At 40.5% G+C, this 60,948-nt stretch overlaps 2 protein-coding genes and 1 pseudogene across 3 annotated transcripts; 1 reads left to right on the top strand and 2 right to left on the bottom strand.

The window, feature by feature from the left end:
• Nucleotides 1-8,607: 8,607 nt before the first annotated feature.
• LOC148100053 (uncharacterized) lies at nucleotides 8,608-13,420 on the bottom strand. The gene is made up of 13 exons (XM_087849817.1): nucleotides 13,239-13,420; nucleotides 12,929-13,047; nucleotides 12,541-12,847; nucleotides 12,383-12,462; nucleotides 12,074-12,126; nucleotides 10,977-11,016; nucleotides 10,801-10,868; nucleotides 10,581-10,667; nucleotides 10,187-10,500; nucleotides 9,782-9,960; nucleotides 9,455-9,627; nucleotides 9,073-9,287; nucleotides 8,608-8,975 (listed from the first exon to the last, which is right to left on the bottom strand). The coding sequence occupies exons 1-13, from the start codon at nucleotides 13,387-13,389 to the stop codon at nucleotides 8,740-8,742; spliced, it is 2,022 nt and encodes a 673-aa protein (XP_087705943.1). The 5' UTR covers nucleotides 13,390-13,420; the 3' UTR covers nucleotides 8,608-8,739.
• A 5,680-nt stretch (nucleotides 13,421-19,100) lies between these two features.
• Nucleotides 19,101-21,056, bottom strand: LOC118455354 (uncharacterized; annotated as a pseudogene).
• Nucleotides 21,057-44,349: 23,293 nt separating this feature from the next.
• On the top strand, nucleotides 44,350-47,788 carry elf3 (E74-like factor 3 (ets domain transcription factor, epithelial-specific)). 2 transcript variants are annotated; one of them, XM_035914145.2, is made up of 9 exons: nucleotides 44,350-44,486; nucleotides 44,618-44,775; nucleotides 45,240-45,476; nucleotides 45,574-45,687; nucleotides 45,771-45,917; nucleotides 46,003-46,089; nucleotides 46,187-46,306; nucleotides 46,505-46,700; nucleotides 46,978-47,788. In XM_035914145.2, the coding sequence occupies exons 2-9, from the start codon at nucleotides 44,625-44,627 to the stop codon at nucleotides 47,087-47,089; spliced, it is 1,164 nt and encodes a 387-aa protein (XP_035770038.2). In that variant the 5' UTR covers nucleotides 44,350-44,486; nucleotides 44,618-44,624; the 3' UTR covers nucleotides 47,090-47,788. The 2 variants fall into 2 exon arrangements, with proteins under 2 accessions (XP_035770038.2, XP_006805412.2); XM_006805349.3 differs by having other exon boundaries at nucleotides 44,618-44,778.
• The last annotated feature ends 13,160 nt before the right edge of the window (nucleotides 47,789-60,948 follow it).

Below are 60,948 nucleotides of genomic sequence, written 5' to 3'. Positions count from 1 at the left end.
AAAAACACTCAACTGAGGTGTCTCAGGTGTGCACACTGGATTACACACAAGCTTTATGAAGACACCTATCCATTAACCATGTTATTTAACGATTGCCTCTCTGATTCCTTCTGTCGAGGGGAACGCAGAAATAAAAGTGCGTTGGTTGCCTTGCTCTGTTTGGTGAGAAGCTCTTGATATTTCATTCTCTGAGAATGTTCTGTTTCCATCTATTACCTTGTTGGAGCAGAAATGAAAATGGAAAACCAGGTGTTTTGTCACGTCTTACTTCTCACTTTTTCTTCTTATTCTATCTCGATTATTTAATCTATTGAGGATTATTGTAAAGTTTCTTGCCATCTTTGTGGAATCATAAAATAAAAAAAATTAATACAAAGTGTTTTTGAAACTGTTCAGAAAACACACGTAGTGTCTCACTTAGATGCAAAAGTACTGGGAATTATTCCAGCTGGACTGTGCTGTGACCATAAGAGCGCTCACATTAATGGTAAGAAATATATGAAAGCTATGAGGACACTGACAAAGTGGAGAGAATATGTCCATGTCTTGCACAGATTTATGTGTGCCAAAGGATAAATTGCCTAAGCAGTGGAGGAAGTATTCAGATTCTTAACTTTCCAAAGAAGTACTAATATCACACTGTGAAAGCTTTCAGTTGTTTTGCATCCTGTATTTCTAGCATTACAATTGTGTGACAGCAACGCATCTCTACAGATTAAAGAGAAAACAACAGCCTTTAGAATGATCAAAAAGAAATTAATTATCACATTTGGACAAGTTTTATTTTCACTTCACAGAAAGGATGTGTTGAGTGTAACTGTACACTAGTGTTTTGTTTGTAATCCATCTAAATTACAAATAGTGTAGCAGAAGCTAAAAATATCCATAAAAATGACAATTTGCGTTTTGGTACAGTACTTAAGTAAATGTATTTATCATGTTCTACCTCTGGTGTTAAACATAAAAAGCATGAAGTAATCAAGGTTATTATTGTTAACGAAAACTAACGAAATAACGAAAACTAGAAGTGAAAAAACATTTTTGTTAACGGAAATAAAAATAAAAACAAAAAAAGGAAAACTAACTAAAACTATAATGAGTGTTCACAAAACTAACTAAAATTAACTGAATTTATAGCAAAAATGTGTTTAGTTTTCATTGATGTGTGCGTGTCATACAATAGTCAAGGGTGAAAATGAAGTTTAGTTTCCAGATTTTTTTCTTGCTGTGTCTCATTATGCCAGCAGGTGGCAGTACGTTAGTCGAGTCGTCTGTGTTGCTGCTCCGTCCACGTGCAGAATCATGTCAGGAAAAGTCGGGAGCCAGAGTCCAATTTGGGATTACTTTGAATATGACTGTGTTTTGGATAAAGCAAGTGTCTTGTAGTGGAAACAGACAAATTATGAGGAACATTTCTAAAGGGAAAAAAATCCCACAAACCTTAAAGTGCACTTGAAAAGCTCACACAAGAAGGCTAACCTAGCTTAGCTTGAGAAGGTAAGGGAGCACACTCAACCCTCATCCCCAGAAAACAGAAGCTAACCCCAGGCAAGGCAGCGTGATGCATCCCGAGACAACAGGACGGGGATATCTACACAACTGTGTGAGTCAATTACCTTCAAAAAGTTTATCAATTCACTTGAACCAAAATTACGAACACCCGGTGCTGCGAGAGTTAATAGTCTCATTGGGGCCAAGATATACATTTTATAGTTGCCTGGTATCAATGGTTGTTCATCTGCCTTTATTTATTTATTTAAAGAACCCATAGGTGGGAATGTGAGTTGTCTGTCTCTGCGTGTTAGCCCTGCGACAGACAGGCGACTTGTCCAGGGTGCAGTATGGTAGCTGGAATAGCAACATACCCAAGGATAAGCAGAATGATTGATATGATGAAACTGGGATTTTGTTACACATAATTATTGCAAACACAACTAAAACTATAACTGAAACTAATCAAAACTAAACTGAAACAAAGGATTTTCAAAAAAATTAAAACTAAACTAAACTAGCAAACAATTGGTAAAAACTAATTAAAACTGATATAAAATTGAAAATCTGAAGTCAAAACTAAATAAAAATAAAAACTAATGAAAATGGCAAAACTATTAAAACCCTGGAAGTAATCCCCAACCTGATATTAATGGTTTTGGTGTTGTTTCTTTCAATAATTATATTTTCCAGTGGGAAAATCTGTGATGACACGTGGGAGCCGGCCAGTGAATTTAAACACCACGTTGCCATGCCAGATGTGCCACCTCCTTCAGCCACTGAGGAGTCTTTTTATGATGTTGTGATGTTTGTTTTTCCATGTTACAAACAAGTAACATATAATGTCTGAAAACTGCAGTTGTGTATTCTCTACAAGGAACAGTTTCAGAAATATGTGGAACCGAAGGTCCATACATCCAGATGTCACATGATCTTCTCTGTTCACAGACAGGATGTGTTCATTTCCAGGAGTTTGATTGTTTAGAAATGTTAGACAGATATTTATACTTGTTTAAATGCATTGTGTTACGTAAAAAAAGACTTTATCTTGTGTCGTTAACTACAATAGTAATTCTGTGTTCTTAACTTGAATGTTTTTGTACAGCATTTATCTTTGCTACATTCTTTAAAAAGTGAGTGTAGACTGTTAAAATTGTTACAGTGAATATGACGCGCAGCTAGCAACTGAATCCATAAACCCATCAGTCTGTTTGCCTTTGTTTCTCATATGAAGTTGTTATTATAAACATGTATTTTTGTTTAGTTTGAAGTATGAAGGCTGGTGAAATTGTACTGAGTACTGTCAGTGAAAAGTCAAATAAAAAAGGTTTATTGAGATGTGAGAAGTTGTAGTACTTTTTTATGTTGAGACTGAACGTTTCCATTACTATTAAGTAGTATAAACTTTCATAATTTTCTTAGATGCTCAACATTGACTTGCCATTGGTCCACCCACACTGTTATATAACTCCATTCTCTATTCAAATATGATTTTTTCTGTTTTGTACATATAATGTATACATAGAACACAAAAATGTTTAATTTCACTAACAGTATTTATTTCAAGTTTGATGTCCCCACAAAGAATAAGCATGTTAGATTATGTACACATATTTTCAAATTAAAATCAACTTTGTCCCATTACCATTGACAACATTGTTTTGAGTATTTTAACTACATTGATTATTAGAGGGTTAAGTCAACCCTCTGAGCTGTAACAGCACTTAACCCTGTATTTTGGGAATATGTCATTTTTGACTTTATAAGATTACTAACTGTTACGCAGTGAGGGGCGGTGAAGGAAACATCAGACTTCACTCTATCTTAATTAAAGTAATTGTTTTATTGTCTCTTGCCAACATCATGCACATGCAGACAACAACTTCTCAAAATGGCTCCCAATCCATTTCCTGCTCACTTTAAATACCCTAATGACCACGCCTTCTTAATACATACTGGCCTATAAAAGAGCTGCAATTGAGGCAGGCTTCCTCTTTACTGAGAAAACAAGATGGCCACCACAGAGGTAACCTGCAAAACACTGTTACATGAATGCTTCCCAACATTACTCACTACCCCTCCCCCCCCCCCCCCCCCCCACCCCCTTCTGGTCGACACATCTCCGGCAAACAGGAAAGATAGTCAGCAATAAGATTGTTCTTACCCGGACAATGCTGGATGGTGAACTGGTATGGCTGGAGGGCTAGGCACCAGCGCAGTATCCTCGCATTTTGATGTTGCTTGGAGTGCATCCACACCAGGGATCGGTGATCTGTCTGAAGAATAAATTCTCTTCCAAGGAGATAATATTTCAATGAATCAATTGCCCACTTAATTGCCAGTCCTTCTTTTTCTACTGTAGAATAGTTTTTCTCCCTGTCAAACAGCTTCTTACTTAAGAAAAGCACAGGTTTTTCTTCACCAGCTTCTCCCTGAGCCAGCACTGCTCCAAGTCCAACATTAGAGGCATCTACCTGTACAACAAATGACTTGGAAAAATCCGGGCTTTGCAAAACAGGGGCTTTAGAAATCTGTCTCTTTAAACATTGGAAGGCATGTTCACAGTCGTCATTCCACATCACTTTAGAAGTGTGTTTTCTCGTGAGATCTGTAAGAGGGGGTGCCAAGGTTGAGAAATGGGGAATAAACCTCCGATACCAGCCAACCAAGCCCAGAAACGACCTCACTTGCTTCTTGGTTTTAGGTCTGGGAATTGTTTGTATAGCCTTTACCTTTTCAACTTGTGGCTTTATTTGTCCATGGCCAACAATGTATCCTAGATACTTCACCTCTTCTTGTGCCCAGGCACACTTGCTCACATTCAAAGTCAAACCAGCCTTCTGGATCTTTGCCATCACAACCTTTAGATGCTGCAGGTGTTCCTCCCAAGACTCACTGTAAATCACCACATCATCCAGGTAGGCAGCTGCAAACTTTGAACAACCATTAAGGATAATGTCCATCAACCTTTGAAAAGTTGCAGGTGCCCCATGAAGACCAAAGGGCAACACAGTGTACTGAAATAAGCCCATTCCTGGAATTTGGAAGGCTGTGTATTCTTTACAGGATGGCTCTAAGGGCACTTGCCAGTAACCCTTACACAAATCTAAGGTTGTAATGTATCTAGCCTTTCCTAGTCTTTCCAGTAGCTCATCAATCCGTGGCATTGGATAAGAATCAAAACAGGAAATACTATTTAGCTTTCTCATGTCTGAACAAAATCGTAGTTGAGGGGAGTCTTTCTTTGGAACAAGTACAATGGGGTTTGACCACTCACTCCTTGAGGGCTCAATCACTCCCAGTTCCAGCATCATCTGAACCTCCTTCTTCAACGGTTCCACCATCCGTTCTGGTATCCTGTAAGGCTTAAGACGAAGAGGTTTTGTGTCTTTCAAAATGATGTTATGTGTTATGACATTTGTTCGCCCCAGTGTGTCTAAGAACAAAGATGGAAAGGATTGCCTCACCTCATTCAACTGTTGCCACTGATCTTCAGTCAGATGTTCAGGAGGGTCTTCAGATTTGGGCATGCCTCTGAATGGGCTCATCTCAGCCTCTCCAACCTCCAGAATGCCACCGTCTTCAGGCTGAACATCTTGTACCATCAGGATTTGCTTCATATCTGGTTCTGGGGCGTTTCTTTCATGATACTCTTTTAACAAGTTTACATGTAGAAGTTGCTTTGATTTGTGTTTCTCTGGACAAATGACCTCATATGTCACTGGGCCGGTTTTTCTGGCCACAGTATAAGGTCCTTGCCACTTAGCCAGCAACTTACTTGGTCCAGTAGGCAAAAGTACCAAAACTTTCTGACCAGTCTTTAGTTCTCTCTCACAGGCATGCTTGTCATACCATACCTTTTGCTTTTGCTGCGCCTTCTGCATATTACGGTGGCTGGGAAGTGCAAAGCGCAACAAATTAAAAATCCGCAACAAATTAAAAAACCACAACAAATTAAAAACCCACAACAAATTAAAAAACCGCAACAAATTAAAAAACCACAACAAATTAAAAATCCACAACAAATTAAAAATCCACAACAAATTAAAAATCCACAACAAATTAAAAAACCACAACAAATTAAAAACCCACAACAAATTAAAAAACCGCAACAAATTAAAAAACCGCAACAAATTAAAAAAACCGCAACAAATTAAAAATCCACAACAAATTAAAAAAACCGCAACAAATTAAAAATCCACAACAAATTAAAAAACCACAACAAATTAAAAAGCCGCAACAAATTAAAAAACCGCAACAAATTAAAAATCCACAACAAATTAAAAAACCGCAACAAATTAAAAATCCACAACAAATTAAAAATCCTTGACGGAAAGGGATTGTCTGAAATACCGGAAGTGGCACAACGATCAGGCTTACTCCACATTTGTAGCTCAGAAAAGTGATTCGGGATGTCAACAAATGTCGAGAAACTCACTCCTCACAGCGCTTCCTCATTACCCTGACGGTGCTCGCTGCATAGAGAACCGGAAAATGTTTTGTCCGTTTTGTGGCGTTAGCTTCAGCCTCTTCACCCCTTTTTGTGCTTCCTGTGGATGGTCTCTGGAGCTTTTGCGGCACACAGACCAGGCTGAAGGGTCAGACAACCTACAATACTGCATTAAATATTTCAACGAAGGTCACTCATATAGTGTTATCGTGGACATGATGTTAAGTTTGCATGGTGTAAAGATGAGTTTAAGGAGTCTTAAAAGTAAACTCAATAATGCTGGACTTTACCGAAGAAAACATTTTCACTCCAGAACAACAATCATTAACGCAATCAGAGCGGAGCTTCAAGGACCTGGGCGATTGTTTGGGTATCGAACAATGTGGCAGGTACTTAAACAAAAGCATCATCTTAAAGTGAAGAGGGATGATGTGATGAAAATACTCCGGGAGCTTAATCCTCATGGATGCCAGATGAGAACACGCAGAAGATTCATTAGGAGAACCTATCATTCGCTGGGACCCAACTACATGTGGCATGCTGATGGTTATGACAAGCTCAAACCATTCGGTTTGGCCATTTCAGGGTGCATTGATGGATTTTCACGCAAGGTTTTGTGGCTAGAATGTGGACCAACCAATAATAATCCAGTGGTCATAGCTTACTATTACTTGTCATGTGTTGGGAGCCTTGGTGTTGTACCGATGAGACTGAGAACTGACTGTGGGACAGAAAACGGCATTATGGCTGCAGTTCAGTGCGCACTACGTCACCATCATGATGACCACTTCAGCGGAGAGTCTAGTCACATGTTTGGTTCATCAACGAATAACCAGCGAATTGAGTCCTGGTGGTCCATATATCGAAAAGGAAGGTAAATATAAAATTTAATTTTGCCTGATATTTAAAGGTGTAACAAATTTCAATGTTGTGCAAAAGTTGATTTATTGTCAGTCTGCCCCAGGACACCTGTGGCTACAACTGTAGCTGCCTCCACCAGTGTGTGAATGTGAGAGTGAATGAATAGTGTAATTGTAAAGCGCTTTGAGGGCCTCGAAAAGCGCTATACAAATGCAGGCCATTTACCATTATTATTATTATTATTATTATTATTATTATTATTATTTCAGTAATTCAACTTAAAAAGTAAAACCGATATTAAATACTCATTATATGCCAAACTAGACATTTTTAGCCCATTTAGTAATTATGATGATTATGATTTGGAACATAAGAAAACCCCAACTTTAAAGCCAGAATAAACCATGTAAAGCACTTTGTGCTACATTTCTGTATGAAAAGTGCTTTATAAATAAAGATTGATTGATTAATCATTAACATTATAACAAATACTTGAAATACCACACTTTGTATGTAATGAGTCAATATCGCTAATTTCACATTTAATTTGAATTACTAAAATAAATTAACTTTTGCACATTACTCAAATGTTTTAGAGTTTTGCCTGTATGCAATCCCTTTTGATAGAAAACATTTTAACTGACTGGAGTCTATATATGATTCAGTTAAAATGAACTGTAAAGTCCCATGCAATGACGTGTTGTGAAATGATGCCATGTAAACAAACTAAACTATTTCTAAACAATTGTTTTTTTTAACAATTTCTCTAGGGCTCAGTTTTGGTTGGAGCTGTTTGCGGATCTTCGAGATGCTGGACACTTCAATGGAAGTCATGAGCATCAGTGCCTTTTGAGATTTTGCTTCACTGACATTGTTCAAAAGGATCTTGATGAATGTGTGAAGCTGTGGAACACTCATCGGATTCGTCCCTCAAGAACAGCTTCATGTCCAGGAGGTGTGCCAAATGAACTGTACTACCTACCCCACAGGTAATGGATAATAATGATCAAATAATTACTTTATGTGTAAACCTATATTAATGCAATTGTCTTCCATTGACCACAGATACGGCTCCAGGGACTGTGGATTCCTGATTCAACAATCTGAACTGGACGCTTTTCCTGAGTCTAGGCTGTCAGTAGTTGTATGTGGGGACTCAAACATACAGGAGTATCTGAATTTTGTAATGGAGCAAAATCATTTTCAAAAGCCAGTCTGTTGGGATTCTGCCACTGAACTTTACATGAAGTTATTAGAAATTGCACATTTCTAAAAAAAACCAAAAAAAACCCCCTGGCTTTTTGTCGTTTTTACCAAAACCTAGTGCATATCCTGTATTTTTGGACTAGGCTACATGAGTTGGCTGAAGATGCCAAAAGTTTAAGTTTGTGTTTGTAAAAGCACATTCTTACTGCAATGTCTTGCTAATTCTGGTCCTTGTTTAGCTGATGGAAGTTGAGATACAGTCCTGAACATTTAGATCAATAATAAATCAAATCAAAATCAAATCTTGCACTGTATTGTGTGTTTATTACAACTTTTAAGAGTAGAACACTTTTAAATGCCTTTACTTTTAGTAGCACTGTCAAACCTTTGAACAAATCAAGTCAAGCCATTGTATTTTAAATGTCCTTTGAACATATGTACCTACATTTTAGAATAAAAAAAAACATGCTCAAATACACAACTGATTTCTGGATAAGTCCCGTAGCAAAAAAACTACAGAATTTACAATGTAATGCCAAGAAGAAGCAGCTGTAAGTGACTGGGTTATCTAATAAAACTACAATAACCCTGGTAAACTATAATGGATTTGTGCTGCACCACCAGCATGTCCCACCTTCTCCTATTCATAACATCTTTAAAAAAAAAAAAATCTTGACTTAAAAACTTGAGAAACAAATCAACAGCAGGTTTGAACTACAAGGCCAGACATCCTAGAAACATCCAAATCCTGGGGAGTTTTGAATTCCAAAATCCATGTTGGATTTAAACATGGAATATGAGGTTATCATTGGTAGTTTCAATAAGTTTAAGCATGTATTTGCCATCGGGAATAAAGAGTCATCCAGGAACTGTAGGCTTGGTAGTGGATCTAATCCAGAAGGTGGCAGTGATGTTAGCCCAGTTGCAAACATCAGAACATCGCCCACTGACACAGCAGTTTGTGATTCTGCAAAAAATAAAAATACATGTAAAAAATTATATATGTATATGTGAACTCAACACATTGTCTTGTAATGAGTACTAAAAGAAATACTGGTATACACCTTCACAGTCAAGCAGATAGTCTGACCAGTAGCCCACAGTTTGACTTTCCAGACGTCTCCTGTTACTTCCAGATGGGCTGAAGTCAGGTTTGAAAAGTCTCTCAAGTTCAAGAGCTGTGAGTTTCTTTTCCATGTGACACAGGACCGGGGAAAGCAAAGTAGGGTGTTGCTGGAGTGCACTCAGGAAATGAAGTGCTGAAAGACCATCTTTAAATCTAAAGAATGAGGAGAACTTTATGTAATTTACCAGTTCATAATACATGCAAACTATGGACAAACTTTGAACTCTGGAAACCTTGGAGAATGTAAAACATTTCAGTCGGAAATTATGCACAACACCGTCATAACAATAATTCTATAGTCTCTTCTATAGTAGTCTCACCTCTCAATTACAGATGAGTTTCGAGCAATTATATACCACCGGAGATAGTCAGACACAATGTCTTTCTTTTCCTCAACTGTGGAAACATGCCTTAGACAACCAGCCACCTGTAGCATAGTACTGTGTTTTATGACACAGTCACGCAGGACATCCACTGAACCAGCACTGTCGATCTGAAAAACCCATAAAAATGGACATACACGATGTAAGCTTACATGTCTGATTTTCATTCCTGTTTTTTCCCTACACAAAGAAAGAATATTTTAATTTCATACAGATGAAGAAGCTATAGTTCTATCCTGCATTCAAAACCTGCGCTGTCCTCACCTCTTGTAAAGCTTTCCCTATGTCGTCATCTGTGACTGAGGCAACTGTTGCTTTTACTGAAGTCTGGCCTGCAAGATAATGTACCAGCTCTTCTGACAGGAAATGGGGCCCTGGACCACCATGCACAACTGACACGGCTATCATCTTTCCTGCTAGGTAGTATTCATCCTCCCTTACAGCTGTGAATGAATACAGTAAATGATAAACTCTCTCACACACATCTATCGATCGATCAGATCCGATCGATGTCAGATCAACCAACAGATAGACAGACAGACTAATGCTGTGTTGAAATAATCCAAAAAACTATTGTGAGTTGCTTCTGATAATAATTAAAAACAAATTGATTTACAAGTCCAAAAAAGCCTTTAAATTAAGTTTATCAAACATCTGATCATTGCATACCCTTTGCATTGTAGACGAGGAATCGATGTCCTTCTGGTCCATCAAAAATGGGACGATCTTTCATGTGTTTCATTAGCAGACTCAAAAACTCTCGTTTTGGGCCACCTGCATCAAGTCCTTCTTCTAGAATGCCAGCATCATCAGTAAATTTAACCAGCATGTCAGCGGTTTCAGAGTATGACAACCGCCTGAAACCCCTGACTGCTCCATCCCAGACATTTGCTCTTGAGATGTTGAATCTGCTGACACTTCCATGATGAATAGCACTGGATAAGTTTGCAATGATGTCAGGTAGAGTAATGTTAACGTCTTCCCTGTAATCACAAAAATGAAAGACATAATGCAAGACTATACAATTTAACGTTGTTATTTTAAGTAGTATTTGATATTTTACAGTGCTTTGTAGTCAATCGGTGAAGCAACTTCAACCAGCTCTTCATCCTCGTCCTCAATGCAGGGGGCACACAGGTCTGCATATTTACTGTTGAGAAATTATAATTCCAAGATTAGACTAACTTCTATTCACCCTATAACTATCTTTACCCATTTCACAAACCCAAACGTGTACTGTAGTTACAGGTTTAAAATTACGTATAAGACACATTTTTATTTACCTATAGGGACTCATGACTGGATTTGTTTCGTTTTGGTGATCAAGATCCTCTGTATCAGATATTACAATCTGAAAAACAACAACAACAAAAATTGCATACTGTACATAAACATACATAGCATTGTATTATTTCAACAATTGCAAAAAACCTCATGCTGACAGAAATTGCCCAAATACCTGACTTGGCTGTATGGTAGATGAAGGTCCTGGAGCATGTCTGAAACAGAATACGAGTATTGGAATTAAAATGTCCAGATAAGTAGCTCATAACGTTTAATATTATTTATGATACCAACATTATAAAAAGGCTATGAAACCAATAAATACTTATATTAGGGCGGGGCAATAAAATAACAACAATATGTATTGCAGTATACTTTTTTCTCAATGGAAAGCAATAGCAGCAGAAAGCAATGGAAGCAGTGCCACACACGGAGATGTTTGGGCACCACTTACATCTAAACCAACCATTAAAATAAATATACAAGGAGAGATTAGGAGAATTGGCTTTTATTTCTTAGCTTATTCATATGATATTGACAAAAACTTTGTCAATTTTACATCTGTTCTCATGTATAACTTACTGTAAACTAAGATTTATTTTTAGAATCATTCTTTTTTGTTTTTAAATGTAATTGAACAAGAATTTGAGTGATCTGGTGTTTGTTGTCTTTTGAAACTGGAAATCTTTATCCCTGACTTTTTATTTAGTTTTTAACATGTACCTTTTTTTAGTTATCCGAAACGGATGTAATATGTTAATACATCTGTCTGTCTGAACTTATGACAGGAAATAAATATTTAAATCAAAACAAGCTTCTGAGGATTTCACAACTTATGTGAAATTTTAAGTTCATCTTGTAATTGGAAGGTTGCCGGTTCGAGCCCCAGCTCGGACAGTCTCGGTCGTTGTGTCCTTGGGCAAGACACTTCACCCGTTGCCTACTGGTCGCGCCAGTGGCAGCCTCGCCTCTGTGCGCCCCAGCGTGGCTGTGGCTACAATGTAGCTGCCATCACCAGTGTATGAATGTGTGTGTGAATGGGTGGATGACTGAATGTGTAAAGCGCTTTGGGGTCTTTAGGGACTAGTAAAGCACTATACAAATACAGGCCATTTTCCATGAGCAATAGCACATTTAATATGTAAAAATCTAGCGGTTTATATCATGATGTATATCAATATTCCCTGAAATAAAACAAAGAAATATTGTGACATGAAAATATTGTATTGCCCAACTCTAATATATAGCAGAACAAGCTCTGAAATAACTTACTCCTTCTCTGCATGTCTACCATTAGGGGTACTCTGGTCTTGTGGTTTGAAAACCTAAGATGAAAAATATGCACTTTTCAAAGCTTTCAACAACTTCGTATCGTATTTAGATAGTTCATCAATACTTTAAAAAAAAAAATATATATTTTTTTTTAAGAACATATAATCACACAATGAAAATAATCCACCCATGGATGTTACAGAATTATAATCATTATAGAGAAAAAAAATACAGACTCAGAGGACATGCACCTCTGCCAGGGCCACTCATAGGCCTCTGGCATGGTGGAGGGGAAAAAAAAGTACACACCAATGTGTCTGCCTGGTTGAACTCAGCTGTGCTTCTTGATGTAATCACAATCTCAGGGTCTGAGTCTGAGGTACCATCCTCTGCAATCAGAGCTGAGAAAATAAACACATTATTAGTTGCTGTATATGTAAACACATCAAAATATAAAATTAACGAACCTTGTTTGAAGTGGCTCTCTAGGCAAATGAAAAGAGAAATCCTGTTGTAGTTCTTTCCTATTTCCTCTTTGTAGTCTGCCAATCGGAATGGCCTTTCTGTCCCAGGCACATTTATCACCTCTGTGCAGTCGGGATACAAAAGGACATATGGTCCCTCCACCAAGTCCTTGTTGAATGTTCTCATTTTTTCTACAGCCTGCTTCAGGAGGTCAGGGGCTGTAATTTCGGGGCTGATAAATAAGGGCAGTGTTTTCCCTCTTAGCGGTTTTAAGTCCGTTTGTTGTGACACCATTAATCCTATATTGATCTAGAAAGAAATAATAAAAGCCAGATCACTTTAAGAATAATTGCCAAATCCTCATTTATAAAGTTACCTGTGATGGCTTACCTTGACAGGTTTACTCTGTTGCTTGAGTTTTAATTTTGCTCCACAGCTGAAGGCCTGACGCTCTATGGATTTTGATCTTTTGTACTCCATGAACTGCTTGTATGACGGACATGTTTGTTCTGGTTGAATGAAAAACGTTTAACATCAAAACGGGGTTATAAGCACTCTCCATTACTAAACGTAGACGAGAATACAGTATAAGCAAACATAAAAAGAAAACGGAGCCAAAATGGTAAATAAACGTGCTATTTAACTGAAATAGCATAGACTGTCTGAAGAGAATAAAAAGTGAGTAATATATCAAAATTACTTTGTTCAGAATTTTCTGTTTGTTTTGATGTCCCTGGGGAGTCTGACCCTTCAGCCTGGTCTGTGTGCCGCAAAAGCTCCAGAGACCGTCCACAGGAAGCACAAAAAGGGGTGAAGAGGCTGAAGCTAACGCCACAAAACGGACAAAACATTTTCCGGTTCTCTATGTAGTGCAGCGAGCACCGTCAGGGTAATGAGGAAGCGCTGTGAGGAGTGAGTTTCTCGACATTTGTTGACATCCCGAATCACTTTTTTGAGCTACAAATATGGAGTAAGCCTAATCGTTGTGCCACTTCCGGTATTTCAGACAATCCCTTTCCGTCAAGGATTTTTAATTTGTTGCGGTTTTTTAATTTGTTGTGGATTTTTAATTTGTTGCGGTTTTGTAATTTGTTGCGGATTTTTAATTTGTTGCGGATTTTTAATTTGTTGCGGATTTTTAATTTGTTGCGGATTTTTAATTTGTTGCGGATTTTTAATTTGTTGTGGTTTTTTAATTTGTTGCGGATTTTTAATTTGTTGCGCTTTGCACTTCCCAGCCACCGTAGCATATGGTCTCTAACCTGTTCTCTGTATGTTTCCAGTTTGTCTCTCATCTGCAATATGTAGGAAATGATGTTCATCGTCGAAGCCACTTCAGTAGACCCCTGTGCCACTCCAGCCACCCAGTTCTCCTTCAGCATATCCAAGGGGCCTCTAACCTGCCTTCCATAGAGCAGCTCAAAAGGGGAGAAACCAGTTGAAGCCTGTGGTACTTCTCTGTATGCAAATAACAGAAAAAGCAACCATTTATCCCAACCTTTGCCAGTATCATCAACAAACTTTCTCAACATTTGCTTTAATGTACCATTAAATCGTTCCACCAGACCATCTGTTTCTGGATGGTAGGGAGTAGTTCGAATACCTTTTACACCAAGTTGGTCATAAAGAGACTTTATCAAATGTGACATAAAACTGGTACCCTGATCTGTCAGGATTTCCTTTGGAATGCCAACTCTGGAAAAAAGGTCTACTAAGCATCGAACAATGTGTTTGACCTGCAGAGAACGCAGTGGATAAACATCCGGATATCTTGTGGCATAATCACAAATGACTAACGCATATTTATGACCACTACTGCTCTTAGGTAAAGGACCTATGATATCCATAGCTATTCTCTCATAAGGTACATCCATTATTGGTAATGTTTGCAACGGGGCTCGGCCTGAAATTTTGGTAGGAGCCACTTTCTGACATTCATGACATGTTTTGCAGTAGTCAACCACATCTTTGTACAATCCTGGCCAGTAAAAACGTTGAGCAACATGATTATAAGTCTTTGCCTGTCCTAAATGTCCTGACCATGGTTAGAGTGTGGCCCAAATGCAGGATTACTGATCGGTACTCTTTTGGTACAACAAGTCTGGGTTTCTCCATGTCTGCTAGATACAGAAGTTTATCCTTTATTATGAAAGGTTCTCCAGTTACACTTTTAAGCCCTACATCATTTTCTTTTCCATCATCCATGTTGCATGCTTTCTTAAAGAGAGGTTTTAAAGATAAATCATTTTCCTGTCTTTCTCTAAAATTATTGGGAAACTCCCACTGAAGATCAATAGGTGGAGATATTGGTAAGGTTGGTTCCGGAAGTTTTGCCCTACCACTGTTTTTATTTTTCTCCTGCCTACGTTGTCGTTTTGTTTTCCTGAGTTTACTCCCTCCTTCAAATAAGTCTTCATCTACATCAGGCAGTGGTTCTAAACCCCTTTTCATTGAACGAGTGACAACAGCACAGGAATAGGCTTCAGAGTTATTGTGAACCAAACTGTCTAAGATTGGTAAGTCTTCTCCCAGAATGACATCATATGCTAACTGATCCAACACTCCTACAGTTAACATAAATGCTTGGCCCTCAAGTTCAATAGTGACATCTGCTGTTGGATAATCTTTTTGACACCCATGAACACAAGTAATATTTACAGGTTTGTTAAAGTCAGGTAATACATTGCTCAACATAGAAGATTTAACCAAGGTTTGTGAGCTACCAGTGTCAGCAAGGGCCTTTACTGTTCGGCCATTTATTGAAACATCTACCACATGTTTATGTGGCACTAAACCATCACCAGTAAGTTCCCCTTCAAGACCTGTGGAGGGAACTACACACAACTCTACTGACTTTGGTTTTCTTAGGGGACATAAAGAAGCTTTATGACCAGGCTGCTGACAGTAATAGCAAATGAGGTTGTACCTTTGACTGCAATGTATAGGCTTCTTACCACCCCTAGTGTCCAAGCTTTCAACACTAGTCACCCCTGGAGGTTTTACCTCCCCAAACCTTGGTCGCCCCACAGTCATCTTTGACTTAGAAGGTTCACGATGAGCAGCTAGGTAACGTTCAGCCAGATCTGCAGCTTCCTCTCCTGTCTTTGGGTTGTTCTCTTTCACCCAGGTGCGGACGTCTGACTGCAGCACGCGAAGAAACTGTTCCAAAATAATGGTTTCGCCAATCTCTTCTTTGCTCCGACTGTCAGGACGCATCCATCGCTTATAGAGTCCCTTTATCCGATTGTAGGTTTCACGCACACTCTCTCCCACTGGTACACTGGTGCTCCGGAACCGGTATCTGTAGGTCTCCTCTGTTACATTAAACTTGGATAACACTGCAGCTTTAATGGTCTCATAAGAGTCAGACTGTTCTTCATCCATGCCAGCATAAGCTTCAAGGGCTTTTCCAGTCAATAATGTGACCACTCTAGCTGCCCATTCAACTTGCGGCCATCCCCACGTTTTAGCTATGCATTCAAATCGTACAAAAAAACTTTCAGGATCCTCACCTTCCCTGAAGTCAGGTATTCTTGGCTCACCCCCACGATGTATTTCTGCTCTCTGCACTGGAGCAGGTTGAACGACATGCATTTGAGACTGTACAAGCAGAGGTTGAGATGGAGAAGGCAGCTCAGCTTGGTGCTCAGTGGCTCCGTGAGGTGGCTGCACAGCTGATAGTGGAGGCAGTTGCCCAGCCTCTTGCTTTGGACAAACAGCTGCTGTAGAAATGTCACTCTGGACAGAAGGCTGAAGTTCAGAATGTACAGCATGTTGCAACCTTGGTATATTGTAACTCAGTTGTTTTATCTGTTCAAACAGTATTGCTTCTGTTCTTTTGGAATGCCGCATAAATTCTCTAATTTCATCAAAGATATCCGGTTCAGAAAGTTCTTTACTCACGACACCAACGGCAGTCTGCTTAGGTCGTACTACTGGTTCAAAATCATCCTCATCAGCCATTGCTCCTTCAGGTGGTGGACCTGGCTCAATTGTTTGTCCACCTTCTCTTTCTTCCATGTCAGCAAGGGGGTTTTTCCTTGTCCCACGGTTTCTTCCACGTCCTACACCCCTCATCCAGCGTGTTCTGTCCCTCATTCACAGGCGTAACCAAATCCCACTTCTGACACCAACTGTTATGCAGTGAGGGGCGGTGAAGGAAACATCAGACTTCACTCTATCTTAATTAAAGTAATTGTTTTATTGTCTCTTGCCAACATCATGCACATGCAGACAGCAACTTCTCAAAATGGCTCCCAATCCATTTCCTGCTCACTTTAAATACCCTAATGACCACGCCTTCTTAATACAGAATGGCCTATAAAAGAGCTGCAATTGAGGCAGGCTTCCTCTTTACCGGGAAAACAAGATGGCCACCACAGAGGTAACCTGCAAAACACTGTTACATGAATGCTTCCCAACACTAACCAATACTGGCCATCACAGGACAAAGGGAAGCTATTTCTGTAGAGAGATACGACATGAACTAAAATTTAGGGTTAGGGGCCAGTACAACAGCAAAACTGCTTAAAGAGATTGGAGCCAGAGGACAGGTGCTGTGGCAGGCTATAAGAAAATTAGTTAACACTGCTGAGTGGGCCAACCACTGGCTGTAGTTAAAGAGGGCTGAGATCACTTGGGCAGTCAGCTAGCTGCGACACACATGCCCAGAACTGGTCAAACCGTGGTGGAGCTACCTAAGCAGAGGGCATCAAAAGGGTAGAAAACCTAACACTATAATTTGTACTGTGATAAACCAGAAGCCTTGTTGACTGATACAGCTGTCTCAAGGCCTCCTGTGCAGTTAACCTCATGGAGTGAAACATAAGGGAGGAATGTAAAAACGTGCTGCTCTTCCACCCTCACCTCTTTTTCCTGTTTGTGGGAGGCAGTGGAGAGGTAGAGGTTACAGCCCGATCCGGGCAGGGAGGTATGGGATGCCAGATCAGATGCCCCACTTCCAGCTCTCCTCTCTATCTTATCTCTCTTCTCTTACTTTTCTCTTTCACCTTTTCTATCTCTTTAAGAAGTGAGGCTCTTTAAGTACTAAAGAGATAAATATTACTTCTCGTTTTGCAGTGAATTGATAGGAGAAAATAAATTGTAGAAAACTAAACAGAAAAAAGTAGAAGAGAAATAACAATTTCACATCAACCAGTGACACACCCCTGGGCCTGATCAACCCTGGCAGGGTTTATGAGGGTGTCTACTGGTAAGGGCCAAAACACCCAATGAATCCAAGGCCCACTACTGATGATGTATCACAATATTTTAATATTATAATTTGGATTTGGTCTTTAATCCCTAAACCTAACCAAGAACTTTAAAAGAAACTAAAAAAATGGCAAATAGCTTTTGATAAAAGACCAAAAGACACCGTGAAGTTCATGCACACAACAATTTGTCCTCCTGATGAAGTTTCCAGACTGTCTTTGCTCATATTGGCCATCCATCTAGTCCTTTTGTGGAATAAATTTATGTGCTGTATGTGTCACAAATAGCTAAATTTGATCTGGTGTGGGCTGTAGTGTTGAAAGGGTTGCATAATAGGAAATTGTTTTTTTTAAAAATAGATTTCTACGTTCTTTTACACAAATTACTTACATAATTTGCAGTCATTTTCAGTTGTTACATATCAAGTCTACAGTCATAACTATATTAAACAGAAATGTGTTTTATGTCTTTGTCATGGAAACATAAATGTTGCTAAATTTTAACTGTGGTGACAAAATGATCCATTGAAACTGCATGAAAACATCAAACTGACAGTTATTTTTCAGCTTTATTTGATTGTGTTCATTGGTAATCTCAAAAAAAAAAAAAAAACTACAGTGATACAGACAATTTCAGGAAATTCGGTGGGGATAAAATGACAATGATGTTGGTCCACCCCAACACACTGTAGGCCTGGTAACCACTGGATCAATTAAGACAGTAAATTTGAAAAAATATGGTTGAGCACATCGCTGTACAACTGGAACTAAACAAAGAAAGTTAAATATCCAAAAGTTAATTTGTGGATCAGGGTTGTTGTGACATAATCAGCTGAACTGCCTACTGTACTGTAGCATGGTTATGTTAAAAATAAGTACTACTAATGCACTCTAACATTATTGATACTGTTGATACTAATGATTCATACCATGAAAATATACTTAACATGTACATCAAAATACTCAAGAATGAAAAATATCACCTGTGACAAGAATACTTGAAATTTGCTTACAAAGTTCTATCAACCACATTTCAATATGTCTTGTAAATTCTGTGAGCCAAAAATATATCACAGTAACTGAACATGACAAAAATGTAAAAAGTACATTTTTCTCCCTCTGATACCAGTCTACTGTTAAATGCATGTTTAAAGACAGTGTAACAGGCTCTACGAATGACATTAAATTAAAATGTGCCAGCTGTCTTTGTAAAAAACTATATGCATTGATGTGATGAAGTCTTGGGAAAGCACTGTCAGTGACTGGTCTATGGCAGACATGAAAAAATTTGGGTCCCCAGCAATAAACCTACCAGGTAGGAAGACAAACTGATATATTACAGATATTAATTACCGACTTTAATCAGAAAATTCAGGGTCACTGTAAAAGTCATCATCGGAAGTATGATCAAGGTTAATGTTCTCTGCTCCTGACAAAACTTGCATAAAACACTGTCTTGCATGCAGCTTGTTATGTTTCACATTATGTCGTTTTCTGAGGATGATGCTCTGTAGACCTCTCAAACTCACTTAGGCCACAATGCGAACCTTAAAAATAGAACATATAATTTAGTCTGCTTTACTGCATTCAGAAACAGTCAGTGTTTTCTATGCATTACTTAAATACATACTGTTAAATATCTCACTGGAAAACAGGCCGGACAGCTCTTTCAGGGCATCATCATATTTTGAAAGAGATTTCCAGTGATGGTCCATCTCTCTAACAAGAATCTTCTTTTCCTCCTCGAGTCTTCTTATTGCCATGATGATATCGAATGCCCTTCTCTTTGTTGTAAGGCTGACAGAGTCTGAAATGCATTTATAACAAAATTATAAATCAATTCACAAAGAACGTCTGAAGTCGTAAGTGATTTTAGGTTAACACCTGAAGCTTAGGGTTTCATTCTATGTCAGATATGCTGAAAGTAGACAACATATTTGTACCGCTGTGTGCTCGCTGCCACGGCCAAGCTGTGTCACCAGACAGAATCTCTTCCAAGCACAGAGTTTCTTTGTCTGGAACCATTCTGTTGTATTTTTCCACAGCAGAAGTCAAGATTCCTTTCTCTTCTCTGATCTTGCGACGAATCTTGGCACGGGCTTTGTTTCCATCGGTGTCTTTATAAAGACGCTGGATCTCTTTATGCTCGCTATGAGCACTTCAACTCTGCTCACTAAAGGATCAACATTGCTTGTCCTTGTTGTTGCTGCTTAGAAGAAATAAGACAGCTGCACTTACATAAAGTCATTGTGCAATTGCATCACATTTTTAAATCAGTTTTTGCTCACTCTGCCCACTCCTTTACATCACTGACCCATTCATCCAGTTCACTGTCAGTCACTGCTAATTGGACTTTTAAGGACTCCAGGTTCTGAAGCTGGGTTAGAAGAGCTTTTGTGGCCTACATTGTCAATTTGAGATTAAAAAACATACAAACAAACAAACAAAAAAACACTAAACACATGTGTGAAATGCACTACACACAGGTACACACATACCCAGGTCTTTGTCTCCAGATGCCACGTTTATTTATTGTTTCCTTTGTTATGACCGACCACAGTCTGACAGCTGTCGGTCTCAGCTGAGCCCTCCTCCGCTCCTCTCCCGTCTCACTATAAAAGGGAAGGAAACCATCATCAGTCCAAAACGCCATCAGCTGTTCTCACCTGCGTCTCCAGCACCGCCCCGTTGAGCTCACCACACCACTCCTCCCCTGCAGCCGCGCCCGGGACCACACCTCCGCCACAACATGTTTACTCAAAATAATTAGAACACAGAGGAGTAAGCATCTAGAAATAAAGTACCAATATCATTACCTTCTGATATCGATGGGTCAGAGAGGTGGCCAACTGGTCTAGCTTTTGTTGATTCCAGCGCATGACCATAAGAGTTAGCATGTCCCTCCGTCCTGCACACACAGAAAACGTAATGTTACCACTTTCATCATAATTAGACACTTAAATATAACTAGTGCAGCATCTCACCTGCTAAAAAAAAAGGCATTACACTGCTCCACCTCCTCCCCTAGAGTCAAACCAGCCCCATCTTGATATGCTCCACTCCATTTCAAAAAACACACACAGATGCACATACACACACAGATAAAATACAAATTACACAAAATGTTGATGTGCAAGTGTTCAGATAAAGTGATTAAAGTCAGAATTTCATACCTCACATTTGAAATCGTGGGCTTTAGCATGAAAGACTGAAAGAAATGGCTTCATGCTAAGAAGGTGCTGGAGCTCTGGACAGCTTTTTGTTACTCTTTCAAGATATGGCCAATACTTGCAGGTAACATCCATACAAAAAAAGTGATATGTCTATTGGCCAGCTTTTGTTGCAGGTACAAGGGATAAGTAAAAATTTCACCCCTGTACATATTTAGAGCACTGAGCAGCGCTCCATGCCTGGTCGATAAACCACCACGCAGAGTGTGGTCGTGGAGGCAGTCATCTCCAATAATTGGACTTCAAAGCTAGAGTAGGTAGGTGAGGGTAGCTGCCGAACTGCATAAGAATTTTTAAAGACCGAGGCTACGCCGCCACCCCTACCAGTAAGCCTTGGTGAGCTAAAAGCGACACCGTCTGATGGAAGAAGTTCGGTAAAAGGGATGAACTCACCAGGACGAATCCAGGTTTCAGTCAGGAATAAAGCATCAATCCCATTAGAGGAGAGGAAGTCATTTAAGAGAAAGGTCTTATTGACCAGCGACCTGACAGTAAGCAATGCCATCCGTGTCCTAGGGGCTAAGTCGCCACGGGTGGTGCGTCGTAGGACACTTAGGTTGCTTCGGCAAACCCCGCATCGGAGCGATGTTATCCAAACCCGAGCAGGAAAACATGCCACAGGAATCGCAGGGTAGACTTCGTGGTCGGCCGAGCAGATCCAACGGTGGGTGAGCATCTTAGCATCAGAGCGCTCCTGGGAAGGAGGGAAAGAAGATAAAATATCCAGGCTGGCATGTGGGTAGCCTGTGGCTCTGGCTTTAAAGTAGACCCTGAGGCAAACGCGACGGCCGCTCCTTCTACCGCGTTTCCTATAGCGTTTCTTGTGTAGATTCGGAATAGGTAGGTGGAGGAAGCCGGTCGGAGGGTCCGGTCGGAGGGTCCGGTCGGAGGGTCCGGTCGGAGGGTCCGGTCGGAGGGTCCGGTCGGAGGGTCCGACCGGAGGGTCCGGTCGGGGCGCGGTGGCGTCACCCAGGTTCCAGCAAGGATCAGGCCGAGAGGAATGAGAGAGTCTTAGATTTAAAAGTGTTTGCCTGTCGTATGTAATCAGTGCACAGCCATTAGATGAGCATACAACTAAAAGGATAAAAAAATACAATGAAAAGGTCCATAAAGAGTGTAGAGAGGACGGCTACATCTGATTTCTGGGCTTTCATAGCCCTAGAAAAGTTACCAGCAGCTACTGAGACCACCCAGATTCTTACAGACCATGTGTTCCGACGTCATGGCATACCCACAGAAATTTCTGACGGGGGCCCCAGTTCATCTCTCAAGTGTGGAAAACCTTCTGTTCGGCCCTATGTGCCAAGGTTAACCTGAGTTCCGTTTTTCATGCTCAAACGAATGGTCAGACTGAACGTCTGAACCAGGAATTACAATCCGCTCTTCGCTGTGTAATTTCACAGAATCCGGCTACCTGGTCGTCTCAGTTACCTTGGGTGGAATACGCCCATAATTCTCTCACATCCTCAGCGACAGGTTTGTCACCCTCACTAGGTTATCAGCCACCGTTGTTCCCAGAGAATGAGACGGAACTGGCCGTTCCCTCTGTCCAGCACCACCTTCGACGCTGCCGGCGGGTGTGGCAGAAGGTTCGACAGGTGCTCCTCAAGACTGTCGACCGTCAATGGGACTATGCGGATCGCCGCCGCTCTGTTGCCCCGGCTTATCAACCTAGACAAAGGGTTTGGCTCTGTGCTAAGGACATTCCCTTAAGGTCGCTTTCTCGGAAATTGGCACCCCGTTACATTGGCCCCTCGAGATCGCTGCTGTCATCAGTCCCTCGGCAGTCCGACTCAAGCTTCCGGCTTCCTGGCACATCCACCCAACGTTTCACGTCTCTCAGGTCAAACCGGTCCGTAGCAGTCCTCCCACACTCACCTTCTCCTCAGCCTGCCCTCCAGCCCGTACTTCAGCTCCCCTGGACACCTTGGAACCTGGACCAGCTTCCCCACACTGTCAACCATCCCTGGGATGCTCCCACGGCAACCCCCTCCCCGCCTAATAGCTGGTGTTTTCAAGTAAGCACAAGACTCTCCACAAGTACCCCTCACCTCTGCCCGTTAATTGTTTCCCATTCAGTAAAACCTTTCTCCTGTGTTTGCAGAAGTTCCCGCCCGTGTTCTCCTTGTGTTCAACGTCCGTTTCGCCGCCCTCGGGCCTACCTCAGTTCCTGCGAATAATTTCTGTTAGACCCAGTCTTGTTTAAGTACCTTTTCCTTTTAATAAATTGAACATAGTTCGAGCAACTGAGTCTGCTCTTGAGTCCACTGCATCCTTGTTTGTGACAACACTGTCAAAAACAAGGGTGCAACATGCATGCAGTTGAATTTTAAGTTTACAATGACAAAAAGGGGGGAATGTTAAGTCTAATTGTTGAATGTTGTCATTGTGTTTCTTAAATTTGTAAGGTCATATTTCAATCTATAGAATCAAGACATTCCTTTGTCTCTGACCACCTCTCCAGCCACTCTGTGCTGGGGGAGGTTTTATTGCAGATACAGTTTATCTGGAAGATTTGTTTCCTGTGATGTTGCTTCCTGCTTTCATGATCCTTTTGGTGAAGCAGGAAGTCATGCATACAGACACACACACACACACACACACACACACACACACACACACACACACATGACACATACACACATTCTTGCACATGCATACAGATGTTTAGACATACACACATATAGTGCCTTGTCTTAGAACCATTTGGGGGTTTTACGGCGGGAGGTGCTTTTGCTGTGATGTGTGAACTGTTTTCCAATAAAAGGCAGCAAGCGGAGGCCGGATTTGGGGTCAGTCTGCGGTAGGATTCAGAGTGCTTTCTGAGGGGCCTCCCTTGCTAGCAAGTAAAAGATGTTCATCTGCTTTAAGTACTGATTTAAGACCTCAAATAACCAAAGTGAGATTCAATACAAGAGGCAATGCTTTCCCCAATGGAAAACCCAATTTGTGTTGCAATCTCTCCATAAAGGTTTTCTTTTGTGGGATCAGTTTCTGATCTAGCGTTATTTAGAGCATCACAGTTCCCATCAATAGGGTTTACATTTAACTCGGCAAGGACAGGCTTAGGTGTGGATGAAACTGGGGCTGTCAGCCACCTTGTTCTGCCCCTGCCAAATGAATGCAGTGGGGTAAAACCAACTGTCCCCCTTCCCCTGCCAAAACTGGGAAAATCTGCCATGGTTCAGCAATGTTTCTCTCTCTTTTTGTTCACTCCCCAAAAAGAAAGCACGGAATCCCACCTCAATGTCTCTAAAGAACACGGAAAATGCCAGGACCTTTTCCACCTTCGAGGAAATAGATGGAGTGTTGCAGTCGCAGGATCACAGGAGCTTCCCACTGCAACGGGTCAGCCCAAACAGACAGCTCGACTCTGCTTTGTGTTTTTAAGAATACAAGGAGTCTCTGATTGAACGTCGCCACTTTATTTCCCCAGGAGCTGACGGTTCACGCGTTAATGCTTTAATCACAGGAGTCACACATGTTTGAACTGTACCATCTACCTCTTCTTGTTTAGCACTCGTAATAACAGAAACGCAAAATACTCCTTCTCTTTTGAATAGAATAGAATAGAATAGAATTCAACTTTATTGTCATTGCACATGTCACAAGTACAAGGCAATGAAATGCAGTTTACATCCATCCAGAAAGTGCTTTAGCAATAATATAGGTATATTACAGAATATAGATCTATTATAGGAATGTTACAATATACACACTTATATACTATAAGTATGTACAGGCTATAGCTTTAGTGAGTGTACAAACTATGTACAGGCTATGAACAGGTTATACATATGGTTACAAATATGAAAACTATACAGATTGTAGATATACAATTGCAAGTAAACAGCTGTAAACAGCTGCAAAACTATAATTATTGTATTGTACAGTATGATTGTCTATACAGAATTTACAGTAATGCCGTTGAGATCAGTGAGATATGTGGATAAATTATACAGTAGCTATAAAAAGTGCCAGTTGTAAGTTCAATGGTTCAATCTTATTATTTTATGTATGATGGTACAGTCAGCCATTTGTTTGTTTTGTCCATTGTGTGTGTGTTCAGTTATGGGTGGCTGTGAGTGTGTGTATGTTCGGTCAGTTTAATGTGGGTCAGATGTCAGGAGGCGGAGTTCAGGAGTCTGACAGCTGAAGGAAAGAAGCTGTACTGGTACCTGATGGTCGTAGTCTGGAGGCTCCTGTAGCGCCTCCCAGAGGGGAGGAGGGTGTTGCTGTTCTGTAGCAGTGTATACACCTGAGAATGTTGTTTGTTGTGTAATAAAAGTATGAACATGTGTTTATAAGTTACACTTGTGTTTGAATCCTGCAGCTTATCACACATTTGATTTCCATGTGTGACGACTGCAAGTGTCCAGAGTGAGGACAGACTGAGGGACCCACTGCTGCACATCATCCATGAGGCTTTGCACCCCTGATGATCCACCAGGACAAACTCAGCAGTGTGTGAGGAAGAGGAGGAGGAAGAGCCAGCAGCAGCTGACAGATGGAGAGAATAGACAGACTGTTCCCTGTTTGTGAAGGACTGATAGGGGGACTCATACCTGTGAGTCCCCATGCCTCCTCGTTGTGTTTTATTCCATGTTTTCCCAGCCCGTTATGTCTGTGCTCTCCCCGCTTGCTTCCCCTCCTGTCTGCGCCTCTGTGTACTTCCTGTTTTACTCTGACTGCCTCCCGTCAGTATGTGTCATGTTTGCTCCTGCCCTGTCTTGTTATGATTATCTGTGTCAGCTGTGTTCCCCGTGTGCTCCCATGTCCCTCATTATCCTTTTGTGTATTTATGTCCGCATCTCCCTCCATTCCATGTCGCGTTCTCCCTCATGGCTGTGTTTCCTCGCGTTTCAGTTAATCGTTTCCCAGTTTTTGTTTAGTTCTCTGTTTTCCCTTTACTCCTACAGTAAAGTAGTGATTTTGAGTTTATTCCTCGTGTCTCCGTGAGTTTGCATTTGGGTCCTCACCTGCCTCCGTTAAGCAGCCAAATCATGAGTGTCAATTTTACACTTACAGAGTTGATTTTAACTCTGTTTCAGATAGCATTCGGTCCCACTCAAAATTAGAGTAAAATTTGCTCTTTGGTCAGTGTTAATTTTCAGTGTTAATTCTACTCAATTTAGTGTCAAAATTTAGAACAAGACATTAACACAACATTATGGAAATAACAACAAACATACAGGTTACAGTAACAGCATTTATTATATCTCATTTCAGTGTCATTTGATTAACGTAACAAACCCTTACAATTCACAGTAGCATACAGTACTATGATGAGAAAGCAATATGACGTTTCCACAATATCAATGTTGTAAAAAGTTGTTTGCAGAAAAGTGAAAAAGTTGGTCAGGGATGAACGGCATGATACACCAAAGATGGGCCTTAAAGAGTTCATCAAGGGCTCCTACTGAACCTGCCACTTTACATGGAAGTGCGTGCTTGTCAATTACAATGAAGAAGCCATGAATGCTGCTTCTTGTGGGTCCCTGAGCAAGAATGTAGGACTGACAGCTTCGGGTGATGTTGTCTAGATGCTGCTGTACACTGGTTCCAGCCTACAACAACACATTAACCTTTTAAAGCCGGTCGGAGCGGGCACACTCCGTTTTGCGTAACTATTTTTAAATCCCGGTAGCACTGCAACCACGTGAGCTAGCGCAATATTTTTTTTTGCATATGAAGCCGGAGGAGTTGTACTTACATCTTATGCCATCAGCTTGTCCTCGGTCACAGTTTCCTTCCACATATAGCTTTGCAAAAACTGCATAAAAAGCACTTGCAGCAACAAAAACATAATATTCCAGAAACACACTTTGCTGATCCGATCAGCTGTTCATAACACTTCCTACGTTGGAATAGACGTCAGCGCGAACTATCGCATGTCCGCCATGACCTGCCCGAAACCGGAAGTGACGTCATTTTTGCGGAAATGTAGTTTTTTTTTATCATCAGGGCCTCAATGAGCCTATACTGGTGTTTTTAAAAGTTATCTTTGACTTTATGACTTTCTGTGTCGTTTCTGGGATGCTTAGGACTCATATTGCACTGCTGGAAATAGTTTATTTTGATGCATATGCTGCTTTTTTGCAAATTTGCACTATAATATTTATTTTTGTTTTTCCTGCAGTATATGAAAATTGGTGTATTTCAAAAATAAAACTATGAAGACACTCAAAATAAATTTCCTGTGGTGGGAAACTATTTTGTGCAACTTTTTTGTATTTACAGTTTTGAGGGATAAGCCTCTTAAATTTCTCTAACTAGAAATATATGTTAAAAAAAAACAAAAACGATTTTAAATTATTTTGTAGTTTATTGCACTTTTTTGCAATTTATGTAATTACTATGCACTTAATGCAGACATATTATTAAAATTTAGGCTGTAATGGTTGTATTGATGTTTAGTAACTTGAAATGCTCCCAAAAATGGCTCTAAAACATGTAAAAATATAATATAAGCTCTGGCGGACTTGGTTCTATGGTAGGTCTTAAAGGGTTAAACAGCAGTATTTAGTGACTATGCTCTGACAGTAGATTAGATCACCTCACTGTACATGAAAATGGAGGTGATGGTATTTTAAACATACTGTTAGGAATGTGATGAGCTTGAGATGCAGACATCTTTCCTGGTCTCTTTCGCCCTTGTGCTGATGGTGGTAGCAGATGTAGCAGCAGCAAGATAGCAGACATGTTACTGTCCCAGCCCTACAGACAAATAAACAAAGAATTATTCCAAAAATACATTCAATTGACAGAATTACCTAAATAACCAACAATGGCAATTAAAAACAGTCATAGTCATACCATTCTGAACGGTCTGGATCGACCATGGCCTGGCCCACCAACTAAAGAAAAAACTATTTGACACCTGCTTACAATTTACTATCGTTTAAATGATATGTGAACTTCTTTCCTTGCAGCTTTTCTTTGAATGGTCTTCAACCACCATGCAAGGTATCCTGAATCCTGAATCCGGATTGTAGTAATGTTCCTATGTAATTAAATACATGCAGAATGACAATGTTGTCAAATTTTCTGATAGCAATTATGTTTTTAATGTTGCAAAGTCCCCTTTACTTACATATCCAAGTTGTGAATATGGGTCTTGCACCAATCCCCTGCCCCTAATGTATAAATTCAATGATGACCGTCCCTCAATTGGCATTGAACATCACAATTAAAAATAATACAATACTAAAAATGTTTCTTTATAGCCTAAATTTATGATTCTTACCCATGTGCTTCTGTCATCTCGGCCGCAAGTATGTTTACCATCTGTCTTCTGGTTGCATCTGTCAGAGATTTGGTTTTTGCGTACTCTTGTATGATGTGTTCACCGCCGGGCTTTGTTGTTAAGATTTTTTCAATCAGCTTAAATGGACATAAAATATAAAGTCAGAAATTTTTAAACCTTAAAAAAGACTAGAGAACAATTACATAAAACACTTCACATCAAACATCCAGATTAGACTTAACAATGTCCACTACCCACACCTTTTGCTTTATAGTTTATATGGGATGGCCTTTTAGATTGTCTTCCTTTGGTGGCAGCTGCTTCTTCAGGAGGGTCACACATTGTGAAGTTTAGAATGACTGTATCATCAGATGCTGAAGATGATGATGATGATAGAGATGAACCTGTGCATTAACGAACATGACCAAAGCAGAAGCATTAAATGTAACTGTTAATGCTCTAATCTCAACCTTTAAATTTAATATAAACATATTTACGTACGTGAATGGTGAGTGATTACCAAGTTGTTCATTGCTCAGCATGACTCGGTGACCCCTTCACTATTTCTTCCAATACCTCTGCATCTACTTCTGTGTGCGACTGCTCAAACACCTTCATAGCTGTCTGCCTTCTAGTATGTTACATTTTAGGCTGAAATAAGGTAAAAGAAAAGAAACGTTACAGGGTCAAATGGTGCTGATGACATTAAGCTGAAGCATATAGGTAATTCTGATTCATTGTCAAAGTAAAAACAATTATCAACGTTAGAATATGGTTTTATAATGAAGTTGGTATATTGAACAAGTAAAAATTGATATATTTTTTTATCCTGATATTCTAACCTTCTTTAATGAAAGCATCGAATGTTAGGTCAGGCAGCCTAACATACTTCTGCTGCTAACAAAGATCCTTTATCAGCCAGTGTTACTGCGAATGGGCCAAGTGTGACTAACATCTAATATTGTTTGATGACTTTAGCCTACTTATCAAGTATTGGTCTGCTTTGCAGTTCACTTTATTTCTGTGAACAAGTGATATACAATAACATGTCATTAGCATCAGTTAATGAAAACAACATGCATATTAGTTACTAAATAATAAGCGTGAATCTAAAGTAGTGTATGCCTTTGGCATTTGCTTAAAAGAATATAAATCAGTAGAGTTAATTTTATGGTAATGTTACCCACGTTTTCTGAAAGTTTGTTCGCTTACGGAAGCTAATTAGCAATTATTAGCTTACTAATAAACGCTAATTCAGTTGTTAAAACTATGGCATTAGACATGTGACAATTATATTATCTTGGCAGCATTTAGAAGAAATACATAGTTAACATGTTTAGGTTCATATTAACTCATTGAGAAGATAATGACATCTGAACGTTTAGCAACTGTTAGCATGTAGCTACTCGACAATATCATTAAACCTATGGGTAAATGCTGCTAACATGTCCTCACTCGACATCAGTGAAACTATAAAGAGCGGCAGCCTACGTCTATTGCAGCATAACTAAGGGAGGATTCAGGGTCACCTGGTCCAGCCCTAACTATATGCTTTAGCAAAAAGGAAAGTTTGAAGCCTAATCTTGAAAGTAGAGATAGTGTCTGTCTCCTGAATCCAAACTGGAAGCTGGTTCCACAGAAGAGGGGCCTGAAAACTGAAGGCTCTCCCTCCCATTCTACTTTTAAATACTCTAGGAACAACAAGTAGGCCTGCAGTGTGAGAGCGAAGTGCTCTAATAGGGTGATATGGTACTACAAGGTCATTAAGATAAGATGGGGCCTGATTATTTAAGACCTTGTATGTGAGGAGCAGGATTTTGAATTCTGGATTTAACAGGAAGCCAAAACAGGAGAAATCTGCTCTCTCTTTCTAGTCCCTGTCAGTACTCTTGCTGCAGCATTTTGGATTAGCTGAAGGCTTTTCAGGGAGTTTTTAGGACATCCTGATAATAATGAATTACAGTCGTCCAGCCTGGAAGTAATAAATGCATGAACTAGTTTTTCAGCGTCACTCTGAGACTCTGAGTTAAATCTTCACTATGTGTCAAAAGAACTTTACACTGACTTTTAACTCTGATGTTAGAGCTGGTTTACTCCTCATAGAGTTGTAAATAGTTTATCTAGGTTAAAACAAGTTTACTCTGAAATACTGACACTCCCTTTTTTACTGTGTAGTCTCATGAACAACATTAGCTAATTGTCATACCAGCTAATCTTGAAATGACTGTTCAGTACAGAAATGAAGCCCAACAATCATGTTTTTACAGTCCCGTGGTCTCAGCCTCAGATACTTATCAATTCAAACAAAGCTCAACAAACAGATGAACAAAAAATGTTCCCCTTCATTTCTGTCAAACAAAGCTGTATGAAACATTTCTAGCAGTTGGGATCATGGTTGCTAGGCAACCTGAGCAACGCAACGAAAGCTAGACCGTCCCATTTCACAAGCCTCGCACTACATGCACTACATGCACTCGCACTTCGAGGACGCGGCCCACATAAACCGCAAAAGCCGCGTCCTGCAAGGCTGCAGCCCCTGAATTGGGACACAGCCAGTTCTTCTTCAGCTGTGTGTTGTTTTTTCTTTACACACACGCCGGAGCGTCAGCTTCAAGCGCCATCACTAGCTGCCATGAGTGTGATGACGTTGGGATTAAGGGATAGCTCATAGGTAGCATGGTCGCCCCATGATAGGAAGCTTCCCTGAGGTACCCGTGAGCAAGGTACCGTCCCCATGCACTGCTCCCTGGCACACTGTTATATTATGTTAAAGCTTTAGGAACGTTTGATTATTTCAAAATCAAATAAAAAAAGAAACGTGTCAAAGTCCTTACAGTGAAACATTTAACTCATGATGAATGTTGCTGTCCTCCTGTTGGAAACACATGATCCTTTGATCAGCTACTGGAGCACAATGAAAAGAAGCTTGTCCTCACTGTATGTAATTAAAGCCTTTTCCACATGTGGAAAACGTGGAAGATACACTTGGTGATAAAAAGCACACAGTAACAAACATAATCAGCTGCCGCTCTTCATTCTTTTACTTACTTACTATAATATCCAGGTTAACTCCAGGAACTGGAGTACCAAATACTAAAGAATGACAACCTTTTTACCATTTTGTCTTTTTTTAAAGCTTTTGTCTTATCATATGATGTTTGTGTTTCCGAAATAGGAAACACTGCTTGCATGAAGGTAAATTATGAGTTGTGTTGGAGACTCATTTGCATTTCAAATCCCCACTTGTTCCAGCACCTTCAGATAGTTCTTCAGCTCCCCCATTGCATCTTTTGCCATGATAACTGTATGTGGCACCACGCCCTGGCTCACAGCTCCACTTGGCCCTACAGATACATTTTCTTTGGCCTTTTACTGGTTTTCTTTCTGGTTCTCCCTGTTTCAAATTCAGTTGAGCTGGATGTTTCTGAAAGGACATCCTATGAATACATTCAGCCAAAATATACTTACTGCGGGCTGCACTGAAACAATCCACATCCATGACATTAATAAGACAAGATGAAGCCATGGCAAACCTGGTTTGCAACACTTTGGCCCATTTGAGGTTCAGGAAGTTCATCTGCAAAATAAGACATTAAGAAACGGCATTATCTTTGAATGTTCATCCCAGTCCATGTAACATGTACCTTTTTGGTTTGGCAGACACACACCTGAGATGGCTTTTAGGATGTCCTAAAATGCACACCGTCTAGCTGAAGATGAGACAATGAAACGGTTTGTATGAGAAACAGAGAAGAGTCACCAGCCTGCCCAATCACCAATCACTTTGTTATTCCAGGGGCTGTAAACATTTACATAACATGTTTTGTAGTAACTCCAGTTAAGTGGCAGTACAATGGCTAAAATACCGTATTATGTACTGTGTCTGGAAGCTGCAGTCCCGTGGTCTGAGTGATAACGTTGAAGACAAAAAGCCAAAGGGATTATCAGTCATGTAACTGGTGTCAGTCACTCATTTTGGTGTTTTAAGGAGTTGCTGATCTCAGACCTACTAAATGTAGTCATCTGCATGAAGAGGAAGCATTAAATCAAAGTGTGAGTTATGTTATGTTAAACTAAAAACTTCAACCTTGAATTCTCTCACACTGTGTTATTTACACCAAAGTACCCAGAGAGGATATCATATAGTTTAAATGTATAACATTCTGCAGTCCTCAATATTATATTAAATCATTATGTGCATTATATGAGAATGATGTGAGAACTTCTAACATTACAGAAAGCAAAGGTCACGTGATCATGATTTGCTGGTTTGTCCATCTTCTGGGGAGGGCGTAGCAGTCTGAAGAGTTGCTGGTGGAGATCTTGACTCCTGCTTGATCACTGCAATAAGCTTTAATCTTCCTGATGTGTCTCTCAGTAAGTCAACAGAACATCACAACACAGGAGATGTGATGACAGAAAGGAACCGTTTTTCCAAACTTCTGGACAGCTAACAGCTGATAACGTCTACAAGTACACGGGTATTTCTGAAAACACAGATTTCTCTCTGCGTTTGGGCCTTTCATCCACATGTTGGGGTCCTTAGGGACTAGAAAAGCGCTATACAAATACAGGCTATTTACCATTTACATTTAAAGCGCGTTTTGGGCCACTGAAAGTGGAGATTTTTAAAAACTCAGTTTTTGCATTTACGTGTGGACGAGAAAAACAGAGAATTACTGATGCAACATCGAAGGTGTGCACTGTTTTTGACCTCACGCTGTGTGCCACGTTATTGTTTACATGAGATACACTACATTACAATGGTGGATATAGACAAAATACTGTTGTTGTTAATCTTGATATCTGCAGTTTTCACAGGCTTACATACACACAGTTACTGTCCCTCCGTTTAGAAAGACAGAGGCTTCAGAGTGAACCTCCGACGTGGCTTCTGTCACAACCCCCACGTCGCTTTTAAATACATTTAATTTATTTTGATTAAAATTATGTTTGCTGTATGCATTGTGTTCGTTCCTAAGTTCTGAGTCTACACAACAGCAAAAATACTGTCTTTAGTTATTAACATTTGAAATGATGAAGACACTTGAAAAATAACACAAATTAGCTGCCTTTCTAGAAAGAGAAAAACTTTTCAGAAGTATTTAAGGTTTTGTGAGGATACAAAACCCCGTTTACTGCATTTTATACAAAACTCAAATGTGTCAATGACAGAGAAATGTGACACAAAATCAACTTTTAAGATATTTTCAGGTGAGAATGTTGCTGTGTAAACTTCAAATATCTGCTCGGTTTATCAAGACATCACATATTTGCAAAAGTGCTCCAACATTTTCGGAGATATCTGTTACCCACCAGCTCAAAAAGTGACCTGGAAATCGAGACTCACTAGCCGATGAGAACATCTAACTCCTGGCACGTCATTTTCATTGCTCTTCATTGAAATGGAAGAGCAATATGGAGGTCGTGGCTTTATTTGTTGCTGTGGTTGTGTGCTGGGTGTCCACACAACAGACAGCGAGAGTAACAAAACAAACTTATTAAGGAGACCAGCTCTGTGGTGAGAAAGTCCAGGAGGTTATGCAAAGATGAATGCTCTCAAACAGAGGCGGTCCTAGCCTGTTTGGCGCCCTGTGCGAACACTCCCTCCGGCTTTGATCCTTTCTTGTCCATCTTGGTTTTAATTTTGCACTCCAGTATGAACACCCATCTCAACCCGAGGATCACCACAACATGATCTAACACACCTACACCTTAGTTCACAGATTTGCTTTGTCTAAGGAGTATTTCTGGGATTTTGCACAACCCAGGATTCAAATCATGAACACATGATGGACTTGGATTTACATCATTATGAATGAAATGTGCTCTATTTGGAAGCAGCAGGCCCCTCCCCTTTCGACAGGTTGTGTGTGAGACTTTAAATCATCAAACTGTAAATTGTAAATTGTTATTGATCCCTTTACCCCGAGTCCTAAAGTGTATATTTATTTTCTTACTCCTCTTATATTTATTGTTTGTTTACTTGCACTGCTGTAACTGGAGCCTCGTCCTCTCGTCTCTCTGGACTGTCTGTAGCGGAGATGACAATAAAGTTTACTTTGACTTCAGCAGCAGACGCACTGAGGGCTCTCGCGCTCTCTCGCTCACTTTTCACATGAAGAATTTCGAAAAAACATCGGTGCAAATTATCTGTATCATGATGTCTGGTGTTTTCGTGTTTGTTGGTTTGTTTTTCTTTAGTTTTATTATGGGGGTGGGTTTATTAGACGCTGCTCCAGCCGGTCAGAAAATTCCCCGCCTCCCCGCCGTCTCCTCCCTGTGCCGCAAGCACCAGGCGCACCTCGCAAACGGAGGGCGTCCTTACTCCCAGCTAGTGGTGCAATACTGCATATTTTGGTATCGATCCGATACCAAGTAAATTCGGGCCAGTATCGCCAATACCAATACCGATACTTTTCAATAAATAAGGTGGATGCCTCATTGAATTGCTAAATCTCAATTAATTTTCATGACCTTAAGTGTTTTTGTGATTTTTCCTTTTGTATTATTCATTACTTAAAACCCAGGACATAATTAGGAGAAATAATTTATTTATAATTAAATAAAAAATGTTTTATTATTGTGGCGGCCGTGGTCTGCGATGCTGCTGCAGGTGAGATGGACTCACCTTCACTGCATCTACAATGAAGCCTCACCGGCTTAAAACCTGTGCGCTGCTTGTGCTGCTGTTGTTTTTGGTGTTGATGTGTACAGCTGGCAGCAGGAGGGCTGCAGCCGTTAAATGTAGGAACTGTTACAGCAACCGGGGGATCACTGTAAGGGTGGACAGCGTGCGGCTCGGGGTGAGCCGGAGGCTGGCGCGCCAGCGGGACCAGCTAAGCTGGAGGTCGAAGTGCGCGGCGGCGCCTGAGGGCGGCATGCTGTCCGCCCGTCTGCCCAGCTGCCTCTGAGCCAGGGGCGATTCTAGGATCAGAGTTTTGGGGGTGCTGAGCACCCAGAGCCTATCCAGGCAAAATAAACTTCACTCGTCACGACGTCTCTTCGTGACGAGTGAAGTTTATTTTCCCCGTCTCTGTCAGTCCCTGCATCCCTAAATATCTCCAGTTGTCCCGAGTTCTCTCTGACTGTCTCCTTGGTGCATTTAAACCTGTTCCTCTCTGTCCTCGTCGTCTGCTGTCTTCGTCTCCGTTATCAGTCATCATAATTTTACCATCTCTGTGCAAGTCTGCAAATTTCTTTATTAAATCGTAAGATTCTTAAATTCATCAAATCTCTCTGTGCCTGGGTCACAAAACATGACATCACTGTTTTGTACATTTTAACAATTTAATCCCACATTTGTGAAAAAAAAAAAAGCAAAACACTTTTTTGAAAAGTCTGTAACAAAACCATCAAATCTGATAAAGGTTATTTAAATGCTGCTAAAGAAGAATGGATTGGAATAAAAATACATATCCTAACCTTAATTACTGGGAGAATAATGAATGATGCTCACAGTGAGTAAAACGTACACTGACTGCATTTTCTGGACAGAGATTCACTTTTAATATAACACTTTTAATGTATAATACAATACAGATACATAAAAAATACACTCCAAAAATAGAAGAGTCCTTGAAATGTACGAAATATTATTAAAAAACTTGAAAAATGGAGACACCTTGGCTTATGGTACAATGTATGAAAAGATCTTTACTGCAGATACTAACATGGCTCTGCAGATTTTTTCTTTTCTTTTATCCTGAGGTTGGCAGATCTGTCTATCACATTTTGGTGTTCAAGTCTCTCACGCATCTCTTTTTTTTTTTTTTTTTTTTTTTTTTTTTTTGCCTGTCCCATTTGGTTCTTTAGCCGTCAGAATTGTTGTCTGAAGACCAACAAGGATACCCAATGGATTTATTTTGCCAAATGGATCATCATGGCATTGCCGTATTGGTCCATTTGATCGACCTTTGTTTTTATTATTTATTTTATTTTATTTTCAGTTGTTACAGACGGGACAGACATGAGTGATGGATAGGAAAGGGAGAAAGAAAGAGGAAGGAAAAGAAAAACAGAAGGGGAGAGGGACAGTGAGAAAGGGGGGGAAAAAAATATCTCCGGGATCACCTGTTGAGAGAAAAAGAAAAGAAAACAAGCAAAAAAAACCCAAAACAAAGCAACATACTATACACAACACCATCGCATTAATCTAGCTAAGTGTAAACAGCAGTAAATACTAAATATTGAATGTTGTTGTGCAGCACGCAGGACAGACAGCGCACAATGTGCTTTGAAGTAGCAGCCAAGAAAGGTGTGATTTAAGTCTACAAACAGTGAACACCTGTGTGCACACCTGTGTGGATCGGCGCGCTTGTATTCAAATGGTTTCCCCATGTAATGGTCTGCAAGAGGATGTAGAGCGCCATAGCCCCGCCCCCCAGGGCATGAAGCAGGCATGGAGGAGATCCAGGCCCCAGACATCCAGAGGCCCCAGAGTACAAGAGCCCAAGGAGGACCACCGGAGGGGCATCCGTGCCACCTTCATGGGAAGGGCTGAGGATACCCAGACGAGGGGTCACCCAGTAGCCACCGGGCAGAAACTAGAGGGGGCTGCACCGGCGTGCTCGTCGGCTCCGCCGGCAGCCAGCTGTGCCAGAGTGAACCGAGCCGCAGGCACAGAGGCCGGAGGCCCGAGGGCCCTCCGCGCCCCGGAAGAGGCCCGACTGAGCAGCAGGCGCCAGGCCCCGCCAAGTAGCCACCAGGAGTGAGCTGGCACATGACCTGAGCGCCCAGCCCCGGACACCAAGAACCAACAATGCACCGACCCCTGAGGGCATCAGTCACCGGCAGGGAGTGTGGTGAGGGGAGATAGGCCTCCACACTTGGAGGGCCTGGGAGTTCCCAGAGAGGTGGAGTCTAAGACCCGACCTGACATATAGACACAGACAAACAGGCACACACAGACACAGACATGCATTCCCACCCTCATGCACACATATACAAACACTCAGCACTCACCCAACGTAGGAATAAACGTAAATGGACATGTACACACAATCACACTCCCCAAACATACTCTATACCCCGGGTCCAGGTATCCTCGCCCCCAGAGGGGGAAACGGCACCCAGACCCAAGAGATGTTACCCTTCCCTCCGGGGTGGAGGCTAGCAGACCGCCCCAGGCTCCGCAGCAGCAGGGAGGCCGCATCTCTTTCTCAACTGACATCACAGCCAGGTGCTGGAGTCTGCTTTGACCCATGGTCCTTCTGAGCCAGGTATGGAGCTGACTCAAGACACTAAAAGACCTCTCACAGCTACAGCTGCTAACTGGGTTTGTTAGGGCAACCTGAATAACAGTTTTCAGTTTGGGGAAGATCTGATTATCCAGAAGATTGTACAATGTTAACATATGTGGGATGGCACCAGCCTCACTCTTGAGCTTCAAAAAGTTTTTGGCAACCGCGACTTCCTCTGACTGAAGCTCAATATGGTAATGCAGTGCCAGGGCTGGCAACCCAGTTTGTTTAGCAGATTCTGTATAGCAGCTTTAATATAGGGAGGACACAACTTCCAGATTGTGTGAGTAAAATTTGTTGTTTGTTTTTCTTTGTCAGTTTAACAGTTTCTGCCTGTCACTGCTCCCTGTCTGTTTTCTTATCTGGTTCTTCCTGACCTTGTACTTTCTCTTCATGTCCCCCTCTTTCCTCTCTCCCTCTTTGGACTGACAATCATACACAAATAGATTGTATTCAATTAGATTAAAAAAATAGTATTAAGATCACTAATAAAAAAGTCCTCTCTCAGTGTACTTTCAGCCAAAAGGCAAATAACCAAACCACATGTATATCTAATAAAAGATATAAATATTGAAACACTGATCTAACATTATCCTTTATTGATGGATCATTTGATTTTACACTTTTACCTGAATGTGGCTCCTTCCTTATATCCATTATGAACCTGGCTGTCTCTCTGTACACACACACACACACACACACACACACACACACACACACACACAACAGGAGTTATAAGGTTAATGGGCATCCAGTCAGTTAGCTAGTTAGTACCTTGGGTTCAATATCAGCACATATGACAAAATAACCAGTCATTACATTTCTAACAGGACAGTGGTAACAACAGCAGGCTGCGGACAATGTTAAGTTTTAGATTTTAAATAGGCTGTATACATTTCAATGGGAGCAACAGGACGGTCAAATATCACTGATTTTACTACAGGAGGACGGATTGTAGGGCAGCAAACACACGTTTTCAACACTGCAGGTTACCTGGTGTAATGTTTTTCAGCTAAAAGAAACATGGTCTGACTCCTACCAAATATATTAAGAGTAACAGAAGGTTAAATGCAGTTAACATGTCCTGTTTTAAGCCAGGCACTTCCACCTCTGCTCCGCTGCGTCTCAGCCACTAGTGATGGGTCGTTCGCGAACGAAATGGCTCTTAGAGCCGACTCTCTGAAGTGAACGACGCGAGCCGTGATGTTTTTTTTTCTTTCTCTCACCCTCTCTCTCGCCCTTTTTTCGCTAAACTCCGCATGCGCGCCTGTACTTTGCGCTGGGCAGAGGGGGGAGGGGCGTTAGTTACACTTGCAGTAGCACAGGAACAGAGCCAGAGAGAAAGTGAGCAGGGACAACAACGTCACATTAGAAAGGTATAGTAATCATCCGCTATTTTCAGTTGCAGATGATAAAGGATTCAGAAATCATGCAGGCCCATATGACAGAGAATATGCATCTTCTTTTTGTTTTAATATTTTAATCTATATTTAATTGTGTTGTGGTTTGCAGTGTTTTGTGTTGTTTCACTTTAAATGGAACTTTAAAGGAAAAAGCTGAAAATTTAAATAGTAAAAAGTTGAAATGTGAATAGTTGGTTTTTGTATTATATGATTTATTTATTACATTTTATGTGGAGTGAATAAATAAAGTATATTTATGGTGGCCCTTAGAGACAAAACATGTAAAAACTCCAAAACGCGTAAAAAAAACCTCAGACACACTTACAAACCCCGAAGCATGTACAAACTCCAAAACACGTAAAAACTCAAAACACGTACAAAAGACAACAGAAGTGCTCCAGGATGCTAGGGCGCAGTGTTGAGCTTTTGTTACCTCGTGGCTACACAAGCCAGGAAGTATCAACAACCGGATTTGGTGTGTGGTAGTAACAGGTAAATAATTTTTTTTTTTTAATTATTTGAATAAATATGAGTGCTTGTCTATAAATACACAAACAATACACACATGCTTTCAATTGTGTAATTTAAGTGATCTGGGTAGCTCTGTTTTGGAAGTTCAGTTAACGCTAGAAATGTGTTTTAGAGTTTGTACGTGCTTTTTGGAGTTTGTATATGCTTTAGAGTTTGTACGTGCTTTGTCTCTAGGGGCCATATATAAACATATATAAATAAAACCACTTTTTTTAACATTAGTAATTCCTTTTGTGCATAATTTTATATTATTGTTAATAATAAATTAATTAAAGCAACAAAACAACCTGAAGAGCCGGTTCGGAGCCGAAAGAGCCGGATCTCTAAAAAGAGCCGGAAATCCCATCACTATCAGCCACCATCGCTCTGGCAGCAACGGTGCTAGAGCCAGAGCAGGGGAGAGCTGGAACAAACCATTTGTTTTGGGGGGGGGGGGGGGGGGGGGGTTATCTATACTTTTGTTGTTAAAATGTTCCATCTCAATTAAGTACTGTATGCTTTTTTTATTTTTAGTAGTGTGTCACACAAACACCAAATATTGTCAAAAAAAGTAAGAAATCTTTGGGCGTGCTTTGAATGGGCTAAAATCGCCCCTGCTCTGAGCCCCGGCTCACTTCCACTCCTGCTGCGCCGCCGCTGCTTGCCATATGGGTGGCCATCAGGCCAGCTCCCGGGATTCCGCTGGAGGCGCGGGCGACTGCCAGAGTGGACACTTCCCCGTCGCTGGGCGCCGATGGTCCGGGCCAATTCCCTCGCCTGCTCGCGGAGTGGGGTGAAGCGGGCGATAGGGGTATGTGGCAGGGCGTGTTCTGCGATGCTGCTGCAGGTTTGGTGGTGGTGATGTACGGCTGCCAGTGGGAGAGCTGCAGCCGTTGAATGTACTGTTACCTGTGATTATTGAATAAGTGATGCTGCGAAGCATGAAAATGCCATCGGGTCTGCTGTGGTGGTGATCTTTTTTCTTTTTTTTTTAATCTTAAGTGCACGCAAACCACTAAACAAATTAAAACAAATACTGTTGATAAACTATAACACAAAAATTACAATTAAAATTCTCAACAACAAAAACAATTGGTAAAAATATAATTAATATGTAAACAACTGTCATGAATCGCTGTGCGGCAGGCAGCAGTTGGACCCAAAATGCAGGCACGAGGTTTAAACACAAAGAACTCAGCTTTACTTGCTGGCAGGGGAAAGTTATACAAAAGCAAACTGAACTAAACTGGAAACTCACAAACTGAGACACAACGAGATCCATGCAGCATGGTTACAAATGGTTACAAATGATCTTCTTATGGCCTCTGACAGTGGACTCATCTCTGTGCTTGTCCTGCTAGACCTCAGTGCAGCGTTCGATACTGTCGACCATAATATCCTATTAGAGCAATTAGAACATGCTGTAGGTATTACAGGTACTGTGCTGCAGTGGTTTGTATCATATCTATCTAATAGACTCCAGTTTGTGCATGTAAATGGAGAGTCCTCTTCACACACTGAGGTTAATTATGGAGTTCCACAGGGTTCTTTATTTGTAGTTAATATTGTTTTGCTGTTTGAGATGTCTGGTGTCATGTTCATATTGCAACATCATTATAGGAAAACACCATTAAATTTTTCATCATGTTGCATAAATCTAATTACATTTATTGAAACTATATTGTTGAAAGGGGGTCACAGTAAAACTTTAATGTGGGTTGTGATTGGGCTAAAGGCATATTCTGCGAAACATCTGTGAAATGCCCCAACTGTAGCAATAGTCCAGGTAGAGTAATGAAGAATGACGAAAAAGAGCATGAATTGAAGGCGATGAAAGAATTTGTCCGTTGGTCTTCAGGCGATGAAAGCAAAAACCTGTTGTGTAGCATTCCTGTAATCCGCTGGGGAAACTGAGTGAGCAGCATTGTGAAATCTGGGAGAAAGCAATGCTCTTTAGCAATTACTGACTGAAACAGATTCCAAAGGTTAGTAGGAAATAGGATTATAGGACACACGTCACCACCTGTCCACACCTAATATCTCTTCTCACTCTGAATGAGAGCCTGTGACGTCTCACCCTCATTTTATGACCAGAGACAAGTGATATGTTTTAGGACTTTTAAATTCTCTCCTAATAATACTGATCAGTTTATTATGATCTGATGGTAGCGCGGGAATGTCATTAATTCAAAAATGCCTCTATGAATAACGCAAAGCCTAATTAAAACAGGAACAACGTTGAGAACAGTAAATTCTGTACCGCTGTGATGTAGGAGGTTAATACATAAAAACTGCTAAAGTCTTTTTGCTCTAGCTCAGGTTTCTGATTCCAAGTATTGGGACAAAAAGTGCAAAGAATTGAAGATCCAAGTGTTGAGCTGTGAAAAATGTCGGATATACATGAAAGTTGCCTAAATTCTAAATGATTGAAGTACAACACACATTACTCCAAAGTCAAACTTGGTGATTTTCTTTTAAATTGAAAACCACATTCTTCTTCTTCTGTTCTGGTTTTTCTTTTTCAAGGCAGTATGAGAGAAGTGTTTCAGCAAACAAGACGTGTCTGGTCTCCTGGTGTTCCTGTCACTGAAAGCAGGCTTTCATAACTGCAATGCTTAATGTTGAACCAGATGTGTACTTATTGCTATGTCCCCAAGCATGCATCAGAAGAAAAACATTCGACTTTAAGGCCTAAAGCACGAGTTCTTTTGTGGTCTCATACCTTTATTCTTTGTGAACTTAAATATACAGAGTGATGATGTGTTTATTGGCCTATGAATAACAGAGGCAGTTACTTGTTTTGCTAATGCTGATGCTGACTGGCCAATTTGGATAATATGCAGGTTTTTATTACTTCTTTTATATCTATTTGCTTTTTTTTCACCGATTTAACTGGAGCCTCGTTGTCTCGTCTCTGTGTGCTGCACTGGCTATAGAGATGACAAAGTTTACTTTGATTTGGTTAAATGAGTTCATTTCTCCAGTGTTCCATGTTATTTCTCTTGCTGGGAGCATATTTGTGTTTCACTGCAAAACATTTCAACACACTGAGTCAAAAAAATAAAATCCATGATGCCTTTTTATTTGCATACAAATGAATATCTGCGCTGTGCTGCGTTAAACACTTTGTGGTAGTTACAGCACTCGTGTAGAAAACCATAGCTTCCTGTTGCTGAATTTCATGATTACTTCTGGAATCAATGATCGAGGACAAGAAAAACACTATTTTACAGGGACCACAGACCCTGGTCCTAAACAGTCACCCAAGAGATTAAAGAGTACAACAAAACTCTAATACGACATGAAACGTAACAACAATGTTACTTTTTAAAGCCTTTTTTAAAAAAGCAATAATTGACAGTATTTCAATGGTACATTTTTATGGTATATCTGTATTTCTTTCTATACTTGGCCAAGCCAACCCATATTGTAAGAGATCCTTTTTTATATTAGCAGAACAAATACTTTACAAATGCTGTAGGCTTTGGCAGGAGGTTACTAACCACTAGGTATCAGCACTGAGTCAGGCATTAGACAGAAAACCTGTTTCTTTCTGCAATATGACACCTGAACAGAGCACTTACACTCTGTGTCTGCAGAATACCATCTTACCATTAGGATGGAATAATTATCAACATGCCCTCTTGTGTTCATATCCTCTGATGTTTATCTAAACAAGTATTAGTACCCAATACTAACAATATGGCCACTGATATTTCTTTGCTGTTATAAGGATGAAGTTCACACTTCTCTAGGCTTTGAGCTGTTATATGTATCTAGGTACAGTAATGTTAAGAGAGCTGGACACTCTTAACTTTCTACAATTGTGACTGGAGCAAGGGAAACATACAGTGTGCTGACTGTTTCAGAGTAAGAATAACTTACAGCACCTCTGAAGTCAACAGGCAACATAACTTCATTAAGCTTTTGCCATCGCTGGTAACATGAACTGAAGGCTTTGTGCACTGATAAGAGGTTTGGCAGGTGTGGTTTGTTTTAGCTTGGTAGAGACTTTGGAAACAGACACATTTAGGCCTAATCTGAGCTGCTTTTAGGACTTACAGCTCAGTTCCCCCACAAACATGGGTCAAACATGGGTCAAACATGGGTCAAACATGGGTCAAACATGGGTCAAAAGGCTTGATGTGGTGCAGTCTACAAGCGTAGTCTAGGTCAGATATGGCCCAGCAGTCATAAACCTGGCTAAATATGTGAGGCAGGTCCATAAAATAAATGTCAGTCATCCTGGACATCAAGGCTGAGATAGAAATGCACATATTTTGGGCAAAAACTTACTGCTGGATATTTTGGATGTACAAGTCATATTTTCATGTTCACACGAGTATTAAAGATACAGGTTGATCAATACAAACGTTTTTCTTGTCATGAAAATCTTTCTCTGTGCCTGTGTGTGTTTATGTGTATAACCTGGTAAATATGAGGTCACCACTCAGCTTAGTGTTTGTCAAACAGGGCAGCTGGGTGCAGTAGAACTACATAACATGCTTTTATCACTGTTTGCCTGTGTTGACTGGTAAAACTGATAAAGGTAGCTGTCCACACAGGCACCTCTTTGTGTCTATTTTTTAGATTGTGACTATTTGCAAATGTCTGTCACACACACTCCTCACTGATGTGAAACGTGTCTGCGTCAATACCTTCACATTTAATATGTCAAGTTAGTTCAAAAACAGTAGAAATGTACAAAAAGTATTTCAAAAGGGACCCAGAATAAGAACCGTAATGGAACAGAAGAAATGTCAAGCAACAAAACTCTGAGGAAAAAGAAAAAAAGCTTGCCCAGTCAGTACAAAATATGATGTAGAAATATAAGCGGAGAATAAAAGGCAGGTTTGTTTTGTTGATCGAGTTCTCAGGAAACTGGGGGAGGAGTAGCAATGGAGGCGTGGCCATGTTCAGGTGGAATTCCCCTGAATTTACCTGAGTCCATCCCCCACAGCTATAAAGCTCAAAAGGTGAAAGCAGGTACATTTTTTTGCCGTGGATACAGACGCAGAGTGGCACTCAAACAGCAGGATCCTGACACTGGATTGTCTTAGGACGTCTTTCTGTTTCATCATATTGTGGCCAGTGTTGTAATCAGGTAAATTATATACATACCTAACTCAAATAATCGCTTCACGCTTCAATGATCCTGCTTTTAATAAGCTTTGTTTGCTGGTTTCCTGTTTGCTAGTGTTTCTGGTATGTAAACAAGCATTTTCTATGTTTCAGTGTCTCCATGTCATCGCCGTGCCTCAGCACTGTTCTGACTCATGCCAACCTAACCATGTATCAGACTGGTTTGCCAGATGTGCTGCAACATCAGGCCACTATGCTGTCCAGCATCAGTCCGCTGCAAATCAGCAATCCAGCATACAGTCCCAACATAAGTGGTGAGACATGTTGTTTCTGACCTTTCACGTGTTTAGTTGATCTGTGTCACACAAAAGATTTTCAAAATAAGTCTCTTGGCTTTGAAGCTTTAGTTCACCAGGCCAGTCCGGTTTTATCTACAGACTAATCTCAAAGTAAACAGACGCTCCATTTCAAACTTCAGCCAGCCTGCTCACCTTTGCTTTGACCTTATGTAGACACTCACTAAATGATTTACCAGGCAAGTAATGTTTAACTCAGCATAACCGCACAACAGGAGAATGCTGTGACCTCATGGTGAAAACAGTTTCACTCTACTTGTCCGAACTTCAGGGCTTCAGAGTTAAGCTAAACTAAAAAGGTCAGATTCAAACGTGTGTGTATGAACCAAGATCATGGTTTTTATGAAAATATGCTAAATTTCTGTTACTGTGTATCTGCACAGCTGAGGAATAATAAATAATCTCTGCTGTCACTGCAGGTCAGGGCTACAGGCAGATCAGCCCTAATTACTGGACAGCAGATCATGTGTTGGAGTGGATCAGTGACCAAGTAGAGAGCACCAAGTTCGACGCAAACACCCTTAGTCTGGCAAACTGTGCCATGGATGGCTCCGCCCTTTGCCAGATGAACCGCGAGCAGATGATTGGGATCTTTGGTGTGCAGCTTGGCCCACACCTCTATCAGAGTCTACAGGAACACAAGACCAAAATGCCTGGTAAATGCTTATGTTACTTTTAACATCTAGCTATGTGAAGGAGAATTATTTTTATGTATGGAAAATACATGTAAACTCGTAATCGTTCCTTCCCCAGAGATGCAGATGTTATCAGGACAAGAACTGAACGAGACCTGTCAGCTCTTGGACAACTTCTTGGACAACCTGGGACAAAACTTTCCTCTACTCAGCACAATTAAAATTGGTCAAGGTACGTCTTATACAGATATGTTCAAAGTTGACATATTATGTAGACTCAAGTTTACAAGTGGACTTGCTAATTTGTACTTACAGCTGAAGAAGCTGTCAACAGAAGAGAATTTGACTATCAGGACGACTATGATCTGACCACTCTGACCATGGGACCAATGACTCCACTGAGAGACGCTGGCTACATGTCTGATAATCACTCTGACAGCGAGTACAGCTCCTCCTCCAACAGTTAGTATTTTATCTTCATATTTGTCAAGACTTGTTATCATTCAAGTTCAAGAATGTGACATAAATATATCTCTCATGTATTCAGCTGGCATGTTTGGCTTTCCAAGCATCGGGTCACCAGAGTCTGGCAGCAGCGAATCTGACCCCGAGTTCTCTTACCCTCCGATTTCAAGTGAGTAAACAAGAAAAACAACAACAAAAAACGTTTGAAGTTATTTGCATTCCCTGTATTTCGATTCATTTCTGATAAGTCACCATTTCATCGACAGAAGCGTACATCAAGCCAGAGAAAGGAGAGTCCCGATTGAAACGACCACGGGGGCGACCTCCTAAAGTCAGCAGAGAGCACAGCAGCAACATGTATGACAATCCAAAGAAAAACAAACACGGTAAGCCCACAAATGCTGTCTTACTCAGTTTCAGTAGGCATGCATCTGAACACTGAACTATTTTACAGATTCTATTTTGCATTTCATTTGCATCTTTACTAGACCACAGATATTGATCTTTTCTTCTTGCTTGCTTTATGCTAATACAGCATGCACATGCAAACAGACATTTAGCTCATTTTATCCCACTGTCTTCAGCACCTCGTGGCACTCACCTGTGGGAATTCATCAGAGACATTCTGATCCACCCAGAAAAGAACCAGGGCCTAATGAAATGGGAGGACCGCCGCGAGGGTGTCTTCAAGTTCCTCAAATCTGAGGCTGTGGCTCAGATGTGGGGCCAGAAGAAGAAAAACAGCAGCATGACATATGAAAAGCTCAGCCGTGCAATGAGGTGAGTTCTTGCAGTAACAGCAGTAACAGCTTCTTCACATTTAAGATACTTTTTCGATACTTTTGCTATGAATCAAACTTTAACCCAACTAATCAGAGTTGCATTGGATACATAGCTCCTCCAGCTCACAAAAGTCAGAAAGTTGTTATGGCGGGCTCATTAAGACTCTTTGCTTCACATATAAAATGCTCAGTTGTTTTAAACTGAGCACCAGATGATGAAGGGGATGATATGCTATGTGCTGAACTTCAACTAACTGAAACTTCTCCATCTGCAGGTATTACTATAAGAGGGAGATTCTGGAACGAGTCGATGGCCGGAGGCTTGTGTACAAGTTTGGAAAAAACTCCAGTGGCTGGAAGATTGAGGAGATTGGTATGACTATGTAAGACATGAGTCACTAAGTGGGTAAGAACTGAAAAGCCAGTCAGAGCAGTAGTTCAGGAACTATAAATGCCTAACCATGTTGCCTGTCTGAAAAGATCCTCGCTGCCCCAAACGTTTAAGACACTAACTTCCTTTAGAAGGAAGGTGTTACAGAAAATGTAAGCCAGTGTTTATGGCTCTAGTAGGTTTTATGAACCAATATGACGTTTCACATGTTTTTAAATTGTTTTAGATACTTGTGAGTGCAAGTACCGACAGTAAAGGCTGAAAAAGCAAACCTCTTACAGATGAACAGATTTTACTCTGGTATTTACTTGTTTTTGTTGATGCAGGACTCTCGTCTTCATTCGCTACTGTAGCACTATAAACATCTTCTTTGTCATTTTCCCATATCACAGTTTTTTTTAAAATATTGTGTCTTAGTGTAACATAAGTTTGGAAAAACAAAAAAACTAGAAATAAATGTAGGTGAAGTTACTTCACATTAACAAATAAAGATGTGCACTACATGTCTTTTGGTATCACTTATTATAAAGTGTGTTTACACCATGTTTGAGTAAAGAGTAGTTCATAAGTGTCTGAATTTAAACATGACTGGTTGGTGTGAATCAGTCAAAAATTTGTTGCAGTTTGTGTGATTGTTTTCATGTAATCAGCTCTGGATTTGTGAGGGGAGTAAATCTTATGTCAATCATTATGTGAATTATGTGAATTGTTTTTATGTCTTTTTGTATAAATAAATTTTGACATGTATCAACTTTCTGTTTGGGGACAGTTTTTTCCACATACTTTGTTACTTACAAATAAAGATTCATTATTAGTAACCATGTTGTTGAAACAAACATATTGGATACCTCATTAGTGAAAGTGTTGGGGTTGGAAAGTCCTACAACAAGAGCTGCAGGATGCTGGAGAAAAGGCTGGGGACAACCAAAACCTATGAGTAGACAAAATTAGACGCAATTAAGTAACAGTAGACATTCAGTAGACGCTTCATTATGGTTGCCAGTCTCAAAGGACAACAGACTCACAAACTAAAACGTATATTACAGTATCCATTGCCAACAACCTGTTTATGAGATTAACCCTTTCATATTGCATTCATGTATGGTTCAGGTTATTTGGAAGCAGATATATTTATATTGATAAACTTTAGACCTATTTAGAAAGAATAAATAGTCTGTGTGACATAAATAAACAGATGATTAAAACCTAATGAGAGAGTGCATTTTATATATATTTTTTTATTAGCCAAAAATGATTAGAAAATATTTAACTGAAAGTCCAAACGGCAACAACATTATGGAATTGTTGCAATTTACTAGTAAACCTTAATCAATCTTCTACTTCTTCTTCTTTTGTCCTTTAATTGGTAATTGGAAGAGGAGGGGGTCCTCCGAGCCAACAGTCAAGGTGCCTCTGGTTTTGGGGCCTCATTCATGATTTGCTTCCACTTCCTGCAATAAATGGCTTCTTCAATCATTGACTTTTCATATCTTCTTGAAAGTGTTGAAACTGAAGTGCACTTGGGTTCTGCACAAGGACAAAACAAACCAGCAAGCCCACCTCTGAATTGCTTACGAAAAACAAATGAAGACCTGAATGTGAGTGAGATGCTGTGGCATTACCTTAAAAAGGCAGATCATGCTTGAAAACTACAAACTTGAAAAAATTGTGGCTGATATTAACAGTTTCAACAGAAAATTCTTCCAAAGCTCCTTAAAAGACTCATTGCCAGTTGATTGCAATTGTTGCTGCTATAACAACAACAACAACAACAACAACAATAATAATAATAATAATAATAATAATAATAATAATAATAATAAACACTTTCATTTAGAAAGTATATTTCGCATTTACTTTGTCTAATATTTACATTTGTTTGACGATCTCAAACATTTAATCATGACAAACATACAAAAAAACAAGAAATCAGGACGGGTGGCAAACTCTTGGTGGTCAGGAGGTAGAGCAAGCGGTTTGAAACCTGACTCCCCCAGTTCACAGATTTTTTATCCTTAAGTGCTTTCACATACATTTACTGTGGCATCCGAGACAAACTTGAGGTTATTATCTTGCCCAAGCAAACAGTAAAATGCAGACTGGAGCAGACAGTCTTTCGTCTGCACCATCCACCAACCTTCCGATTATTAGATGACCTGCTGTACCTCCTAAGATACAGCCACCCTCAAATATGCAAATATGATGCAAACACAGTTCTTGCAGCTGTATCAAGCGCCCACAGAAACTGTCCCTACTCTCCCATAGAAGACATACACAGACATGCCATGTGTTTCAGTCTTAAGTTTCCCGTAAACCTCAGTTTTAGACCATCAGTATGGGTGAACAATACTAATGGTCTAAAATCTTGGAACAGCCTCATCACACATTTTGGCAGCTGAAAAAGGGAAATAAAGTTAAAATCTTTCATTTTTTAATGCTGTCAGATGCAAAAACTGATCCAGTTTAACCCCAAGGAGCTAAAATGGATCATTATTATTACTCTGACTGAAAAAACCCCCCAAAAAAAACAAAACATGTTCATAAAGTAAAGGGGAAAAAATAAATGCAGGAGTTTTGATTTTAAATAGATGTTTTCTTTTGTTGCCTTCTTTCACAATACAGGCAGGTTAAAAATATTCTTTATTTTTAACATTATTACAGAATAAATTGTCAAAATCTTTGAAAAATATTTAGGATTAAGGACAAGACTAAGAATCCAAGTCAATAATGTGAGAGATACAATTTCAGAGAACTATCACTGAAGAAACTTTAGAACAGAATATCCAGATACAAATAAGACCTTCATTACTATTGGAAGGGGTTTCTGTTGAAATCAGAACTTTTAGAGTTTAAGATTGTGGCATCTCCATTTGCTTACGCTAAGTTGCCTAAAGATTGTTGTGCTAATAACAATATGATGTTAATATTATGTACCCATAAAAAAGATGGAACCCTTTTTTTTATCCTGATGGATAAAATAGAATAAAAATGGGAAACTTTGAATAATTTACTGTCCATATTATCTCAGCATAAAACGATTATAGACAGAACATGGTTTCTGCCCAACAACTTGAGCTGCAAGATCAAGCTAACTCTGCAATTGGCTGACCGAACTGCAATTAGTCTTCCATTTAAAATACTGGCTTTATATGATAATGCAAATATATATTAATCTTATACTGCTCACTGCTATCAGTGGAACTGAATGTGAACAACATGCATGTAGAGTGGCTGTATAGCAGGTCATCTAATAATCTGACCTTTGGTGGTTTGATCCTTGACTGCCCCAGTCTGCAGACTTATCTCTGATGTGTGTAAATACTTGAATTTAAGCAGAAAAAAGTGATTGTGTGAAAGGGTGAATGAGGCAAGTTGTATAAAGTGATTTGAGTCCTCAGGCAGAGTAGAAAAGTGCACATGTGGGATAAAACCCTACACAACGTTAAAGAGAACTCTGCAGATATCACACGTCGCATGGAAGTCCATTGTGCAGTGTTACAACAAACCAGGCCACATTATCTTTAGCTTTCTTTCTTTTTTTTTTACTTGTACTGCGAACAGAAAGCACTGTTATGAAATGAAACAAAAAACATAGCTTCATACCGGTCCATGCTGGAGACTCACTCGTGTTTTACCATAAAGACCAGTAATACCTGTTTGTTGGAATGGCTTTTTCTTTTCCATTGTGCAACAATGGAATCTTCTAGTCACGCTTTACCAACATAATTAGCACCAATGCACCTGCCAGTGTTATGAAAGTCCTTTTACTTTTTATTAAAGTTCATACATGATCAATATGTTGTATCACTTCTGAGTTAAGGCAAACATGTATCAGTAAAAACAGTCTATAGATAGTAATAATAATAAATTGCATTTATATAGCGCTTTTCGGGACCCCTCAACACACTTTACAATTCCACTATTCATTCACACACTGGAAGGCAGCTACAGTTGTAGCCACAGCTGCCCTGGGGCAGACTGACAGAGGCGAGGCTGCCATATCGCGCCATCGGCCCTTCTGGCCAACACCAGTAGGCGGCAGGTGAAGTGTCTTGCCCAAGGACACAACGACCGAGACTGTTCAAGCCGGGGCTCGAACCGGCAACCTTCCGATTATAAGACGAACACCCAACTCTTGAGCCACGATCGCCCCAACAGTGCTTTTGCTGCTGGAACTGATGGGGTCCCCTAAGTCTTTTGCTTTGTCATAATTCAGCACTTTCCACTTCTGGTTCACCGCCTGCCAGCGCTTAAAGATCCGGTAGACAGATGATCCTTCGTGGATTATAAGGCATATGCAAACTATGTCCATGAAGCCGTACATGCCGTAGCATATCTGGAAGAGAAGGTCCTGCCGTTGCCATTTGGCTGAGGGGCTGAGAGAGGACCAAACCAACCAGGAAATACTTGCGATGAGGAACAGAGAGCCAAGGATAATGGCTGCAATCTGTACCTTCTCAATCACAGTCAGAGAGATGGCCTGCCACTGCAGTGGGTTTTTGGTTCTAATGGCCAACACCTGGTACTTAAAGTAGCAGAGCTCACAGCTCCAGGAGCCTCTCTCACTGAAGTGAGGTGTGCTGTGTGTGTCTGTGATGTAATAATGAAATAATTACTATTTAGCTAAATTTGGTACTTTTAACTGCTACACACTATCAAGGCACCACTGTTTGATTTCTAAAAGGTAGAAGCTAATGTTTGTTTGTGGTTTTCACAGTTCTCAGTCTGCTTCGTTAACTCTGGCAGACATGGTTTCAGCTTTGCTGCAGGTCAAACCTGTTATTCGTGATGGGGCACGAGAACATCTCGTAGGGTAGGCTGCAACATGATGGAAGTGACATTTACCTGAGACTTTAGTAAAAAATTGCTTTTAATTACATATCTGATTTTCTTCAGCAACATATGAATAGGTATTAAATATATTTATGCTTTGCATTAATATATAGTTCATGTAGTTTACTGAATAACAATGCCACAAAATTCCTCCTTGATCAACATTTGGCAATAAGTGGGAAAAAAACTCCTAAGATACAAGAAGAAATCTCTGAGATAACTGAAATACAGAATAGAAAGACAAGAGGTAGAGGTGAGGGCATTGTTGTTGTATATAAAGCCTTGTTGCTAAAGGAGTAATTATAATTATAATAATAATTATTATTAATTATTATTAACTATATATTATTATATATAGTTTGTGGGGATAAGTTAATTGATTAATCCAAATTGCCCACAGGTGTGAATGTGAGTGAGAATGGTTGTCTGTCCCTGTGTGTTGGCCCTGCAACAGACTGGCGACCTGTCCAGGGTGGACCCCGCCTCTCGCCCTATGACAGCTGTGATAGGCTCCAGCGCCCCCCGTGACCCTGAGAAGGATAAGCGGAAGCGAATGGATGGATGGATTATTAATATAAGAAAAATATTAATAGAACACGACAGGTTTGTGGGACCCATGGAAGCTAAACATCAGTAGTAGCAAATTAATGCATGAAAACTGAAACTGAATAAACATTGTACTGAAATGGGAACACTGAGCCATTTTGACCAGAGTACAATGGAGGGACCCAGGCAGGCATCTGACAGGGATCCCTGTCAGATGCCTGAACCACCTCAGCTGCCTCCTTTCGATGTGGAGCAGCAGCGGCTCTACTCTGAGCCCCTCCTGGATGGTGCAACTTCTCACCCTATCTCTAAGGGAGAGGCCCGCCACCCTTTGGAGGAAGCTCATTTCCGCCGCTTGTATCCGTGATCTCGTCCTTTCGGTCACTACCCACAGCTCGTGACCATAGGTGAGGGTAGGGACGTAGATCGACCGGTAAATTGAGAGCTTCGCTTTTACACTCAGCTCTCTCTTCACCATGACAGGCCAGTGCAGCATCCGCATCACTGCAGCCGCCGCACCAATCCGTCTGTCGATCTCCAGCTGCTTCTCCCATCACTTATGAACAAGATACTGAAACTCCTCCGCTTGGGGCAGAAACTCGTCCCTGAACCGGAGTGGGCACTCCAACACTCCAAACACTGTATGTTCTAGTCATTAATAGATATTAAGTCATCAAGGTTTTGTTTTGTTTTTTTCAGAAATGCTCAGTTAGGTTGGCTACAGCCTTTGAACCTTATTAAAGCATTAGAACCAAAACGATCAATATACACAGGGCTGAATTCAAAGACAAAGACACCTTAAATATATAAGTGAAAAAGCGCAGCAGGCTAGTCCACTTTGACAAAATTTCACTGCAACCCAAAACGGCACTCAGTAGTTTGTACAGCCCCACGTGCTGTATGCATAAAACAGTGAAATGTGTAGTGGGGTATTTGCCCTAGATCTGAAACATATTGTCCCAGAATTCTGTTGGATCTAGGTCAGCTACATGGGAGCCAGTCAGTGGTATTAATTCCTTCATCCTGTAGGAACTGCTCTCTCCACTTAAGTACGGCACTGAGTCTGACAGAGGGTCCAAGGACTTCATCCTGATACCTAAAGGTTGTCAGATTGCTGTTGTTGCCTGCTCAATGACAGGGCTGTGTCAATGACAAACATATAGTTAATATAACTGGCGTCTCCAGACCCATTCACATCTGTTTCGTGTGCTCGAGTCAAACCTGACCTAACCATGGCAGAGTGGTGAAGCTGCTGTAAAACCAGCTCTAATCATTCTCTTCTGCAGTCGTCAGGATGTGCTGTGCACCTATAGTGGTTGTTTAGTTTGCTAAAAAGTGAAAAGTGTCTAATAGTAGTGGTTGTGGTGTGTGTGTGTGTGTGGGGGGGGGCATTGTAGGTTGTTTACCATGTAACTTAAGTCAGAGCCGTGTCTGTTACAACAAGGTAGCTTTTTATGCTGTCAGTGTTATTGTTGGACCTGTTAATGATCTAGCTGCTGAGTTTCACGAGAAACACACACGTGCACACACGCGCACACAAACACACACACACGTGCACACACGTGCACGCGCACACACACACACACACACACACACACACACACACACACATTTACCTGTTGTAAGTGGAAGACTATTCACCTCCTTCTAGGTCGATGTACCTGTCGAGCAGGTACATTTGGCCGCTAGCCAAAAACGGTGTGCAGCACGTAGCTTACTGGAAACCTCATGATCAGTGCCAGAAAAAATACAGGAAAGGGAGGGTGAGGGTGGATTTTTATTGCTGTGATCTCAGCACAATGTCACTGGATAAACACATGAGGAGTCATTACGCCCTTACATGCAGTCATTAAACGAACCTTTTATCATTTTGCTTTGTGTGCCACGCAGTGTCCATCCCTCAATGAAACCTCACACACTTACACAAATACGTGTGTATATGTGTGCAAAGCTAATGTTAGTCAGTGAGAAATTCAAGAGAAGAAAACAAAGTATGTGGTAGCATGATCACTGAACAAATGCATTATTTTATCTACACTCAAGTGACATCCAGAGACACGAGTCATGAGGTACACCCTACTGGGCAGGGCAGCCAATTACAAATGATTAACCTGTTTTTATGGAGCTGGTACACTAGTATAATGACACACTGACAAAAGAAAGACATAAAAGCAATCATCAAATGCCATTTCTATGTAGTAAACCCTCTGATATGCTCATGATATTCTTTCATTTCCTTTACACAAACTGATTTAGTTCTTTATTGTCATTCGACCATTTAGACATGATGTGAACAAAACAAATTCGTGTGTCTCTGCACCCAAGGCCTGAAAGTCTTTAGGTCAAAATGTGACACCCCACCTGAGAGAACACAGGACCTGAGAGATGCATCTGGCCTTTCATTAGATCACCAAAGCCTCATCAGATATGTTTCAGTGGAAGAGTGGCAGTCAAGAAGTCATTCGTAAGGAAGGGAAACTAGATTTTTAAAAAAAGGCTAAGTTAGGCCAAATTATACAAAACCTGGACTGGAACATAAGTGGCAACAGGTCTTAATGGATGATGGAGACTCTGTCATGGTTTGGGGACAGTGGTGTTGGTGATCTTATTAAAATTGACAAAATTATGAAGAGTTTAATCCACAATGCAATACCATTTAGAAAGCATCTGATTGGCTGTAAAGCTGGAAACAGCATGACGCAATTCCCAGGTTTTTTTATCCATTGATAGAAAAAACTTGGAATTAAACAATATGAGTCAAGGACTGGCCCAGACCCGAACATTATTGAAGCACCGTGGAATCAGAGAACAGGAAAAGAGTGTCACAGTGAAGGGAATGAGCAGACCTGAGATAAGATAAGTGCATTTAGTTACAGTGAAAAAAGGTGAACACAGTTCTGTACAATATCTACTTCCAAAAATGACTTCTCCCAGCTCCTAACAGTGTCCGTGTCGGTCCAGTGCAACTCCGTACTCCAAACAATAATCCCTTAGTCCGTGGTTCCTCCTGCTGCTCCCGAGCAATCCATCCTCAATTCCTAGTGAAACACAAACACACGGTGACTAGGTGATCCTTCAATACCACACGATTCTTCAAAACAGGCTTCACTCAACGTTCCAGCGCTGACAGTTGCCCGATCACACCATTATAAAGGTCTGCCCAAGATGGTGGATAATTATTCAAATCATTCAGTGCAATTCCAGATGTTTATTGTCAATACAACAATATACACAGTATACAGCGCATCGAAATGCCCTTTCACCCCAAGCCCCCCACAAGGTGCATTTAGCGGCAGCCGGTAAAGTGATGATCTGCAGGCGTGGTTGGGTTCAGTGGGAACTTCCGGAAATGTGGAAATGCTTCCACACAAAAAACAAACAAACACACAGTGAGACGGGGAGAAAAAAGGAGAGAGCACACACATGCAAACACAACAGGCAGGTCGACCGGCGATGACTGTCTGGCCATGACAAAGAGAGGAACGTACTTTATTCCTGAAGACGACTTTCTTGTAAGAAATGACGAGAAACATTAGAGGAGTTCGTTGAAGAATAAAGATGGTCATATTCACTTTTTGACTTTCTCAGTGAAATTTAAAGAACAGCTGTGGCTCAACAGTTTTGCACAGTAGTTCTCAGCTCCAGCTGTTGCATGCCGAAACCTATTAAGACAAAGTCTGTGGAGTTTCTCAGTAACATCACAACCAATATTTTCAATATATATCACTACCTGCCGTTGCTGGTTTACATTCAGTCAGGTATCAGTAAAATGTTTCTCCTAGTAAATGGAAAATTTAATTACTAATTGTTGTAAAAATGCAACCTTGAATGCACTTTTTTCATCTCCAGAACACTTCAGGTGGCAAACCAGTTTTTCAGCAGGAGTTTGGATGAAAGACAGTCAGTGGTATTTCAATATATGGTCTCTAAGTAGTAAATAAATAAACAACTTTGCAGTAGTTGGCATTGTACTTCAATGGTGCATACCCAAACCCAAGATTAAGTCTTTTCCTCCTCTTGATCCAGCCTTAATAAGGTGGATCAACCCCATAATCATCTTTCTAACATCTTCTGATTGACATGAATCAAACTCATAAACTCAGCAACATTTACTGTTGGCAGTAAATGTCATAAAAATCAATCAGTAAACACTTCCTGGCAAGAGGTTCAGGTATTTGAGGTCATTTCCAAGGAGTGGTTGTCTGTCATAAGGCACCATCAGGTGTACCCCTGGTGGGTGGAGGGCTACACAGATTTCATTTAATAGCGATTACATAGCTCCAACTTTATTTTGACGTTTTTCACACGGACTTCTGACAAGATTCATGACACCCAGTCATCTGGTAGAAACGTGAACCTTTTACATTTAAACACGATGTTGGAATTCAGATTTCAGCTTCTACTCGTCAGTCTCAAGTTCATTGTTGTTATTGGTTAGAAAATTCCTCAAAACCTCAACTGTGTCTTTAAATGTATGTCAAAAAAGTCATCATCATTCATAAATCCGAACGGGAATTACATATGACAGAAAGTTGGAATAATATGGGATTTGAACACTTTCTGAAATCTTAAAAATAAACATACAGGAGTGGCTCATGGTCAAAGTAGATTATTCATTTTACTCTTTTAATCCTTGAATTTCTCTGTTGGAAAAACTGAAGTGAGACACAGAGTAGCGAGTTCTAACATGTTTATTTCACCATACACAACAAACATCTATGCAAGTGTTCAATCCTGCAAGTTTCCTTTCTACACGTCTTCCAAAGTTATCCTGGTAGATACATGTGTGACAGTCACATGGTGTACTTGTACATGATTCTGACTGTGCTTTGGACACCAGCAGAGGAGCCACATCAAAGCCTGAGAAAAGGACAAAGAGTAAAGAGAGTTGCAGCTTTAATTTCAGGGTGTGATGCATAAATTTAATACGTTTTCTATCATTTGCCTGTTTATGCAACACTCCTTCATAATATTTACACAAATGCAGTGTACTGTGTTTTCTACTACTACATCAGGCCTCTCTCTCTCCTGTCTGCATTTACAGTGTAACTGTCATTATTGCATTACACTTCATTACTGTCCATAGTGTCATCATAGGGCTGTAGATCGTCTGTTTAGTCATTCTCTTTCTGCCTTATTCGTGATACATGTAGGTGGTCTTGGTGTCGATCAGCCTCTGCACCAGTTTTCTCAGGCAAGGAATGAAGCAGCATCCACAGGCAGTTAGCAAGGTCGTGACTACAACTCCATCCACCAAACCACAGTTCCATGTTTTTTGCTTTGAATGTGTCACTTATCCCTGAGTGCTCGGTCAATTCATCAGCAAGGGTCGTGAGCTATTCAAATGCTCAAATCACATCTCTTCCAGTAACATGTTGTGCCATTCTGTTGTGTCAAATCATCAGAGAGGTTGAAGCAGGAGTTGTTCACAGAGTTCAATGCATCTCACGTGTGATTCAGAAATCTCTGTTGGTTGTGATGAAGATAATTTATCCCGTCTACATTTTTATTAATTGGCACGTGAGTCTAACTGTGCCTGACTCAAACCTCCAGCTCCAGGGGAGTTGGAGGTTTCAGTCAGGCACAGTTCTCTAGTTCTCTCTAGTTCACAACTATTGTTGCGTGGAAGTGTGGGATTTGTTATGCATCGTGCAGGTTTACACTGTCAGATGTAACCAGGTCTTTCGCTCAGCTATTTTTACTGCAGTGGGTGTGGAGAGGAATACCTGATATGGTCGTTTGCACCTGGGGTGTGACCAATGTTCCCTCTAAGCTGCGCGCGGCACTGCTGGCACGTCTCTGCGCACAGAAAATCTGCGTTGCGCACAAAAAAAATCTAACCTGAATTGAAATTAAAATGAAAACTTTAACAATTCTGTTCTGCAGTGTTAGTCAGTGACTGGCTACTCCTGTATGGGATTAGAACGATGCCACCTTATCCCATAGTCCAGCCAATGATGCGATTCACATTTGTATATACGCAGCTAATCAATGTGGTTGACAGGCTATGACAGCGTCCTTATGTGCGACACCGGAGTTTTAGCAAAGCAGCTGATGTGGAGTGAAGCCACGTTAATGACAACATGTACAACCATTGGAGATGTGAGCAGGACAGACGGAACAACTGATGGACAAAGTGTGGACTTTATACCAGTTTTTAAATTGTGTTGATCGGCCGTAAAACCAGAGTTATGATAAAATATCTGCAATGTTTGTTTTTCTTTCTGAATACTGTCGTTGTTTATATTTACTGCGGGAAGAAACGGTAAAAACGGCGTTTTATAAGGAAAACGCTCGAAAGCCTGAGAGCAAAAACAGCCCCCCTCCCTCTGCCTTTCCTATTGGTGGAAAAATGTACCATGTCGACCAATGAAAGAATGATATGGCAACATGGCATTTAGTTGTTTAGGAAGGGGGAAGTTTTAGAGAGTGAGAGATTTGTGACGTTTAGCACAAATCTTGTGTAGTTAGTGTGTAGTTAGTGTGTAGTTAGTGTGTAGTGTAGTCAATAGTTGTGTTGTGTGTGTCAGAACAATGAGGCGACTGCTGAGTGTTACAGGTGTTACAGCAGTGACACATCTGCTGCTGTCAGGCCTGCAGGTATCAGGCTGTTGTTCTCCTTCATCTCATAGTGGACACAAATTATTTTTGGAGTGGCACAAATAATTTGATGCAGAACAGCTGATTGTTCTGTAAATAGTTTGAAATGTTTATTTAAAAACGCCTCGGCTGCATTTTTAGGTAAACAGCTGCAAAAAACTTTGTTGTTTGCAAAACTCAGTTACTTTTTTGAAGAAGTAACTATATAATTAATTGCCCAACATTGGTCATTATTTACTGTATTTTGCAGACAGAGAGTTACAGACTCTCTCCCAGACCACAGACTCACAATACAAGTCAGAGCTTTATTTAAAAAAAAGAAAAGAAAAAAAGAAAGTTTTTTGTGTTTTCAAAATTGGAGTTGAAGTTATTTTTACTTCCAATAGTGTTAACATGCTACACAGGTCATGAACAAGTGTTTTTTTTTTTTAATTTTCATTGTAAGTGGGCTAAAGCAGTTAGTCTAAATGCTGTTATTTGATTATTTTAATGAACCATGTAACTTGGATGGATTACTCACAACCTCACAACCTATCAAAATACTGATATGATTTATTGATAGATTTCTGTAATTTTGCACCTTTGTTTCTTTAACCTGGCGTGGATATGTGGACATCACATTTTAGGTTGTCTAGACCACAATGCAAAATTTTAATAATAATAATAATATATTTTATTTGAGGGCACCTTTCAGAAACCCAAGGTCACCTTTCAAAAGAACAACATTAATAAAAGAAGCAATAGTCATGAAATACATAAAATAAGTTAAAATTGCAAAACAGAGCTTGACAACAGATAAAATCAGCATTAAAGTGAATAAGCCAGTTTAAACAGATGTGTTGAGCTGTGTCTTAAATACGGAGAGGGAGTCAATATTTCTTAGTGCAGGAGGAAGAGAGTTGCAGAGCCGAGGAGCAGAGCGACTGAAAGCTCTGTTCCCCACAGTGATGAGACGTGAGGACAGAACAGTAAGATGAACAGCAGATGATGATCTGAGAGGGAAACAGTGGTGATATGGAGCAGGTCACACAAATATGAAGGAGCAGATTTATGGACACACTTGTACGTGAGAAGTAAGATTTTAAAGTTTATCCTGGTTTCTACGGGCAACCAGTGAAGCTGCTGAAGAACTGTTGTAATATGAGCTCTTAACAGAGCAGAGTTATGACCCGAGCTGCAGAGTTTTGGAGAAGTTGGAGTTTATGAAGAGACTTTTTAGGGAGACCAAATAAGAGGGAATTGCAGTAATCAATACGGGACGTAATAAGACTATGGACAAGGATGGCAGCAGCATGGGGAGGAAGGAAGGGGCGGAGTCGGTTAATATTACGTAAGTGGAAGTAAGCAGACCGGGTTATGTAATTAATGTGAGACTGGAATGAAAGAGTATTATCAAGTATGACACCCAAACTCTTAACCTGAGGGGAGGGAAGGGTGGGAGAACGTTCAATGTTAATGGAAAAACTGTGGGATTTGGTTAAGATAGATGGTGTACCAACAAGTAAAACTTCAGTTTTATTACTGTTGAGTTTGAGAAAATTGGAGGAGAACCAGGATCTAATCTCAATAAGACAGTCTGAGAGGGAGGAAGGTGGGAGGGATGAATTGGGTTTAGAAGAAAGGTAGAGCTGGGTGTCATCGGCATAACAGTGAAAATTGATATTATATTTTCAGAATATATGACCAAGAGGGAGCAAATAATAAATAAAAGAGGCCCCAATACTGAACCCTGGGGCACACCAGCAGAAACAGGACAGAGACTTGAAGACTGGGATTTAAATTGCATAAACTGAGTGCGGTCTGAGAGATAGGAGGTGAACCAGGCAAGGGGGGTGTGACTAATGCCAATGGAAGCTATCCATGGTATCAAACGCCG

The sequence above is a fragment of the Neolamprologus brichardi genome, chromosome 13 (genome assembly GCF_056152115.1).
Source record: "Neolamprologus brichardi isolate AB-2024 chromosome 13, ASM5615211v1, whole genome shotgun sequence".
Classification (NCBI taxonomy): Eukaryota; Metazoa; Chordata; class Actinopteri; order Cichliformes; family Cichlidae; genus Neolamprologus; species Neolamprologus brichardi.
The sequence above is the reverse complement of the archived record's forward strand: the minus strand, read 5'-3'. Positions and strand labels throughout refer to the sequence as shown.

Excerpts from the sequence above, each read along its gene's own strand:
- LOC148100053 (XM_087849817.1), bottom strand. The coding sequence starts at position 13,389 with ATGTTTTGTCCGTTTTGTGGCGTTAGCTTCAGCCTCTTCACCCCTTTT. Across the intron at positions 12,848-12,928 it reads AACAGAGTAAACCTGTCAAG|ATCAATATAGGATTAATGGT; the intron begins GTAAGCCATCAC and ends ATTTCTTTCTAG. Across the intron at positions 9,288-9,454 it reads AACTCATCTGTAATTGAGAG|ATTTAAAGATGGTCTTTCAG; the intron begins GTGAGACTACTA and ends CTCATTCTTTAG.
- elf3 (XM_006805349.3), top strand. The coding sequence starts at position 44,625 with ATGTCATCGCCGTGCCTCAGCACTGTTCTGACTCATGCCAACCTAACC. Across the intron at positions 45,688-45,770 it reads CACAATTAAAATTGGTCAAG|CTGAAGAAGCTGTCAACAGA; the intron begins GTACGTCTTATA and ends TTGTACTTACAG. Across the intron at positions 46,090-46,186 it reads CTCTTACCCTCCGATTTCAA|AAGCGTACATCAAGCCAGAG; the intron begins GTGAGTAAACAA and ends TTTCATCGACAG.